Source organism: Lepisma saccharinum, unplaced genomic scaffold (assembly GCF_977018435.1).
Source record: "Lepisma saccharinum unplaced genomic scaffold, izLepSacc3.1 HAP1_SCAFFOLD_989, whole genome shotgun sequence".
Lineage (NCBI taxonomy): Eukaryota > Metazoa > Arthropoda > Insecta > Zygentoma > Lepismatidae > Lepisma > Lepisma saccharinum.
In genome coordinates this window covers 1-60650 of record NW_028143640.1, presented here as the reverse complement: position 1 = coordinate 60650, position 60650 = coordinate 1, and the positions used below count along the sequence as shown (strand labels likewise).

The following is a 60650-nucleotide window of genomic DNA, read 5'->3' as shown; positions in this document are numbered from 1 at the left end:
GGATGGGACAGGTCTTGCACCTGGGTCGGTTGCATTTATGGGCGGGGGGGTGTTGGATGTGTGGTGAAGGAGTGTTGTGGACCAGGATGTTTTGGAGGTTAGGGGGGCGTTTGAAAACCACCCTGGGTTTGGCGGGAAATATGTTTTTGGTTTCGGGATCACTGTGGAGGATTGGGAGAAGAGAGTGCAGTGTGTGCCTGATTTTGTTGAGGTGGGGATGATATTGGGTGATGAGTGCAGGTGGGTTGGTGGCAGCAGGTTTCTTGGTGGTAGTGGTATGTGAGGCAGCTCGTGATATTTGCTTGGTGACCAGGATGGAGGGATATCCACGGTTAACCAGGGCCTGGTGTAGGCGGAGGTTATAATTCTGGCGGGAGGTGGGTGAAGTGTTCAGGCGCTGTCCCCTGAGGGCCAGAGAGAATGGAATTGCTTTTTTGGTGTGAAACGGGTGGGAGCTGGAGAAGTGTAGGTATTGCATGTGGTTGGTGGGTTTTATGTGGATGGAGGTAGTCAGGTGTCCTCCCTCGATGTGCACGTCCACATCCAGGAAGGTGATCTGGTTGGGGGAGTGTGTCCAGGTGAATTTTAGGGAACGGAAGTGCTTAAGTTGGTCCAGGAAGGCTGACAAGGATGGTTCTCCGTGTCCAGAGCATGAAGATGTTGTCGATGAAGCGGAGCCAGAGGAGGGGTTGGGTAGCCAAAAACTCTTGCTCAAGTTGGCCCATGAAGAGGTTTGCATAGGATGGGGCCATTCTGGTACCCATGGCTGTACCTCGGATCTGTAGGAAATTTTGGTTTTCAAAGATGAAGTTGTTACAAGTGAGGACAAGGTGGGCTAGGTGGGTCAGGAAGTTGGTGCTGGGGTTGTGAGGTTTGGGTCTGCTATTGAGATAGAATTCTATGGAGCGGAGGCCATGGGAGTGAGGTATGTTGGTGTAGAGGGAAGTGACATCAATGGTGGCAAGGATGGTATTTGGGGGCAATGGTGGGAGGGTGCTGATTTTCTGGAGGAAGTGGTTGGTGTCACGGAGGTAGGAGGGCAGAGCTTTCACAAGAGGCTGGAGATGGGAGTCAACAAAGGCTGAGATTCGTTCTGTAGGTGAGTTATAGCAAATTTACCCTTCATCCCAAAGGGACCTGCCATGCCTCAAACCTTATCTACATCCTCACCTGCAACATCTGTGGTGATTTTTACCTGGGGGAAACATCAACGGCCCTCAACCTCCGCATCAATAACCACCGCTCCTCCACCCACAACCTGGACTTCACTGTCGCCGTCCACACCAACCACCACATCAGTTTCAACGACTGCTTCCGGGTAGCGATCATCCACCTCCTACCCCAACCAGCCAACACCTCTGTTCGCAAAAGATGGGAGAGGGCCTATATATCGGCCATGAGTGCAACCACTCCACCTGGCCTGAACAAGGCCACCCAGTAATGCCCAACCCTCACCCACCCTCCCGCCCTCCCAACTCATCCTACACACTCACAGTTTACGACGAGCCTGGTGACGAAACAGTGTTTTTTTCGTTCTACGCACCGCTTCTTCTTCAATGGGGACCTGGCAACTCTGCAGGACCCCAACTTCCGGTTCCGTCTTCTGTTTCTTCTCACACCGATGATGCTATAAATTAACGAAAATTTTGAATTTTCCTACTGTATGGTGAGTGTTTCCTTTTACCTTATTTGATTTTATATATATATATATATATATATATATATATATATATATATATATATATATACACATACATACATACATACACACACACACACACACACACACACACACACAGGAATAGGATGAGAAAAGGTGCCAGAAGGGCGGATAAACACAAATGAAGAAGGAGACAGTAAACACTTTCCACACAAAAATAAAAAGCTTGATATTTCGCGACCCAGGTTGCATTTTCAACGGAGAAGAAAGAGATTGTGGTTACGAATAGTAGAGGCACAGAATACTGATGGCAGCATCACTACAGTCAGTGTTACCAGAAACAGTAGATAGAAAACAAAGTTACTTTCACCAGTGTTTACTGCATGGTTGGGTGGGTGGTTTCGGGAAGAGGGGAAAGGGTTATATATATATCAGCATTCAAAAATATACATTACAAGCACATTAATAATACTTATAACTTTTATTGCAGACTGCAACATGTTGGACAAGCAATCACCAACTGTACATCGTCATCAACAATGGTTATTTTGCAAATGTTTCGTGTTAGTGTGCATTACGATTTTTTTGCTATTACTTTCTAACTCATGCCCAAGAAATTATTTGAACCCACAAGCAAGCTTATGCAAGAATTGATAGGAAGAATTAGGGGGAAAGATATTGACATCCAAGAGGATTGAGCGTGGGAGAGCAGATAATTCAGCTAGGTTTAAATTATGAGATGGTACACAAGCATGCAGGTCTTGCACCCTTGTGAGCTTTTCTAAATATCTATTTTGTTTTTTTGGAGCTAACATTTTAATACTTTCAATTAATTATATCTTTAATCAAGTGACATCATCTTGACATTGCATTACATTTATTTGTGTGTGTGTGCGCAACACTATGTAATATTTCTAACTTGCAGCAATATGCAAGATTTTTCTGTCTACAAAAATAACTTTTATTGGCTCATTGCCAGAGAATGAATATTTTTTCCAGCTGCATTACTCAAAATTTCTCAAGTATTCTTTTTCAAATTTAATGTAATTCATAGTTGATGACACCTATCAATCACTTCCCACCTTAAAAAATATACAATAATTATTAAATGTCCTACATGGCTGTTATCAATTACTGGTTGTCTCGAATCCAAGTTATTTATTTTCACTCTTTATTTATATATATAAACAAACTTTACCCTGATGATCGACAACATTCCGCAAGATAAACCATGCACGTAGGCCACATCCTTCACGTTGTATGCATATTCCGACAAACTTATTTTGTTTTCCCTGTGCATGAGGGTCAGAAGTTGTCACAGACATAATACTACCTGAAAAAACAAAAACATTAAGATGGAATATTTATAATGTTTATATTAACATTTGACCTGACAAAAACATTAACCCATGCACTTATATTTGAAATGCACATTTATGAAATTGCTAACTGCCATCTAAGGTAGAATTTGAGAATTTGCAGTGAAGTACAACAACTGTCTTCAAAACTTTATTTTTTTCTCTGAACTGAATTTTAACTTTCAAGCATTATAGTGAAGGGATAAGCACATGCAATGGCTATGCCAGTGGAGGGTTGCAAGGATTTTTTCCCAACTAAGAATCAAAACTTGGAACTCCTCTTTTTTCAAGGACAACATCAATTTTGAAAATAGTGCACTCATCAATGCTAAATACAATTTCTACCACATGCAAATGCCTTTGCACCACTTAAACCTGTCAAATTTTAATTTGTCCAGGCAGTCAATTTGTTATGTGCCAAAATGTTGCCATGTTAAAAGTGAACACATCTTTTTGTTTCTTATCTTAGATTTTTGAAGATTTAATAATTTACCTGTAAATTGACTGATTACTCACCAACATAAAACTCTGGAATGTCAATGTTGGTCCTACGTTTCAACATGTCAAACCTCTCCAGTTTCTCCCTAATATGGTTTCTCCACTCCATTTTTGGATCTGGCAAAAATTCTGGATATACAAAACGATACTCTGCAGGAGCTACACTTTTACGAACTTCTGGATTCTTCGAATCCACTTGTGGATCTTTTTGTTCAGCATTCTCTTGCACAGCTTCCAATGAACTTGCTGCTGCTGTTGTACATTTTCTATTTACTCCTGGAAGATAAGAAAATATACTGAAGTAGTAAGCTTATTGAAGTTCAACCAATTTAAGTTTCTTGACAGAGAAATTCAAATCCACTTGGACCTAAATTAAAGATATTAAGGATTATACACTCTCATCAATCATTTTTTTTGGCAACAGTTGACTGGAGTACCATAAAGAAACACCTAAAAGGGGGGGGGGGGGTAGGAAAAGAGCAAGAAAAGCTAATTCTAGAACAAGATTTCCTTTTTGCCAGACACTAATGTCCCACACCATTGAAAAATGATTCCTGCAAGTTCTCACACATCTCTGCATTTAATTTCAGATAAAAACGAGACTTCCAAAGTTGCAAGGCTAGCATTGTGCTCAAAACATGATCCGCCATGTTGACATGTCATCTATTCGCAGCTGATTTGTCATCTGCTCTTGGAGCATTCAGTTTACTGTGTAACCTACGGAGAGACGTGTGCAGCAGTTTTACGAACTGTGCACATTTAAATAATGAAACAATGGAAGGAGGAGCAATAGTGGAAGGGAATGCTATGCTTTGAAATGATCACTCTTCTATTAAATAACTCTGATGCCACTGTGGAAGACAAATGAAAGAGGTTCTTATCAAGTCATGCGAAAAATATTGCTTCTAAAATAGGTTACTGAACAAATTTTCAAAAATAAATTTTAAGTTTAAATTTTTCGAAATTTACCATAACCTGTAGTGCAAATTAGGAATGAGAAAAGTACGATATTCAACTTTTCATATTCTCCACTTTATTTATAAAGTCTATTTTACTTTATTTTCCATAAGGCAATTTCAGTTGGTGTTTCCTTTCTGTGTGTGCAGTCATTATAAATTGTGATCAAATATTTTTGTGCAGATAAGAAAAAATATCATGTAGAAGATTTCACAGAAAATTTCAGTACTTAATTTATGTATAATGATTAAAAGGAAAAAAAATGTGTATAACATTATATTACATACTGAAATGGTATATATTTTCAATTTTGTACTGCGAAATAGCTGCCTCATCTTATTACCCAAGCACGTTGGTTGGTCGGTTCACAAGCTCCCAATAGGGATGCTATTGAGATGAGACAAGACATGGCAGTTCATTTCTAACTGTCTCATCTCAATTTATAAACATCTGTCTCCTTCTTGTCTTGGTTTTGAAGGGCAATTCTCATCCTCGTCTTGAGTCTTAAAAAATATGGAATAAAGAACATTTGCAAAGGTCACCGTTCAAACTTTCACAGCACATAGTGGTTATTAAGACAAACAACTTTTCTTAATTATGTACTTTGTTTGATGCCTCAATTCGATACTACAAGCCCTCAAAAAATATTATCCTGATTATACAGGGTGTCATTTTAATGGCACCCACGGACCACAGATTCATATAGAGGACATCAAAACAAACAACTTTTCTCAGTAACATTTTTCTCGTTGTTGCATCGATTCAACGCTACAACCGTTCAAAAAAGACCGTTTTGCCGCCTGGATGCTGGCAACCCAACACAACATTTGATCGTATCTGTGACGTCATTTCCTGCAGCGAAACAGCGCACGGCAGGGTTGCAAGGAACACACAAATTTTGTGAAAAATGACAAACTACCAACCACATTATTAGCTGTAAAACGAAGCGAGAAACGCGTCCAGAAGATCGAGCATCATAGCCTATCAGCCAAGATCAGCAGTCATCTCAGGGGAAGGGGGAAGTGAACCAACGATATGAGAAATGGTAAAAAAGTATTCAAAATGAAGTATCAATATCGGATTTTGTCTCAGTCTACATGCCAAATATCCAGAACAATTAATTTTATTTGACTTACAGCTCACATGTGGCTGTTTACGCCCAGCTACATGTCAAATATTTGCAAATCTCGTTGCAAGGTTGATATCTAAAGGTTTGTATGCAGATGCCTTGTGGTACTTTTGTGCTGATAACGGACGTATTCGAGGTTCACATTGTTACATTACGGCTAAAACATGTACAATCACAGTAACAACGTAATGATGAATCAGTAACGAATATACTGCCCTCTTCACAGTTGCAAACTATTACATGTGTATCCGGTGCATAGATAAACACAGTCGTCGGAGAGCTTGTATTACTACTACTTATATCCCTGTATTTTCAACCATTTTTGCCACTTGCCTCATAATGCCCTGAATATACGTTATATTATGTGTTGCTTACCTTTGGAATTTTGAGTTCTTTCATTTCTATTTTGCCATCTGTTCAGTGTGTCACAGACAACTAGTATCAGAAGAACGAAGTGGATAGACTAAAATGTAGATGCCAACTTGGTAACTAGATTTGCAAATATTTGACATGCAAGCTGAGACAAAATTCGATATAACCACTTCCACTTGAATTATATTTTCTTTCTACCATTTTTCGTATCGTTCGTTTACTTCCTGTTAGGTTACAGAACGTGCTTTCTCGTTTTGTTTTACGGTACATAATGTGGCTGATTGTAGCTATGTCATTTTTCACAGAATATGTGTGTTCCTGGCAACCCTGGAACGCATCGCTTCACGACGGGATATGACGTCACAAATGCAATCAAATGTTGTGTGTGGTTGCCAGCATTCAGGTGGCAAAACGGTCTTTTTTGAACGACCGTAGCGCCGAAACGACGCACCAACGAGAAAAATGTTACTGAGAAAATTTGTTTGTTTTGATGTCCTCTATACGTTTCCGTGGTCCGTGGGCGCCATTAAAATGACACCCTGTATATGCAAATCAAACCGCCAATCAGAATTATTACAAATGAACTGATGGAATTATTATTCACAAAATTCATAACTCATCTGAGGAAGTAAAGTAAAATCCGTTTACATTATTTTTTATCAATATTGTACCAAAGTCTCGAAGGAGATCTTGAATCTCGAACACTAAGTCTCAGTCTCTCCTCAATTTGCAAAGGTCTGTTGTCTAGATTATTACAAGCCCATCTCGGACTCTTCTCGGTACTAACCTTATTCACAACAAAATGCTCCAAGTTTGACTCTCGACCTGGGCTGGGCATGACTGTTTATTTGTGAATGTCCTTGCATTGAAGTGGAAATTGTTAGGTGGGGGGGGGGGGGTTGTTTGCTTGGGAATTTTGGGGACAGCTGTGGGGGGGGGTGTTTCTGTGGCAACGAAACTGGACAAGCGAATATTTGTGAGAGGATGGGATGGCATTCTTGGGAGACGAGAAAGACCAAAGTCTCGTGGGACACTAGTTAACATGGTGGAAGTGAGACAGGTTGAGTGATACTTAAATTGTGCTGGTGGTAATAGGGATTGGGTAGTTTTGATTGATTGAATGATTGAGTTGGTGTTTTAAGGCCACTTTATACACATAAGGCTAATCGGAACTGAACCTACAGTTTAAAGTGGGAACCAGCATGTGCCTCCACCAGGTATCAAAACCAGGACCCCTTGATTACAAGGTGACAACGCCACCACTGTGCCATCGGGGAGGTGGGGGTGGAGTAGTGTTTTCCTGAACTCCGACTTCAAACACTACTTATCGGCATTCAGGGTGGCCATTCTAGGACCATGGTAAAATTCAAGTATAATTTCCGATTTTCAAGGCAAACTTTCCAAAAATAACATGGGTACCTGGGGGAAACCCTGGGGGGTAAAGGCGGCCAGGGGCGTGATGCTGATCACATCACCCCCACTAACGACCGGATCAAGAAAGTGTGGGGCGTTACCCCCACACCCCCTATACGCCTTCATGGCGTGGTGCTATGCACAGGGGAACACTTTACCTTTTTTACTTTCCAAAAATTCAAGGGTATAAGCAAATGTTTTAACCTTACGCATTACCGCCCTTCACCACCCACACACATCCACTCAAATATATTAACAATGTAAATGGTCTGTGCGATTCCAATGTATACAAAAATTTTAATTCAAATCAATTAAATGGTATATAGGCTACTATATTTAAAATATTTAAGGTGCTGAGTTTACATTTGTCACTTGACATATTCAGAGTTCATATACAGGGTGTTTCTAAAGGTCGTTTACAACGCTTGGGAGGTGATTCCTCACACGAAAACAAGCAAAAAGTGTGAGTAACATTTTTACGACTGAGGCTTCGTTTCCGATATAGGAGCCTCGCAAAAGGTGACAAAGTGAACGTCACACTTAACTGGGACGAATACTATCACAGATAGAGAGGTGGTTCCAAGGGAATCATAAAGGAATCGTATGTGCTCAGTCCGGAAGTCACTATGAAGAGTTCACTGCACGCATGCGCAATGGAGTCCTCAAAGGAATTGGGGATTTCCAGCAAGAACAATGCATGGAAAGGGTATGTAACGCAGCAAGAAGGACCGTGACAATGAGAAATGCGTTAAAGACAACACATTCCGACCTCAAACATCAAAACATGAGCACGGAACACAAAATCCGAAAAGTTGAGCACGGTTGCATACCCCAGTTACACGCGAGGAATGAACGAATCATGTCATGTGACATACGAGAGACACATTACTCCACCAGGAGGAGGAAAAGAAAAACACAATATCAGATGATTGCGACAACGTGTATTTTTACACGCGACAACTACGTAATACCCCTTCCCCACACGCACAACAAACGGTACAATGTCTTACGCACAGACACTGTACACCAACTGAAGATGTCACTTTCAGTCGTCCCAGACGTGTTGCAGGTGCTGGGATATGATCAGCAGTTCGCTCTAGGTTGTCATACGCATTGAAAAGTACTAGTATGTTGTATTGAAAGAAGTTGACGTGGTGGGGTGGGCAAGTCAAATATCGCAACAATTGGTCTGTGATGTTCGTACGGTGATACGGCCAATTTGTGCAGTGTGTAGTGTTAAACAAAAACGATACTTTGTAGTTCCAGCTCCATATTACGCAGATTGCTGCGTATACGACCCAGCAGCTAGCAGACATGCATCTTATGTATGGGGAGGCACGTGGTAATAGCCGTGAGGCGAGGCGTCTTTATGGAGAACGCTTTCCACATAGACGTTTACCGTCTCACGCCTTCTTTCAGGTAGTGGGCAGTCGACTGCGTGAAACAGGGTCAGTGTTACCACCGTGACAAGAAGTTGGAAGACCCCGAAGTGTACGCACACGTCAGTTTGCAGAAGATGTGTTAACAGCGGTAGCAGAACATTCTGGCACTCGCTCGGGCACGAGACACGTCTCATGTGAATGTTTGGCGAGTGTTGTCAGAGGAAGGAATGCACCCTTTTAAACTGCAGAAAGTACAAGAACTGTTACCTCGTGCATAAGCTGGACACAAACCCTCACTTCGGGGCAAAGGTATTGTGGACAGATGAAGCCATTTTCACCGGGATGGATGTCTTCATTAGTAGAAACAGTCATGTCTGGGACTTTGACAACCCACATGCACTTTTTGTGGCCCATCACCAGCACAAGTTTTCAGTGAATGTGTGATGCGGGATAGTACATGATCATTTAATTGGACCATACATTCTCCCTGTTCGCCTGAATGGTCGCACGTATCAGGCATTTCTTAGTGAGGTTCTGCCGAAACTGTTGGAGACCGTACCTTTGCCACTGCGGCAAGAAATGTGGTACCAACACGATGGGCACCAGCTCATTTCGATCGTAATGTAGTACATTTCCTGCATGATGTGTTTCGCAATAGGTTCATTGGTAGGAATGAGCCTGTGCCTTGCCCACCGAGGTCACCAGATCTCAACCCTCTCGATTTTTCTTCTGGGGAGAAATGAAAACCCTCGTATACGACACACCTGTCACATCAGCTGAGGATCTCGTTGCTCTCATCAACGTCGCCGCCGCGACGGTAGCAGATGCACCTGGCTTGTTTGCTCGTACTCGACAATCCTTGATTCGTCGCTGTCATCTCTGCGTAGAAGTGAACGACAGACATTTTGAAAACCGGCTGTGATTATCGCCCTCGGCAAATCCCAGTGAGAACACTCTTGGTATTGCTCCCCACCCCCTTTGTGTGGTGAAAGTGACATCATCAGTTGGTGTACAGTGTCTGTGCGTAAGACATTGTACCATTTGTTGTTTGTTGTGCGTGTGGGGAGGGGGTATTACGTAGTTGTCGCGTGTAAAAATACACGTTGTCGCAATCATCTGATATTGTGTTTTTCTTTTCCTCCTCCTGGTGGAGTAATGTGTCTCTCGTATGTCACATGACATGATTCGTTCATTCCTCGCGTGTAACTGGGGTATGCAACCGTGCTCAACTTTTCGGATTTTGTGTTCCGTGCTCATGTTTTGATGTTTGAGGTCGGAATGTGTTGTCTTTAACGCATTTCTCATTGTCACGGTCCTTCTTGCTGCGTTACATACCCTTTCCATGCATTGTTCTTGCTGGAAATCCCCAATTCCTTTGAGGACTCCATTGCGCATGCATGCAGTGAACTCTTCATAGTGACTTCCGGACTGAGCACATACGATTCCTTTATGATTCCCTTGGAACCGCCTCTCTATCTGTGATAGTATTCGTCCTAGTTAAGTGTGACGTTCACTTTGTCACCTTTTGCGAGGCTCCTATATCGGAAACGAAGCCTCAGTCGTAAAAATGTTACTCACACTTCTTGCTTGTTTTCGTGTGAGGAATCACCCCCCCAAGCGTTGTAAACAACCTTTAGAAACACCCTGTATAACGTTTAAATAATTTGATACAAATGATTGCGATTCAACTTGCTACAAAATTTTAACTCCTGAAGGGACAGGGATTGCTATCTCTCTCCCTTCATCGTTCATATCCTGTCACTGGTGCAACCAACAAGCACGTTACGATTTGCGGGTTGCATACCCTGCAGGATCGTAGGTAATTTTGCTTAGTCCAATTGAATACAACGATGCTTCATCCCTATATTAAAGGCACAGAGCTACGAAGAAAGGGGTCAAAAGTTGGAATCCTGTTTAAGGCACGCATTTGTCCCTTCATCCATATCATAGTTCATCAGTCATCGTTACGATTAACAAAAGTGGTAGAAAAGCAAAGTAAAATAACTAAAATCAAGGAATTTACGTGTCTTAGGGTCGGATGAATATAGCATTTTACATAGACGCTTATGGAAGCGTTGCTTTTAAAGTACTCTACGAACATGTTCATTTAACCGCACACACATCGGTATCCCCGATGGCGCAGTGGTAGCGTCGTCGCCTTGTAATCAAGCGGTCCCGGGTTCGAGTCCCGGTGGAGGCACATAGGTTCTGATCTTTTTTTAAACTATAGGTCCAGTCCCGATTAGCCTTACTGAGCATAAAGTGGACTTAAAACAACAACTCAATAAATCAACCAATCGAACAAAAATAGGTACAAAACAGGGTACTGATTAATGAAAACAAGTTTAACATCAGTTAAAACACATTTGTTGTATTTGAAGGTAGTATTTATACGAGTACAATGTATATCGAGATTAATAATCGACTTAATGTGCTGTTCTCAACTGGCACAAGCGGGGAGAGGGGGGAGGCATAACCGAGAATACATCAGAGGCTCTGGGCCTCCCTGATGGCGTAGTGGTAGCGTCGTCGCATTCGGATCCCGGGTTCGATACCCGGTGGAGTCACATGACACAGTGGTTCAGATCCCATTTTGATATACTGTACGTTCAGTACAGAACAATTCAAGCATCAGAGGCTCTGTTCAATTTTCTATTGATTGGATTATGTTATTTTACGTCGCCTTTCTGCCAATTTTGGTTAACGCGACGTTGCAATGAGATGGATGAAGGGACATACACAGGCACATATGATGACACCATGCAATTCATACAGCGGGTTATATTGGCTGTAGGTCTGGGCAGCAAAGCCTCGGTCGTCTGAAAAAGGCAGTCCAAGGAGTACTACGTGTAAGTAGGGTTGATAGTTAGGTACATTACAAAAGGGACATCCATTCAATCTTCGAGAACATTTCGATAGAAGTACAACAAACGGGAACCTTGTGTGATATTGTACCCCGTACTTTTAATTTGCACATACTTTTTGAAATGTGAAACCTGACATGAGTAAGAGTGTTCTGTGTGGGTGTCCTTTCATGAGTTCCATCAACCGTTGGTTCTTTTTAGCCCTTCCATTCACCGTGACTAACAAGCCGAATGACTGGAGACAAAAGCACAGAACAAGCAAACATGAGACGGTTTAGCGTTTAACCAATTAGTTGGAAACGGTGCGGCATTATCAAGGGGTAGAGAGACATAATTCCGTGAAATTACCACGCAGTTTCAATGAGCTTAATCTCGGAATGAGACGAGATATTCTACGACGCTGCTCGTTTCTTAATTTCTTCTTGAAGGATCGCGTTACGTTAATTTCATTCGCGCCGAGTTGTATTATATTTGCGTATGCAACAATGGGAAACACTGTTGACGGCCACCGTGGCTGAGTGGTCTGAGCATCACGCTAACAAGCCAGAGACCCCAGGTTTGAACCATGATCAGGCATGAATGTGTCATGATTCGGGAAAGGATTTTAAGGTGCAAATTATGGTCGAGAAAGGAAAAAAAATGTTTCTGAAAATGTTTTCAAGAATGTGCTGATAAAATGCCTTTATTCCATACTGTCTTCATCATCATCATCATTCTTACTGGTGTAAGTAACGTCCCGCGGAACTTGGCTTTTCTTTTGAAGGGTGCTGCTACAATCAGAGAACTAAATGCATCATATCGATTGATGCACCAGAATGCATCGATTGATGCAGTAAAGTATGTTTTGTAGCTTCTTCAAAGAATCATATTCATATTTGATGCATTTGGGTGTATTTTTGTATGTCGTGAAAGAAACACCAAAGTGCACCATTTGATTCAAGTGAGGGGTTTTTTTTCAGTCGAGATGTACTTTAATGCATCAGTTGATGTTCCTTGATGCACCTTCCTGCATCTTCTTGGATGATGCACTTAAACGTTTCGTCTGAGCTACATGAAGCATCAAAACGCATCAGCTGATGCATTAAAGTGCATCTTGACTGAAAGAAATCCTCACTTGAATCAAATGATGCACTTTGGTGTTTCTTTCACGATATGCAAAAATGCACCACAATGCATCAAATGTGAATCTGATTCCTTGAAGAAGCTACAAAACACACTTTAGTGCATCAATCGATGCATTCTGGTACATCAATCTATATGACGCATTTAGTTCTCTGAGTGTAGGTAGGAGTGGAAAATTTTGTTGCTTTCGTTTTTGGGATATGCTTATTCCTGCTGCAACTGCAACAGCTGAGTTTCTAGGGTAGGGAAGAGGTTTTTGCTCCTGTTTACTTGGCTGGAGCTTGAAGTTTTGAGGTGTTGTCCTCGAAAGGGTTTAATTTGCCTCCTTAGAGCCTGAGCTTACCGGCAGTTCGTTGGGGGTGGGGGTTGTCTCCCTCGGCTGGTATGAAGGAAGTGAAGGATTTGGTTCTTCCAAAGAAAGTACAAGGAAATTTCAAGAAAGGTATATGAATTTACAATGGGTCTTTGGTTCCTAATTTATTTTGATTTTGCAATTCGGCGTATTTTGATGGGGGATTAATTAGCACCCGCCTTCTGTATATAATGCGCGCGGACCGCATAGAGAACGGTGGTTCTGCCGAATAGGTTACGTTGAAGTTTGTGTTTTCTCTCGCGGGTTTTGCTACATTATCTTAAGAACTATTGGGTCTGCAATGATTATATTGTACTATTTTATAGCTCTCGTTCCACTCTACAAAATGAGACTATAGGATTTTATATAGCTGCTCAAAAAGAGTGAATTTTTTTTTCTGTCCAATATTTTTTAACAAAACATGAAAAAAGAGTAGGAAAAATGTGCTGAAACAAAAAAGAGGGGGTACAAAGTGGATAAAAAAGGTAATATAACGAAAAGATGCAACAGAGTGTGTTCACTTTACTTAATACATATCTCAAACGATCGTTATGAAAGCAGCTATAATTTTGGAAAGGTGCTGCCTGCACCTTAAAATCCGTTCCCCAGCCATGATACTTGTCCCATCAGGAATTTAATATATTTGCCTTGGCCTGACCGTCACGTTCACTTGGGTGTCCGGTGACTTTTGGCTACATAGTGTACATAACATGGGATTAATTTCTAAAGAAAGGAAATTGAGTATGATGATAGTTCCAAACTCTGATTTAGCATAATTTCGTTCTTGGTATTCGCTGTTTCATTTCCGTCGTCTTCTACCTCTGCTTCTTATCTTAATTCTCTTCTTTTCCTCTTCCTTTCAATCTCTGGATGACCGTCTTCATGACACAAGACATAGTCCACTAAACATCACGTAAACAACCGCCCACTACCAAAGACAAAAATGGCGGCGGCAGAACGATGATCCAGCATCGTTTTCTTTCTTTGCAGAACTTCATCTCCTTCTTCACAATCTTGTACCAGAGATTCATCCATTAAAAAAATACATTTCCTTCCAAATATATGCATTTCCTTTTTATATTTGAATCCAGAAATTGAAGTCACTATAAGCCCCCTGCCCCCCCCCCCCCAAAGAAAAAATCAGAAAACTGTTCGGATTGAATGGAAATATTGCCGGCCAAACCTTCTTCACTTTAATTCGTTTTCTTTCTCGAGGGCCTCTTCGATTCCGTAGTGGTAAACAAAGACCCCCCGAGTTCGATACCCCCAACGGCATATAGTTGTTCGGGTCTCACTTTAAATTATAGGTCCAGCGCCGATTTGCCTACCAGTGCATAAAGCGGACTTAAACTTCTAACTTAGTTTTCCGCAGTGTAATATTTCCAGAATTGAGAAAAAATGTCAACGAAACAGTCAAGTGTACGCCCAGTTACGTTGTTTAGAAACAGGCAGGGAGAAGAATTAATGCAAAATAGATAAATTTCTGCGAAATTCTTAAAATGTGCCGAAAACTAAAACATTTTATGGGGCACGTTTAATTTTAAAATTATATTTGTTAAATAGTTTATAAAAACTCTTTTAATAATAATATAGCTACATGGTGTATTAACGAAAACTAAAACTAAAGTGGACATTAGTGCCAAAGTCGTAAAATTCATGATTATCCTTTTCAAGATATAATTGTAGCATTAGAACAACACCCTTCATATGATAACACATAACAAAGATTTTTCTTTATTTGCTTATAATTACAGACGGATTTGAATCTCAATTTGGAATGCTTCTTTATCTATCTACCTCAGAAATAACAATATCACTGCATCGGAATCCGTGCAATTATATGTTCACAAGTCACTTTCACTCGACAAGCAGAAATTCCTGCGGCAGAAACATGACCATCTTCTCCAGCACCCTGTCTTGACCTTATAGAACTCCATCTCCTTCTCAAGGATTCTAAAATCCAACTTCAGCTCTTCAATCAGATTCTTTTTCGTTTCCTTAATTGACAGGCAATGGCTTTTCATGAACCGCACAGCATGTTCGTGGTCGAGTCGCTTGGGTTGTTCAAAATAATATTTGAGTCTGTTTTCGGAAGCCATCTGTTCGTCCGAAAGCTTTCGTTTAAGGCTTGCTTCCAAATCCTGGATCTTTTTGTCAAATCTAGATGGCGCACTTGTAGAAAACAGCTTTTTCTGCAGTGAGGACTTCTGGGAGTCCACGAACTGACTAAGTTCTTCCTCCGCACGCTTCCATTCACTGTTATAAACTATGGATACGGGACTATCTTCGCTCTTTTCAGCTTCTTTGTCGCCGTTTGCCTTTCTCTTCTTCTGGTTTTCGGTATGGACAACTATCATTTGCCCTCTCTTCCCTGCGAAAGTTAAAATCTCAGGTGCCGGGGGGGTTCGCTCTTCTCGTGGTGGACTTCCCACGGAGCCCCGCCGACACTGAATGCAATAGTAGCAAGGCATAAGGGGCTTCTCCTTTTTCTTCTCAACCATCTCGTAGAAACTTCTCTCTTCCTGAATCCTCCTGAACTCTCGTTCTATATGGTTCATTAGATTCCTCCTGAACAGTTTTACAGTCTTGCATTGGAACGTAGCGAATTTCAATGTGTAATGTGCTCTGTTGTTCTTTTTGGAGAGCAGGAAGTATTGCAGCTCTTCCTCCTGTTTCGATTGCAGCTCCTCGCACCTCCATACTAATGCTGCTTCCAAGCTGGCAACCTCCTTCTGGAAGACGGTTAACGCGCTTTTCTTCAAAAATTTCCCTTTCAAGCTCTTCATTGAAGAGGATTTTTTTGCTTGAACAGCGCAGTTAACCATCACCATCGTGTCCTCCCACTCAGCACTAACGTAAGTTCTGATGAACTTTTCGCCCCGTCGAGAGCGCGAATCTTCATCTGCAAGCTGCGAGGGCGTTGTTTCCTCTACTTTAACCTTAATTCCATCAAAGCGATCCATTTTAGTAGTTTCGTGTTGAGTTGCATCGTCCCCCGAATCTTGAGTGTCTGTGGGCGAGATCGCATCAACTGCCAGAGCGCCTTCACGATTCGTGGTCGATTCCTCACGATCTTCTGCCATTTGACGTGTCCTGGCCTCATAAATCCTCTCATGATGTCGTTTATCCTTTCCAGCGACCTGCACGCCGTTGGAAGAAATTCTACTGTAGTCGTCGCCTCTTCTGTAGACGTTCCTAGCAGTGCTTCCTTCCTTCGATGTGCTGGCTTCTCCAGGTGGTTTCACATCGGCAGACAGAGCGTCTTCATTATTCGTGGTCGATTCCTTACGATCTTCTGGCAGTTGACGTGTAGTGGCCTCATAAATCCTCTCATGATGTTTTTCCTTTCCAGCGACCTGCACGCCGTTGGAAGAAATTCTACTGTAGTCGTCGCCTCTTCTGTAGACGTTCCTAGCAGTGCTTCCTTCCTTCGATGTGCTGGCTTCTCCAGGTGGTTTCACATCGGCAGACAGAGCATCTCCATGATTCGTGCGTGGACCTGCGCGGTCTTCCGTCAGCTGATGTGTCACGGCCTCGGCCATGTTTTCAAGTTCTCTTGCATTGTAAGGAAACTGTACGCCGTGGGACAAGAGTTCGCAGTAAATGTCACCGCTTTCGTGTACGTAGCTAGAAGAATACTCAGATGTCGGTTCCCTCTCGTCATGATCCGTGGGTCTTCTGCCACGGTCTTCTGCCAGCTGACAAGTCACGGCCTCTGCCATCTTGTCAAGTTCTTCCTTCTGAGGAATACTCGTTGCTTCCTGTATTGTTCTCCTCGCTTTCCCTTCAAAATATCTGTCGCAGCAAGCACAGGGTGCTGCACAATCTATAATATAGTTCATTTCCAGGGGTTTTATCGGCAAATCACGGTTTAGTTTAAAATCTCTCTGCGGCAAGTGGCTGCGTGACCCTTTGACGCTCTCTTCTTTTCCAGTGCACTCATTCTGGTCGGTGGCCTTTCTGAGCGACTGCGAAGTGCTCGGTGCCCTAGCAGCGATGCCATATCTACGCTCGTCATTTACAATGTATGCACCTAGCGATTCATTATCTTTCACCCCCCATGCAGGAGAAAGAGTGACGACCAGGGCTTCTCCCTCAGGCAAATCTATCTCTTGGCCACGTATCGGGTGCGAATGTGAGTTGGGGTCCCGATGCCTATCTTCTGCATTAACTAGTAGAATATCGTCTTCTGTTAAAGCAATGTTCGTTCTCTTCTTAATGTTTTCATTGTTCTCAATGGTAAGGAAGATTGGATCCTTGTTGGTTTCAATCGTCTCCGTAATTTTGAAGTGCTCGTCTTGGGAGAGAACAGCAGCTTCCTTTTTGGTTTTCATATCACTCCTTATCACTGAACATTCAACAATCTTGTGAAAACCATGAACTAGCACGTCGAAAGCTCTAACTCGTAGCGTTTCGTCAGTCATCTTATAAATTTCTCTAATGCTGACAGAAAAGATTACTCGAGGTTGGCCGTCCGTCTGAATTAAAGAAGCGTATCTCAGAACCGAAGATGATTGATAAGACAGGAGTCGATAGATGACAGAAGAGCTGTAAAGACGATCCTCAAAAGTCCACACTGTGAAGAACTGGGTTGTTTGTATGCGATATGCATGATGCGAGTAACACTCGTCCAAATTTAGAAATTTTCTTAAGTAGTTTTCTGCTTGACTTATATGTTTATGTACATCATAGCAAAGTCCCGCAAGCAGTTTTCTCCGAATTGGGGGATTAAATGCGCTTGTAGTCTGTCGACTGAGAATTTGCAGCCTGGTCCTGACGGACATCAAATCACGAAAGATCTGCGAAACAAGATCCATAGCGCTATCTACTCACTTTTGCACCGTTTTTTCTTCGTAGCGTTTATCGCACGTCTATGTCCAAAAACTTGTATTCGCAGGTCTAATTACCGGGCAACGTGTTCTCCTTTATATTCAGAGCCAACAATGCGCTTGATCGTTTATGAACTGTTGCTAATCCCATTTTAACTTTTGCTCTGATAGTAATTATTACTTTGCTTCCCTTACTTTTACAACTCACTCGTGTTGCTTTCCCGTTCACTCGATCTAATTGAACCCTTTCGCTGCTCCGTTAGGGAATGAGGAAACGACAAGCGCTACAGGAAGCGAAGAGGCGAAATACTTTTGTAGCTCCACCGCAGTTAAAGAGTGTGGAGGGATTGTAAATGCTCGTCTAGTTCTCGAAATATATACTACAGGGTGTCCCACGAACGGCGCAACTGGGAATTAAGAGTGGCGTTACTTGTAACTGAAACCTGTACATACATAAGTCATACACCAAATGTTAGCCCTGTCCAAGTAGATATTTTTAAACATAGAAACAACAAACGGGGTGCAGTGTTGTTCATGCAGTGTTGCCAAATGTAAGTGAAAGTGTAAATTTATTTTTCCACAAAGCATGGAAAATTGCATGTCAAACATTCGTACGTAAATTTGGACGTCAATTTCCACCTTGGGTAGGTGGACTATTTCGCCATCTATAGTTCAGAGAAGAAAACCGATCGTTCTCGCGTATAGCCAATCCTGAAATGCCTCGTAAAGGCGTACCGGTCCAAATGTGTGTTTTAAAAAAAATATGAGGTACAGTGGCAACACTGTTGATGTTTGAAGGCAACAAAAGGTATGTTTAGTGATGGTCTATGACATGGAAATACTCGAAACAGGAAAAAAAGAAAGTGAAAATTATGGTGAAAATAGTGTTATTTACCTACTCCTGGCAACCATGCGAAATAGTCCACCTACCCAAGGTGGAAATTGACGTCCAAATTTCCGTACGAATGTTTGACATGCAATTTCCCATGCTTTGTGGAAAAATAAATTTACACTTTCACTTACATTTGGCAACACTGCATGAACAACACTGCACCCCGTTTGTTGTTTCTATGTTTAAAAATATCTACTTGGACAGGGCTAACATTTGGTGTATGACTTATGTATGTACAGGTTTCGGTTACAAGTAACGCCACTCTTAATTCCCAGTTGCGCCGTTCGTGGGACACCCTGTATAAATTTGTGTGTGGATATGATGGTTGATGTTGTTTACTCTTCGCTTTTCTGCCACTTTTTTGGCTAATCGTGAAGATGAGTGATTAACTCAATGTACAGACACTCAGAAATAACATCCATGCTCAGGTCGGGGATCGAAGCCGGGCCTCCTGGGATCGTAGTGTGCTGTGATAAGCCTGGTAATTGCATATGTATTTACATATATTTAGGTATGTATGAGTGCATAAATAATTGTTTTGTGCATATCGACGAATTGCCGTTTTCACTGTGGTTTGTCTTTTGTGATGGGTGTCTGTTAAACTAACGTGTTCGCCCTGTAAAGCATATAGTGGTTCTGATCCCACTTTAAACTGCAGACACATTCACGGTTAGCCTTTGTGCATGAAGTGGACTTTAAAAAAAACAAGTTTAACAAGCAAGTGTGTATCTGAAACAAGAGCTAAATAAGCAAATAAAATATTTCATTATTCACCGTCGCGAGAAATACGAGTAAAAAACGACACCAAGAATTAGTAATTTTTTTTTGTAATTTAGCGCGCCGTACTCTGTGGCGCAGCGATCAGCAAAGCGCGCTACGACACCAGAGTTCAAATCCCGGCCTGGGCGTGTTCTTTGGCAGTCTCCATTCAACAATTTTATCATATCATCACGTAACTTCATCTTCGCGATTAGCCAATAGTTGCAAAACGCGACGCTAAATAACCAAAATCGAATCGAACACAGAGACGAGAGTCTACCACGCAACACGCTCGCCACTGATTAGGCGTACCCTCTGCCAACCCCCCCCCCCCAGGGCAACGCGTTGAAGAGGACAAACATATTCGTATTCGTATATGCTGCCTCAACAGGTAGTCCACGTTCAGGCATGTATCTAGAATTTTTTTCGGAGGGGGATCTGAACCAACCGTCTCAATGATAATAATAATAGCAACAATAATGTAAATCTTTAAATTAATATAACTAAGTTGTAATTAAATTAAATACTAATTAAATATTTAAATTTAATAATATTGGATTTTTATTATTACATGAATACGTAAAAAGATATAATATCATATATTTATTATCTAACTTGCGTGTACTGAAGATCTCCAAAATTTGTATAAAAGCAAGAAAATTAATGTCAAATAGATAATGAATTGAATATTTATCGAATAATAATCCAGTTAGATCCAGTTCACGAAAAGTTCCTGATTAATATTTTGTGCATATATCAGAAGTAATAGAGTGCATAAATATTTTTTGGTACTATGATCCAATATAGTAATAATAGTAATATATATAATAATAACGTAGTACATTCGAGTCCAGTATTATGCTGAAAGTACATTTTCATTATTTTATTTTAGTGCTTGGTGTCTTTCGAGGGGGGAGGGTGTGTTCGGAACCCTCTTTCCTAAATACGCCCTTGTCCAATTTCAATATGCCGCTAAGGTAGAGGTTCCAATCTCACTGTCTTTACTTGTTCTTAGCCTTTTAGCATATATATATATATATATATATATATATATATATATACAGTTGTAATTAAATTAATATGTTAATTATATGTTATATATATATAACGAATCATGTCATGTGACATACGAGAGACACATTACTCCACCAGGAGGAGGAAAAGAAAAACACAATATCAGTCGTAAAAATGTTACTCACACTTCTTGCTTGTTTTCGTGTGAGGAATCACCCCCCAAGCGTTGTAAACGACCTTTAGAAACACCCTGTATATATATATATATATACAGGGTGTTTCTGAAGGTCGTTTACAACGATTGTTTTCGTGTGAGGAATCACCTCCCAAGCGTTGTAAACGACTTTTAGAAACACCCTGTATATGTACAAACACAAGTCATATGTCTTGCAGGATATACTAGTCTATGAAAAATTGTTAATAGTGTAAGAATTTCAAACTCGGATTTAACTAATCAACTTCAAGACATCTTATCTTGCAATAATCTTCCATCTGTCAGACAGAGTGGCTGCGGTGGCTGTCGGTAATGCATCTGACTACCATGCTAAAGGTCCCAGGTTCGATCCCCGGCCGGTTCAAATGTGGGAACTTTTCTAACATTGGAAGCAGCCCCGGCACCTACCCAGCATCGAATGACATGGGTACCTGGGGGAAACCCTGGGGGGTAAAGGCGGTCAGGGGGATGATGCTGATCACATCACCCCCACTCACGAGCAGATCAAGAAAGTGTGGGGCGCAGGCACGTATATTCTAGGCTATCGCCGAAGCCCAGATTAAATACAGAAAATAATCGACTATCAAATGTGACTGATGATTCACTCTCAAACAACGACCGTGGGAAATAATGATAATATAAAACCCGCGACTCCTGTGCAAGGTACTCCCCGCTTCCATGGCCCGAGCTGAAGGGAAGAAGAGGCTGTGGGGGATTTTTCGTCCAAAGTTTGTTTTCATTGTGCTCGCTCTATACATGGGGATGGACTCCTTTCCTTTAAAACTACCACCAGATTTCAGCTGTTAAATTCTTCCCCGACCAGCACCTGAAGGTGGACGGTGACGTATTTGTAGTGGCTTCTTAGACAGGGAACTCTTCGTTTTACAACGGCGGTAAAACCTTACAGTGATGCCAATGCGGTAACCAGCATGGGATTTTCCTAGGTAAGGGAAATTTTGAAACTACACTACTATTACAGGAACGGGAAAAGAGTGGCTGGCATGTGGTATGGAATTTGTCCTCTAGGCCAAAACAACACTGTCCCATCGAACACATGCAGAACTCACAGGCCGCTGACCTTCAACCAATCCTCTTCACGATGTCGTCTTTCAACCCCTCTGCTGCTTTTTTTATGACTGGCTGGGGTAGACTGACTGGCTGGAGATAACAAAGGGCATTTTGCAAGTGGAAATCGCAAGGAAGTTTAAGAAAATTAGGTTTCTTACTGTGTGGATTTTCTTAAATGTATTGAGTGAGTGAATTACGTATATATGTTTTGAATGATCTGTGCTGCGTTGTGTAGTGAACGAAAATGAATGACATAATTAACGAACTATTGCCGAAACAATTTACTCTGCTTTTGCATGAGGATAAACTTCAAATCGTGAAGATATGCAGGCCTCTGACATCGCAAAGAAGAGAAGAATGGATTTGATTTGTTATTTTGTGGTGCTCTTCTGTCACTTTAGCTAATCGCGATAATGAGAATGAGTAACGATAGGATTATATTCATGAAGGGTCATTCACAAAGAATATCCATTTCCATGCCTGGATTTGAGCCGGGGACCCCTGGCGTCATAGTGCGCTGTGCTAATAACCATTTTACCACAGAGGTTGCCAAGAGAAGAATGGAGTTCCTGTCCAAATTAAATATTCAAGGTAAGAAGTTTATTATATGCGTATATTTTATTCTCGCACGTACGCCTACATAAATATCTCACAATATGGGCCTCTATATTTTATAAATAACCATGAAATATGAAATGTTTTCCTTATTGTTTTTATATTAATGAAACAGTGATATTTTTATAATTATTAGTAAATTGTAATGTATGTATTTTTAATCGCAATGTCACATCACCTTAAAATCCAAGAAATTGAACGAAAAAGAGCCTCCCATTTGAACATTATGATAAAAAGAGATAGCCAGGTTTTAAACCCAGCATACGCCACTGGTGGGGCGTTACCCCCACAACCCCTGTACGCCTTCATGGCATGGTGCTAAGCACAGGGCAGCAGTTTTTTTTCACCTGTCAGACAGTCTGTTCTGCAAAGGACACTAACAAAGTAAACAGATTGAGAGAATTGAGTTTTATTATTCTCACAGTTTACTTTTCCTTCCCCGATAAAAATAAAGTTAATCTGTGAAGAACTTGTCTCAGAGAATTTATAAATATGGGTAGCCGGTCCCCTTGGCAGAGTGGTTAGCACATCGTCCTATGACACCAAGGGTCCCAGGTTCAAATCCTGGTCTGGCCATGGATGTTTGTGAGTGTCCATTCATGAATTTCATCATATCATCACTCATCCCCATCTTTTGCAAATTAGCCAAAAGTGTCACAAAAGACAAAGTAAAATAAATCAATCAATCAATAAATATGTATTAATTCAATGGGATTTGGATCAATAAAAGTTGAAATGTTTCACGTCTGCGGAGAGAAAGTCACGCAGAATTCCCAGAGCCAATAATTCCCGGTGAGTAGCCATCCTGGCATTGATCTTCATTGCATGATTAGCCACAAAGTGGCACGAAAAGTGACTCAACAGAAGACAAATACTAAATTAACCATGCATTATCATCGCTGTGATTAGACTAAATGACAGGAAAGTAGGATGCATACATAAATTTGCAAAGTATATATTAACTGAAGAAAGCTGGCATTTACTGCAGTAAATTTAAAAATTCAGCTTCCAATTTTCCAGTTTCTTTTCACCACTTCATATTGAAGAAATTTACGTATAAACCTGAGTGATCTAAATGTACTGTTATTTAAATTTCGTGAACAAAATATTATGAGTGGGGTATGGTTGGTGGACTACAATGTGATCCTCCCAGCTACATCCGAGGGATCCGCTGACCAATGACAGGCGCAGTCCTCCATTCATATTGGGGGTTAGGCATAGAGTTCACAACTCTGCACTGTAAAAACACGTCAAGAATCAGCAATATGAGGCCATGGATGTTCCCAAGGTAAAATAGTCTCCTATTCGGATCTCCAGGCGGGGACTACTTTGGGAGATCCCTGAACTAAGAATAAGATCTACATTAGGAATAAGGACATTAAATTAGGCACTTGGAATGTTCTGAGTTTTTATCGGCCTGGGGCATTTCAGTGTACATTTAATGAGATAGTTAAGTATAAATTAGACAGTGGCATCTCGTCCCTTGGGGCTTCCGGGGCTTAGCCCCTAAAGAAAAACGCACATATTGACGTAATTATCAATCACCATAATGCATAACTATCACACAGTCTTTTAAAAGGCGATTTTTACAAAAGTAAATTCATCGTCTGTTGCAATGGATACGACAGCGCTCCTAGCGGCATTGATGTCAATTATCGTTTTCTGGGGCACGTCGCAAAGGAAGGAGTGGCCTACACCCACCTACGCTACAGTGAAGGTCATGTGCTAGCAGAGAGAGAAGGGGAGAGTCCAATGGATTTCAGTGCTGATTCGGGGCTAGTTCCTTCGCATCGCGTTCGATCTCGCATGTTGTTCTGTAGTGTTTTGGTGGCTTTCATTCACTATGTTTGAGTGAGTTTGGCAGGGTTAATGTTCGAACACAAATTGATGAAGGACATAGGCTGTCAATTACAAGACACAATGAATTTGTCCGGAAAAATAGGCATATATTAAATAGAATTATCGATTGCTTAAAATTCTGTGGTCGACATGAACTTGCTCTACGAGGACATAATGAAAGAGAACAATCTTTAAACAGAGGCATCTTCCCAGATTTATTATCCCTTCATAGAAGAGGGAAAACTAAAGAGGGAACTTTGTGTTCTTTATTGTAGTGAAGAGTTGAAAAACATAAACTCTATCAGTAGATTGCATTCATTTTTTATTTAAAATTATTTAGAGGGTACCTTTTCAGAAACAGTAAAAATGACAAACATAGTTTTAATAAGTCCAGTGGCAACAGCTGAATCTGAATGTTGTTTCAGCACATTGAAGCGTATTAAAACCTGCTTAAGAAATGCAATGGGATAAGACAGACCAAATGCCTTGGCACTTGCTTACAATAGAGAAAGAATACATTTCAAACATAGAGGGCTTCAACAAAAAAGTAATAACAAAATTTGCTGAGCAGAAGAACAGGAGTCAACGTTCGTAGAAAGGTATGTTTCACAACAATACCTGTTTCTTTTGTAATCATGTGAATTGTCATTAAATTTTAAATTCTTTAAAAAAATAAGTCCAGTTTTGTAGTTTAGAAGAAGATAAATACCAGTTTTTTTTGTAATTCATGTAATTTGTCATTACATTTTAAATTCTTTCAAAAAAGTAAGTCCAGTTTTGTAGTCTAGAAGAAAAAAATACCTATTTTTTGTAATTCATGTGAATTGTCATTATATTTTAAATTCGGTCAAATTTGAGGCCACGAGACGCCACTGAAATTAGATATAGTAGCTGTCCAGGAAGTTAGGTGGCCAGGAGAAGGATTTGTAAAACTAAAAATTATACTTTCCTATGGTGGTACTGAAAACCATAATTTTGGAACAGACTTCTTCATAAATAATAGAATTATCTTGGTCCTTAAAACAGTAGAATTTATTAATGATAGGATATCATATGCAGTTTTACAAGATAGGTGGTGCAAAATTATTTTAATAAACAATCATGCACCAACGGAAGATAAAGATGATAATACTAAAGATGATTTTTGTGTAGAGTTAGAACAGGTCTTTGATAAATTTTCCCAGTATGATATGAAAATTCTGTTAGGAGACTTTTAATGCATATTGACAAAGAAGCATTTAAACCTACTATTGGTAAAGAAAGTTTTCATGAATTAAGTAATGTTAATGGAAAGGGAGAGAGAGAGAGGGGGGGAGGGTATAAGATTAATTACTTTTGCAACCTCAAAGAATTTAATTGCAAAAAGTACCACTTTTAAACATAAAGATATCCATAAATATACCTGGTCTTCTCCAGATGGTAAAACTCATAATCAAATAGATCATATTCTCATACCATATGTGCTCATTGGGAAAAGATTTAACTGATATCCCCACAAAACTTTTTCCGGAAAGGTTAGGGTAAGAAAGTATCTTGAATTTCGTTAATATTTGGTAGATTAACTAATTTTGGCCTTCTGATCAGTACATTATGAACCATGCATGGGCAGCCCCACGAACCATTCACGGATAGCCCCACTAACCATGTCCAGTTAAGTTAGGTTAGGCAAGCTTAGTTAAAATTTTGTTTGTACAGCGATACAGCTTTTAAAAAAAAAAATTCAAATTACATCAGCTTTTTTCACGATTTCCAGACGTGACCCCTGCATTTTAACAACAGATTCGTGATTAGAAGGCCTGGCATGAGTTTACAATACTGGACCACTCTCCAATTTCTATAAAATTTCGCCTACTTACTAATTTCAATGTCCTGATGACATATCTATAGTTCATATTTGGCGGACACTTGTTAAAATTGTACATTTACGTGTTGTAGAACTTGTAAAATAACCTTGAGATTTACCACGGTGATTGTCCATACACAGAAATTCGGAACCATCTTTCTTTCGCAATTCGTTAATGGTCTTCCTTTACGCACAACAATCTTGCTGACGTCAGACGAGGAATGCCTATGAGGTTAGGTTCCATTAGCATAAATACAAAGAAAATTAATATTTTAGCTAAGAGAACTATACCTTGTCTTGACTGTTGATTTCTTCATGTTGGGAAAATGGCATCTTCCGTGGAGCTATTGTTCTTATGGTAGGGTTAAGTTACGTTAAGAAAACATAGTTTATTTCTTTTTTTTTCTCGATTTCCATACTTGACCGACCATTATTACATGCAAATTCGTGATTAGGAGTTCACAATTAGTCAGTACGCAAAATTTCATAGAAATTGGAAAGTGGTCCGGTATTGTAAACTCGTTCCGAAGACCAAATTTAGTTAGTATACCAAATATTAACGAAATTGGAGATATTCTCTATATTCTACATTCGCTCCTTCTTTTTCTAGAAACCTACAACTAACTGGCCTAACTTACCCTAAATTATCATCTGGGTTCGATGCCCAGTGAACACACATAGTGGTTCAGATCCCACTTTAAACTGTAGGTCCAGTCCCGATTAGCTTTTCTGTGCACAAAGTGGACTTAAAACACCAAATCAATCAATCTAAATTATGATATATATAACTTAAAATTGTTGTCAACCCTGAAATAGTAACCAATAAAAATTATGGAGCGAATGTAGAATATAGAGAATGTCTCAAATTTCATTAATATTTGATATACTAACTTAATATTGCCTTCTAATCGGTAAAGGCTCCGATTGTTTTATGATTTCTCCAGCACAAAGACTAATTATCGTAGAATTTTGGAAATCATTGTCTCGAAAAAAGTTATTTATGTTGAAAAAAACAACTTGAAAATTACCTTACCCACTGCTCATGGAGAAGATGTGTTAACAGACGTACATCGAAATCGAACCATGTAAAAATTGCATTCGTAGCATGATGAAATCGCAATAAGGTAACGATTAGATAAGCCGGAGATGGTTTTCTTCAAATTTACAGGAGAAAAGACAAGAAAGTACTTACGGAATTGCATTCTTGTGGACTTTCTGAAGCCGGGGAGGGGAAATAGTTTTTTCGAATTGTGGAACTTATTTGGCCTGTACGTAAGGTATTTTTCGTCATTCATGCATCTCCGTTGCACGATAGCTCGTGCCACCATTGCAGTCGACTACGTGAATCAAATGTTCCATGCGTTCGGTTATGTAACCCCCTGTCAGTGTAGCAACCACGCGGTAGTTTGACAAGATGACGTATCAAGGTTGCGTTGTTAAAATGTTCCCGGATATTGAAGACCCACGAGATTTTTTAGTTGAACATGGAATCGTGAAGGAAGAAATGGAATGTCCTAAATGTTCTAGTATATGTAAGCTACATATTGCACGGGATGGGAAATGGCTGTATATATGTACGAAAAGAGTCCAGGGGTAAGTGTAGTGAAAGTTATTTTTTTCTTTTTGTTGAAATTTATTTTTCGAAATTTTCCTAACCTAACCTTACAGCCATTCTTTTATAACATACACCTCATAGCGAAAATTGAAAACTGTTTAAAATATCATATAAACTGCATAGCTAAGCAGCAAATAATCTAGAATAACTATTTCAAGCATTTATTTTTAATTTTATTTTATTTTTCATCACATTTCCTTACATTGAAGTTGGAACACTGAGATGTGATCAGTTGTTAGTTAAAATCGGCTGCTTTGTAAACAGCTGAACATAATCAAATCATCCAGTGAGCTGTTCTTCTGAGTTATATGAAGAAATATTGATGTCTGGAGTATTGTTTACACTCAAGAGTTATTGATTTATGTAAGTATTAAGCTGTTTATTTGTTTATTAAGAAGGGGAAGAACAAATGTCACGTCCGTTACAAAAAACATGAATAAGTTTATATCACACCAACCCTAATAATGTGATGTAAGTGACTCTTGGTAGAAGTGGGGTTATGTGCATTGTTTATTGATTTCTAGTGTTTTCTGTTTTGTATAAAATAGCATTACCTGTGAAAATCCTGTAACGGACGTGACAAACTTTAGTGTAACGGACGTGACAAAAAAAAACACTATATTTCTTGCTTGTTTTTCATATTTATTTTCCTCTTATTTAATTACTTTTAGAGCAGGGTCCATATTTCTGGCCTGATTTTCATATTTCTGTAACAGTAGAACTAAATTTTCTTTATTTATGTAATTCAAAATTTATTTGTTGTTGGGAGATAAGATTTAATTCAGTTTTCAGACCATACAAGATAGGACTAAAATGTCTCATAAAATAGGTAGGCCTACCTAACCTAAAAAATATTTCTATAAATTAAAATGCAATTATATACTCAAAACTATAAGTTGTTTAATAAATAAGGATACAAGAACTAATGAGGCTGAATTAACAACACTCAGATATAAACACCATGTGCAACTAATAGCAGAGCTTCAGATTCCATTATGCTACAAAGAAATAAAACTTTCCACATACTTCAAAATGGTATTAAACTGTTAATGAAAAGCAATAGTACCTATTTTTAACATGTTTTGATAATAAAACAACCTTTTATTATGTTTAAAATCTATTTGAAACAAAACCAGCTGGAGCTGACCAACTTCAACATGTTTTTTCACAATTCTAACAGAAACTTATTAGCAAAGGCATGACAATAATATAAATGTTCAACATTGCAACAAATGTTTATGTTAAATGTTACTTTTAGGTTATTTGGCCCTAAATTTATTTTTAGGTTATTTGGCTCTAAATTTATTGTTTTGTTTCAGATTATGGCTCCCACTCCCAACAAGACAAGAATGGCTAAATGTAGAGAAGAGAGAAAAAAGAATCAAGATCAATGAAAGGCTTATTTGGAGAAAGATAAATTGAGGAAGAGGAAAGTAAGAGAGAAGGAAAAAAAATGAATTGACCAAAGATAAAAAACTGTTAGCTGAAAAAAGGCAGAAAGATAAAGAACGACAGCGGTTGTATAGAGCAAGAAAGAAGGTGATTCAAAATGGTGGTCAGAGTGAGCTCGGTTCATACAAAAGTCCAAGAACAAATGGCAAAGCAGTAAAGAGAATAAAAAATGCATTACCTAACAGTCCTACTAAGAAGGTTGCAATATTTAGAAAACTGGTAAGAGAAGACTTAGGTTCAGAATTAAAAAAGGATATTGTGAATGCTAAGAAAACTGGACCAAGAAAGATTCAATCAGATTGTCTTAAAAGGGTGAATGAGTTTCTCCAGTGCAATGAAATAAGTCGTCAAGCATCTGGGAAAAGAGACGTGAAATCAGTGAAAGACCCTGTCACTGGTAAACGCAGTTTATACCAACTGAGACACATGGTAATGGGTATTGGCGAGGCCTATGAAGAATATAAACTGCTGTATCCACATGACCAAATTTCAAAAAGTAAGTTTTATAGCTTACGTCCAAAACATGTGCTCCCGGTTAGTGATATGCCTCACACAGTGTGTGTTTGCATTAAGCATGCAAATTTTTATGACTGAAACACTGTCTAAGGTAGCAGCCTGTTTTCCAAAAACTAACAAGGAAGTGTTGAATGAAGTATGTTGTGACACAGAAAAGTGATAATTTACGACCTGTGCTGAGAAGAACATAAATAGTCTATAGACCAAGTGTCCACAAAGGTGTAATGTCTTTTTTGTTACTCAACGTGCTTATTAAATCAGAATTAGTCCATAACTAGCAGAATGTAGCCTAATCTCTTTCCCAAACCTGTTTCTTTTATGTTAATTAATGTTAATTAACTAGAATTGTAGTATTAAACTTTTGCAACTATGTATAACTATATTATTATTATGTACAAGGTTGTATTACATAATATTAGTGTTTTTTCAAATAAAAACTGTCATTATAAATGATGCACTTTTTTGTCACGTCCGTTACAAATCCTTTGTCACGTCCGTTACAAAGTTAAACATTTTTCAATAAGACATCAAAACTTTTAACAGGTCATACTTTATAGTCTTAAAAGAGCATATATTAACATTACTATAACAAATATTTACCAGTTAATTTGTCTGTCCAATTAACAGAAACTATGGAAAACCCAACCCTATGTTCATTACAGGGTGTTTTACACGTCACGTCCGTTACACCTCTTTCATATCAGATAAAATCAAATACAGTTAAGTATTTGGCATGACAATTTTTGTGACTGTACATTTCAGTGAGTACAACCTTTCTCAATAATTAAAATGGATACAAATCTTAATTAGTGTATTTTTTAATACTTTTACGTTGTGTACGTGTCACGTCCGTTACAAAAGAATGGCTGCTTACGTGAATGTTTTGTGGAACAATTTTCGAATAAAAACGTTGTGTGAATAGCTTGTGCGGCCTTTATAGGTTCATAGCATGCAATACATTTAAGTGTAGTGAAAGTATTTTTTTTTTTTTTTTGTTGAAATTTATTTTTCTAAATTTTCCTAACCTAACTGAACCTGGTAGCACTTTACTACACCGGAGACGGATTTCTTCAAATTTACAGGAAAAAGTACTTACGCAAATCATTTTCTGTAGCGTTGTTGATGTTCGGGAATGTAGTTTTGATCCATTTTAATGCGAAAGCATGTGGTTTTCTACGAAAATCTATTTCCGACGTGCTATTGCTGCTTCTACAAGCCGATGTTGTCCGTATATACTAAATTGAACGAAAGGAGTGCTAATGGAACCTAACCTAACAGGCCTAACCTAACCTAGTAGGCAAACCTCGTCCCCATGGTGGTTCGTGGGGCTATCATGAATTTTTGGGCTAACGTCAATGGTTTTTGGGGCTACCCGTGGATGGTTTGTGGGAAATAAGGAACAACAGTAAGTACTCGTTAATGTAAGAAATATACATTATTTTCGTTAGAAATTCATTATTTCACCTAAAGAAATGTTCCGCAATGCAGAATAGTACGTTAGCAATGTAAAAAATTGCGAAATAAATCATTGATAGGTGTCTCTAGTATAGTAAAGTAGTACCCTGAACCTAACCTAACCTTCCATGAATGGTTTGTGGAACAATTTTCGATTCAAAACGTTTTGTGAATAGCTTGTGCGGCACTTATAGGTTCATAGGTTTGGAAACACTGCACATCAGCTGACAATACTGCATATCAGCTGACGACAGACAACGTGAATCAAGATTTGGCCACCGAATTAGCAACGACAAATAACGAATTAAAATGTTAAAAATAACGCGTTTTTCATGGGAAAAAGTGATCCCCAGATTGAAAACAGTTCTGCTATGCATATGAGGTAAGTAGAAATGATTTTCATTTGAAAAAACACGAGTTCAATGTGTCTCCGACTTATCTAAGTGGTACCCACAATAAAACAAAAGGAACTTGGGCCTAACCTAACCTTGCCGGAAATGGTTTGTGGGGCTACCCGTGCATTTTTACACGCGTGCGCGGCATTTTAACAACAGATTCGTGATTAGAAGACCAAATTTAGTTAGTTTTCCAAATATTAACGTAATTAGAGACATTCTCTATATTCTTCATTCATACCAAAATGATTTTAAATATCATTCGTTCCCTTTTGAAGCAGTATATTTTGGTTTTTCCGGGTGGACCATACGAACATTTCATGTACGAGTTTCACTAAAAAATAATGTTTTTGAAATGACGATGTAAATAACTAGGCCAATATCCATTACAAGCGTTTTCCATAACATACATTATAAATCAAAGATTGAAATACCTTCTAGACTTAATACTTGGGGTAGTCGATGAAAACAATTCCTAATATATTTCCATCTTCGAAAAGTAAACATGCAGCAGGCATCCATGTTTATTTTGTTTACCTCGCCTTGCTCATGCTGTGAGGTGAGACAAGGAACAGTGATAGATGAGTTAACCTCATTCTTATCCAAAGGCAGGGTTGGCAAAATGTGTGTTTTTTTTTAAAAAGAACAAAACAAACTGTTTTTTTGTTTAAAACATGTTTTTTTTTGTTTTACACATAGTTTTACACATGAGTGTGGCCGCGGTGGCTCAGTCGGTAACGCGTCTGACTACCATGTTCAAGGTCCCGGGTTCGATCCCCGGCCGGTTCAAATCCGGGAACTTTTCTAACGGTGGAAGCGGCCCCGGCGCCCACCCAGCGTCGAATAACATGGGTACCTGGGGGAAACCCTGGGGGGTAAAGACGGTCAGGGGCGTGATGCTGATCACATCACCCCCACTCACGACCGGATCAAGAAAGTGTGGGGCGTTACCCCCACACCACCTATACGCCTTCATAGCGTGGTCCTATGCACAGGGGAGCACTTTACCTTTTTTTACACATGAGTTAAAAAAACATGTTTTAAACAAAACAAATTCAACCTTTTTATGAGTACAATGGCGACAAGGACAGTTTATTTACCTTTGGAGATAAGTTTTACCATACTGCAAAGTAGGGGTGTGCGGGACAGAATTTTTTAGGTCGGGACGGGAAATTCTTTAAATCCCGACATTCGGGACGGGGAAAATTCTCAATTTCCCGAATAAGTCGGAAAATTTTCGGGACGGGATGTGTTCGAAATTTCCCAAAGCTCTTAAAATCTCGAATTCTACCCGTAATTTCCATCTTAAGTGCTTGTTTTTACACTTCTGGTACAAAACCACAATGCAGAGAACGTCTAGAATTGACGACGTTTTAAAATGACCATTCGGAATTTCCAGACTGCTTGGGATCCCAAAAAGTCGGGAAGTCATTTCCGGAAGTCGGGATCGGGACGGAAATTTTCTTTCCCGATTCCGGTCCCGACTTTTCGGGATCCCGCACACCTCTACTGCAGGCATAGGCGCCGACTCCATGGGGCTTGGGGGGGGGGCTCGAGCCCCCCAATATTAACAATGTGAGGGGAGAACCCCCAAAATAATTTGGCTTAAGAGGATCTAATGTATTATTTTGCTTCTCTTGTAAAGTTTACTCTGAATTGTGCCACATCAGGGTAGCTACGATTTTTTGAATATGAAATTCCCTGACTTTTCCAGGTTTTCCAGACCAGAAATAAAATTTTTCCAGACATGTGTGTTGTTATGATTTTTGCTTTTGAACCTCATGTTTTTCAATTAAATATGCAGGCATGTTAATTATTATGAATATGAATATACACAGTTATTAGCTGAAAATTTACCAAGTGATTAATATAATGCTATTCAATGAAAAAATAAATAACTATTGTACTTCCCCATTTTCACTAAGTCATTACAATTAAGGTGGTGTAAAAAAATCAATAAAAAAATGTGGCATATATCAAAGCTTTACAGTGTAACATGTATACAACCTCAATTAGCCTATATCAATACAAATGGGAGACAACAGAAAATTAGGTCATGTACCTTTAGAAAATATGCAATAAATTTAATGATTATATTTTTTTAATTTATTGAAAATAGTACATATTACGGAAATTCAGAAAGAACTTGAATGGGGCCGGTGACCAACCATACACCTAAAAAAAATATATACGCGGGCCATAGTTTGGAATCAAATATCTCCATTATTTGTGTTTTCCACATGCTGGAACCAATTTTATATTACGGAAAATATCGAAATCTGTCTTTTAAAAGGTAACAGTTCCGAATGTTTTATGATTTTTTTTTTCAAATTTTCCTAGCAGGAAGACTAATTATCATAGAATTTTGTCAATCATTGTGACACGAAATTTGAACCTTCCTTAAAATAATGAGCACTATTTGGATTCGAAAAAAGTTATTTGTTGAAAAAAAACAACTTCAAAACGACCTTACTCAATCATACACGCTTCCCACGGACAAGGTATTCTCCAGTTGACAAGCGACAGTAAGTATCGTAAACTTAGAAATAAATCGGAACCTTAGTAGAGTGCATTCAGGGTCTTTATTTTAATTCTAAGACAACCAAACCTGACATTCCTAACCTTACCACAAAAGAATATATTCACAAAATCTTAAGTAATCGCTAAAACTCTGCAGTATGTGTTAACAGACATAAATCGAAATCGAACCATGTAAAAGTTGCATTTGTAGCATGATGAAATCGTAATAAAACAAAAGGAACTTGGGCTCATTTTCACCACTTTTCAGCATAATTTCATTCTACACGCAAACAATATGTAAAATTACTATCAGCATGAAACCAACATTAATAACCTAACAACGATGTGTGACCAGTGTACGTTTAATTCCTCTATTTCGCACCAGTTTTTTAAAAATAAATTCGTTCTACATGCACAAAACACGTGCATATTCTAATAATGACGTCACTGATACTGTATAAAAACACTAATTTCTCGGGTGTGACACATCTCTGCAATGTAAAAACTACAACAACGAGCAAATGAACTAGTTGATCAGGTTGCTTCTGAACGGGTCGCAAACAAAGGACTCAAATTCACGGAACGGGTTCACGGGGGGAACGAAGTAGTGAGTCCCTTTGTTTTTACTCGGCATCCACACTCGTCCAGTGTGACGTCTACCACAGCCAGTTACGTGAAATTCTGCTCTTCAAGCTTTATTGCAGATCCAAAACCAATGAACTGTCCGAACACCAACCTGCTCCGCTTCACGTATCAAAAGAGAACGGGTTCCGAACGGGTGTGTTCTTCAAGAAAGAAAATTTCCTCACCACGCACAAAGCTAAAGCAACATTTTTTCTGCAAGAAATTCTGAGGATGGCTGGTGCGTAGGTTTCGTCTTGAGTATCTTGTTCTCTAAGGAAAAATCTCACGCCTCTTCAAATTCCGGTCTTCAACAGGTTCACAAGAACAAGTCGCAAAATGAACGGATCCAAGAACCTAGATCAGAGAGTGAATAAATATAGAATCGAAATGCGAAGGAACCATAATTTTGTACGTAACAGACTAGAAGTCATAATGACGAGAGGAACAAGTTTCTGAACTGAATCTTTTGAGGGGACTGGAATCACAAGAACCGAATTCGGAAGTGGAAATGAACCGTTCGTTCATTTTGTAACTGGTTCTCCTGCAACTCCAAAATGCGCGTAAATTCCAGAAAATATGCAAAATTCCCTGACTACCAGGTGTATAAGCTTAAATCTGCTGTTTTGTAGTCAGAAAAACACATGGTTTGTTCATAGAAAGCAACAAGAAATTTATTCAAAGTACTTGCCCTCGCGAGCTACACATTTTGCCCATCTCTCGGGCAATTTGTGGATACCACGCCAAAAAAAGTCCTTCTCTTTCGAGGCAAACCACTCATCAAGCCATTTTCGGACGTCTGCATACGAATCGAAGTGCTGCTCAGCGAGGGCGTGGCCCATCGACGAAAACAGATGGTAGTCGGAAGGGGCCAGGTCTGGTGAATAGGCGGGATGGGGTAGCACCTCCCAGTTGCGTGTCTCCAAGTAGTTTTGGACCAGTCTTGACGTGTGTGATGGGGCGTTGTCGTGGAGGAAAATCAGCTTGTCATGTCTTTCTTGATAATCCGGTCTTTTGTCACACAGAGCACGGTGCAATTTGATCAGTTGTTGGTGGTAGCGGTGGGCAGTGACAGTTTCACCAGGTTTCAACAGCTCAAAGTAGACGATGCCCTGTTGATCCCACCAAACACACAGCATCGTCTTCCGGCCGAAGCGATTTGGTCTCGAGGAAGATGTTGATGGTTGGCCGGGATCAACCCACGATTTCTTGCGTTTAGGATTCTCGAAATATATCCACTTTTCATCACCAGTCACAATCCGATGCAGGAAAGACTTTCTTTTTTGTCTGGCAAGCAAGATTTCGCATGTGTTTTGGCGTCTCTCCAGCTGCCGATCGGTCAATTCATGCGGCACCCATTTTCCGATCTTTTGAACCTTTCCCATGGCACGTAGACGCATGGAAATGGCTGCTTGAGTAACACCCAATTGCTCGGCAAGCATCTTTTGCGTTTGGGTATCGTCCTCGTCCAAAAGAGCCTGCAATTGATGGTCCTCAACCTTCCTGGGCCGATTTTCACGCTTCTTGTCGCTCAGGTCAAAATTGCCGTCTTTGAACCGACGAAACCAATCCCTGCACGTTGTTTCCGATACAGCACTGTCACCATAGGCCTCCACAAGCATTCGATGCGATTCGGCAGCCGATTTCTTCAAATGGAAGCAGAAAAGCAGAGCTTCCCGCATATGCTCTTTTTCTGGCACAAAACTAGACATGCTTACCACAGGAACACTGTCTGTTGTTGTCTGCACCTGCTAACGATGTGCACTGATTTGTGTTGGCAGATGTCCAACTCATAAAAACACCAGGTATGGCGTGCTCATGGTAGCTTCATACGCTCAGTAACGCCATCTATGAGCAAACAGCAGATTTAAGCTTATACACCTGGTATTCCATGACTTTTCCCTGACCAACCAAATTCCCTGACTTTTCCCTGTTTTCCAGGTTTTCCAGTCGCGTAGCAACCCTGCACATGAACTTAACTTTTAATACATATTTAAAATTTTCTAGACCATCAACTTTGGGGGACTGAAACCGCTAAACCATCAACTTTGGGGAGGCTATGACCAGAGACAGCAAAACGCATGATTTATTACTAGTATATACTAAGTATGTAATTATGAGTATTGTTAAAATTTTTACTAAAAAAGAGTTTCAAAAGACGATGTGCATGAACTAGGGTAGTGGATGGGACGTTCGGGCTACAAATGGCTCTCGTATGACATTCAGAACGAGATCATTGATATATTAGGGAGATCTGTTTTGCGTTCCGTGGTAGCAGATAATAAAAGTCGGGAATATTTTGCTATTATGGTTGACGAAACATGTGACATATCCATCCGTATATTCTGTGAATAAAAAAATGATATTTTTGAGGAATTCATGGGCTTTTATTAGGGGTGTGCGGGACGGGATCGGGACGGGAAAAATTTTCAACTTCCCTACTGAGTCGGGAAATGTTCAAAATTTCCCGATGCTCTGAAAATCTCGAATTATACACGTCATTTTCACTTTAAGTGATTTCTGGATGAAAACTAACAATTTACGGTAAGTTCCAGAAATTGACAATGCAGAACGTCGAGAAATAACGACATTTTCAAATGAGCATTCGGTATTTCCCGACTGCACGGGATCCGAAAATTCGGGAAATCATTTCCCGAAGTCCGGATCGGAACGGGAATTTTTTTTTCCCGATCCCGGTCCTGACTTCTCGGGATCCCGCACACCCCTAGCTTTTATGAGATTCCGAACACTGAGGCCAAAACTTAAAAAAGGGAGAGAGTGAATCATTCGTTAATTTATTTCAGTGATCAGAGCACCCCCCCCCCCAATAATTTTGACAAGTCGGCGCCCGTGTCTGCAGGGACAAAAGTTGTGGGTAATAGACCCCCTTTTTCCGCCACTACTGAAGTAGGTTAGGATTTATATTCATCTAAATTTCAAGAAACTAAATATTATAGAATTACTATCCTCGTCCTGAAAAAATCACGGTGAAATATTTCCTGCTGTCTGAACAGTTTATATAGCAGAAAACAACCTGCAGTGTCATAATAGATTCTCCAGATGAATTTATCTTTCAAAGTACAAAATTATGTTACCAAAAGTAAGCATCTGCGCTTCATTCAGTTATGCAGACCAATGAATCGTATCGCAAAAGAAAAAAAAAAAAGAAATCACGTCATGATCAAAATCACGCATTGTGTATTTAGATAATAAGTTTCCATTTCAAGCTTCCACCAGTCTCAAACTTACAGGACGATACGAAACAAGGAACTGATAGGTTTCGATTTCTACAGTAAAGCAACAATTTTGCGACGTTGTGCATACATAGCTAGCCTGCCTAACCTAACAACATAGACATTTAGCCTAAAATTAAAAAGCTTTCTCCCGTGACGTCAGAACATAAGGTTGCCCAAGTGTTGTGCGATAAGTGAGACCTGTAAAGCACGGGTTAATTGACACAGATTCAATGAAAAACAGGGTTGCCAAACAAAAAAATTATCACAGACTATAAAATATCTACCACCATAATGTGTTTTAAACACTTGTAAAAAAAGATGTTTAAGGCTGTGTCCAAAAGGTACAAAGTACATACTTGAAGCAGAGCGTATAGAAGAAATAGTGTGCGCACTCCCTGAGTTGCCGTGGTCCACCGCCTAGATGGCAGTGGTGACGTTTGAGACGGCGCGGAAGATGCTCGCGTTGCTTACATAACTAACTACATAAAAAACAAAAATGCATGTTACTTACGTTTGGAGAAAAGCTCAGCAGCTGGATAGTTTGGAGAATTTCCGAGATGACTTTGCTGTCTTCGAGGCTCTTAATTCCTTTCTTATCTCCTTGGTGCGGAAGAAAAATCGACATTACAGATTGTGAAATACGAGTTTAGGTAGCGTACGCAGCACATGATCTTCACAGCATCCTAATTGCGAAGTTTTTACAGCAATTATATTTAAATTGTCCAAACACTCAAAAAATATATCACCCCATAAACTATTAGCACATTATATTTTTTCTGCAACAAATTCTTCCACTCGTAACAGCACATCATAAACACTTTTCGATCCATAGGTAAGGTATTTACAGCCGTCGCCCGAACCATAGTCTTGGATTAGCGTAAGTGAGGCAGGTACATTAGTTGGTTCCCCGTGCAGAAAAGTTGTACACAGTTTAGAATCCGTCACTTTGGAAATATACCGCACTATGTATCCTGCCAAATGATACGCCAAGTATGCTTTACCAACACTTTGTTCATTTAAGTTCGGTATGTTGTTTTCCCAGTCCGGTATTCGAATTTCATCTTCAACAATGGAAATTTTTCCCTTATTTTATTTTCAGCTTGCTTCTTCACCGAAAGATTTTTATTTTCTGTTGCTCTTGCCAGAGTTCGCATTTGATTAACAAAAGACGTCAGAGGAGATTAAGTCCTGTATTTACAGTTTCCGCCCGAAAATAAAGCAAGTTTTGATGGTACGTAAATTGATTGCAGCGTATGTAAGTGCAGAAAATCCACAGTGGAGGGATGATCATCACAAGTGAACGACCGCAATATACCAAAATGGCGTTCTAGGGGATCTTGATTAAATCTTCCAGTCAAAACGTACTTGTAAAATATTCGGACACTTCTAAAGTACTTTCTAAAGTCACTCTTAAGGACTCCAGAGTTTTTTCTGAAGCGAAGGAATTTCGATTTTCTCTAAGGACAGCATTCCATTTTATTAAAGTTGTATGTGCTTCTGATCCTTTATATAGTGCCTGTGCAGGAGTGAATGAATTTAATGCGTCAACCAGGCAGTTTAGGTCCCTTGTGAAATTTTCCGTTGTTTCACTGCCTTCTAACCCCTCTGCGTTAATATTCCATTAGCCACAGATCTGCTGAACAGCTGCATTGCGAGTCTTACATTCATTCGTTGGAATGAATTAGGATCCAAATGAGCAGAGGTCACTTTGTAGCAAGCTTTCATACCGGAAAGTTCAGTAGATGAATCATGTTCATACACTTTTCTGTAAAATGAATAATCAACAATATCACCATTATAGTACACCTGCACTTTACCATGGAAGTTATTCCTTATGCATTTAAATATATGTGGTGCGTCTGAAAATGCCCGAAGCTTTCTACTAGAGTCAGCTGAATTGGGTATAGGACACTTAAGATTGTTTCTGTTTCCGGAAATTCCTAAGCATTTCCATAACTTTTTGTTAGATTGGCTACCGTCAGATGTAAAACCAATAATTCTGACCCCTGCTGTATCTCATTCCTGTCTTACTTTTTAGTTGGCATTTCTTTAAGATTGTATCAATTACAATTTTTTGATTTTTGCTAAGAGACGCGAACTGTTTTGACTGTGTGACCGTTGTCTTTAATTTAGCATCTTTAACGCCTTTTTCAAGCAAATTTATTTTAGCCTGTGCAACCTTTAGTTTATTCTGCGTTCTAATTAAATTGCGTTTCTGATTCTTAAGTTTTTTCTTTAGCAATGCTATTGTATTGCTAGCATCGGCAGTGTGAAGCAAATCATCCTCTACTGATAAGCTTAATGATACATTGCGACGAGTACTTACTTTATTATCATCTGTCCGCAAGGATTGCCTTTTCATGGGAGATTTTCGCTTCTTAACTGTCTTAGAGAGGTATTTGAACAGATTAGGAAATATATGAGGAACTGCTTTTGGTTTTAATTTCCACCTTTGTCGTGGAATTTCTATTGTATCGCCATCCACTATGAACGAATCCACTTTCACTAAAAGGTCAGTGGAAAAATGAATATCACACACATATCAATTATGACTTAGTGTTTTATCTTTTCTAGGGATGGCACTCTCCAATTTTGAGAGACCATTACTGTCTTTAGGTGGCCTAAAAAAATGTCTACTGCCTGAAGAACAGCGGTCATATCCAGATCTACAGCCCGGCACGAAACACGTAGGCATCTTGTAGTTTTTTCTCGCTGCTGTCTCAAACACAATAATAATGCGTTGAACACAACACAAACTAGTCACAACGGATCAATCACAAATCTAACGACACTAAACTCAATAACGTAACAACGTTGTCATTAATAAAAGTACACAATGTTATTCTAGCACAACAAAACACAACGCTCTACGTAAAGCGCGGCCGCACTGCAAGCAGAAGACGCTCGCAAGCGAAGGTGCTGCCAGTGTTTCGGTGGGGCACCGTTCTATTCAGTTGGCTTACGGGAAGAAAACGAAGTGCACACACTTTCTCTTCTATACGCTCTGCTTGAAGTACAGTCTTGACGGAAGTGACGTCACCTAGGGCCGTATTCATAGTTAAATCTCAAGACACTGTGTAAGAGATTCTTAGCCAAGACGATCTTGGGAAGGTAATCTCGTCTTGAGACAGTGTCGTTTCATAGTCGTATCTTGAGAAACTCTTGGCTAAGAGCCTCTCTTCCCAAGGAAAGAAACTTTCTCTTCGCCAAGACGACGATCCTGAGATACGATTGCCTGAAGTGATACCAACTTAAAAGAACTGCAAGAGAAATTGTCAAAAGAAACAACAAAACACATTTTGAAATACATTAATAAATTACGTGAAGTTATGAACAGAGTCGTATAAGTACATTTATTTCGATAAGTGATGATTTTGTTACAGAAGATGAATTACTTTCCTGGCTTTGTATGTTTTTCTTGGGCTAGCGATAGGGTTGTATGTTGGTAGTAAAACAAAAGAAAATCACGCAGCGGTGTGCAGTCAAGACGTAAATTCACAGCAGGCGCTGTGCTGTAGCTTCATGTTTTGTTGTTCATATACGTTGATGAAAGAGGAACAAGAACAACAAAATAATTATCTACTCACGGATTAAAACTTATAGATACTCGAGTTTGGATTCAAATTAAAAATTAACCAGTAATTAGTCTACATAGAAACGAGTTACATCAAAACTCAGCGTACTCAATTCTGCGTTAATCTATGCTACGCAATTTTTTTTGTCTTGAGAAAAAAAGTGTCCCCCCTTTTTTTTTTTGCATACGATCGCTCTCTTTGAAATTCTATAAAAAAGAAATGGGTGGTCCGATTCTAATGAAATTTTATTACGGTGCAACCAGGAAGGTTTTAAACAATTCTTAATTTTCAGATTTTTAAAATTTGTCAAAAAACTATTCTTATCAATTTTTGCGAGACTACTTCTCTTATAGTATTGTAGTCCTACAAATACAATTTTGGTCTTGCTTTGAAGGTCTTTGCATCTGTTTTTCAAATCCATTATCATTGTCAATTCACATTGCAAAACAGATTTTTAATCAACGGAGTACAGGGTGTCTACCAAAATAACAAATCCAAAATTCTTGATCTTTCTTCCTTTTCCTTAACCTTATTTAATTGCTCACTACTTAGGCATAGTTGCAAATTTAGATATTTTTATTCAGTGAAAAACCCTTACCAGAAGGCCGGTGAAGATCAAAACTGAAGCTGTGCTTGACTTGCTTTAATTATTAATGCATGTAAAAATTAATGCTCCAGATATCATCTTAGATGGGGAATGGCCACATTACGTTATATAATATTTTTACAAAACTTTATGCATACAAAAATGTAATTTTTAAGAACCAAAGTAAACAAATTTTAAACACAACTCAATATAATTTAAATTTCCAAATATTCAATATTATTAAATCCCAGGACAGGTATATAACAATTTAACTCGCTACACTGTAAAAAAAAATAGCAAACATTCTTGACCACAAGCATGATTTCTTGACTGGTAGACAGCCTGGAGTAAATATGTACATGGAACGTGTCCAACACTGTTAGCACTAAGAGCCTGCAGTTTCTATGGTTCAACGGACATCGCTGTATTGATATGTGCGAGAACCATTTCAATTCAACTTTTTTGGGACACAAATTTGATACATTATATATTAGAAAAATCAATTCATTTGTGAATATATATCCATAAGCATAAGATAAAAAAAAAAGTTTTAGTTGAGCAAAATGGGCATTTACAGCTGCAGGCATGCTTTTGAGGAATCTTATGAACTTGAAGGTTACCAACCTTACCACTCTTTCACTGTAGCATCAATCTGTTTGAACATAATTTCCTTACATCAGTCATATCCATAAGCATAAGATAAAAAAAAAGTTTTAGTTGAGCAAAATGGGCATTTACAGCTGCAGGCATGCATTTGAGGAATCTTATGAACTTGAAGGTTACCAACCTTACCACTCTTTCACTGTAGCATCAATCTGTTTGAACATAATTTCCTTACATCAGTCTAATACTGGGATGCTTCTCCATTTTCTACCCAAGTATCAATTTGCAACAAATGAGAAAGGGCTATCTAGTCCAAACTTACCTGCACATTGTCATGTTCTTTTCAGAAAACCATAGAACAGATGTTGTTCACTTTGTTAATATTTACAATTTTTTTCCTGAAATCTACTTGATGTCCTCTTTCCACATACATAAAATAGAAGAAATCATGAAAGAAACGAAAAACTTCGGTAAATATCTGATATTCCCCGGACACCTATAACTTCTTCGTTTTGTCAATTTTTGACATTTGTATTTACCTATCTGCTTCGCGGACCATTCTTTAATTCATTCACGTTTTTTTGATCAAAGTAATTGTATTTTTTTTTTAATAAATGTGTTTTTGTAACTGAAGAACGTACGTTTCCGCAAATGGTTTGTGGGGCTATGTGTCGATGGTTCGTGGGGCTATGCGAGAATGGTGTGTGGGGCTACGCATATTTCTTTCGAAACCAATTTTTAACTATTGTAACCTAAACGTGACCCTACCTAACCTAACCTTACCGGGAATCGTTCATGGGGCTATGTGTCAATGGTTGAATTTCCGCTATGAAACATGCATTGTTCTTGCTGGAAATCCCCAATTCCTTTGAGGACTCCATTGCGCATGCGTGCAGTGAACTCTTCATAGTGACTTCCGGACTGAGCACATACGATTCCTTTATGATTCCCTTGGAACCGCCTCTCTATCTGTGATAGTATTCGTCCTAGTTAAGTGTGACGTTCACTTTGTCACCTTTTGCGAGGCTCCTATATCGGAAACGAAGCCTCAGTCGTAAAAATGTTACTCACACTTCTTGCTTGTTTTCGTGTGAGGAATCACCCCCCAAGCGTTGTAAACGACCTTTAGAAACACCCTGTATAACGTTTAAATAATTTGATACAAATGATTGCGATTCAACTTGCTACAAAATTTTAACTCCTGAAGGGACAGGGATTGCTATCTCTCTCCCTTCATCGTTCATATCCTGTCACTGCTGCAACCAACAAGCGCGTTACGATTTGCGGGTTGCATACCCTGCAGGATCGTAGGTAATTTTGCTTAGTCCAATTGAATACAACGATGCTTCATCCCTATATTAAAGGCACAGAGCTACGAAGAAAGGGGTCAAAAGTTGGAATCCTGTTTAAGGCACGCATTTGTCCCTTCATCCATATCATAGTTCATCAGTCATCGTTACGATTAACAAAAGTGGTAGAAAAGCAAAGTAAAATAACTAAAATCAAGGAATTTACGTGTCTTAGGGTCGGATGAATATAGCATTTTACATAGACGCTTATGGAAGCGTTGCTTTTAAAGTACTCTACGAACATGTTCATTTAACCGCACACACATCGGTATCCCCGATGGCGCAGTGGTAGCGTCGTCGCCTTGTAATCAAGCGGTCCCGGGTTCGAGTCCCGGTGGAGGCACATAGGTTCTGATCTTTTTTTAAACTATAGGTCCAGTCCCGATTAACCTTACTGAGCATAAAGTGGACTTAAAACAACAACTCAATAAATCAATCAATCGAACAAAAATAGGTACAAAACAAGGTACTGATTAATGAAAACAAGTTTAACAGCAGTTAAAACACATTTGTTGTATTTGAAGGTAGTATTTATACGAGTACAATGTATATCGAGATTAATAATCGACTTAATGTGCTGTTCTCAACTGGCACAAGCGGGGAGAGGGGGGAGGCATAACCGAGAATACATCAGAGGCTCTGGGCCTCCCCGATGGCGTAGTGGTAGCGTCGTCGCATTCGGATCCCGGGTTCGATACCCGGTGGAGTCACATGACACAGTGGTTCAGATCCCATTTTGATATACTGTACGTTCAGTACAGAACAATTCAAGCATCAGAGGCTCTGTTCAATTTTCTATTGATTGGATTATGTTATTTTACGTCGCCTTTCTGCCAATTTTGGTTAACGCGACGTTGCAATGAGATGGATGAAGGGACATACACAGGCACATATGATGACACCATGCAATTCATACAGCGGGTTATATTGGCTGTAGGTCTGGGCAGCAAAGCCTCGGTCGTCTGAAAAAGGCAGTCCAAGGAGTACTACGTGTAAGTAGGGTTGATAGTTAGGTACATTACAAAAGGGACATCCATTCAATCTTCGAGAACATTTCGATAGAAGTACAACAAACGGGAACCTTGTGTGATATTGTACCCCGTACTTTTAATTTGCACATACTTTTTGAAATGTGAAACCTGACATGAGTAAGAGTGTTCTGTGTGGGTGTCCTTTCATGAGTTCCATCAACCGTTGGTTCTTTTTAGCCCTTCCATTCACCGTGACTAACAAGCCGAATGACTGGAGACAAAAGCACAGAACAAGCAAACATGAGACGGTTTAGCGTTTAACCAATTAGTTGGAAACGGTGCGGCATTATCAAGGGGTAGAGAGACATAATTCCGTGAAATCACCACGCAGTTTCAATGAGCTTAATCTCGGAATGAGACGAGATATTCTACGACGCTGCTCGTTTCTTAATTTCTTCTTGAAGGATCGCGTTACGTTAATTTCATTCGCGCCGAGTTGTATTATATTTGCGTATGCAACAATGGGAAACACTGTTGACGGCCACCGTGGCTGAGTGGTCTGAGCATCACGCTAACAAGCCAGAGACCCCAGGTTTGAACCATGATCAGGCATGAATGTGTCATGATTCGGGAAAGGATTTTAAGGTGCAAATTATGGTCGGGAAAGGAAAAAAAATGTTTCTGAAAATGTTTTCAAGAATGTGCTGATAAAATGCCTTTATTCCATACTGTCTTCATCATCATCATCATTCTTACTGGTGTAAGTAACGTCCCGCGGAACTTGGCTTTTCTTTTGAAGGGTGGTGCTACAATCAGAGAACTAAATGCATCATATCGATTGATGCACCAGAATGCATCGATTGATGCAGTAAAGTATGTTTTGTAGCTTCTTCAAAGAATCATATTTATATTTGATGCATTTGGGTGTATTTTTGTATGTCGTGAAAGAAACACCAAAGTGCACCATTTGATTCAAGTGAGGTTTTTTTTTCAGTCGAGATGTACTTTAATGCATCAGTTGATGTTCCTTGATGCACCTTCCTGCATCTTCTTGGATGATGCACTTAAACGTTTCGTCTGAGCTACATGAAGCATCAAAACGCATCAGCTGATGCATTAAAGTGCATCTTGACTGAAAGAAATCCTCACTTGAATCAAATGATGCACTTTGGTGTTTCTTTCACGATATGCAAAAATGCACCACAATGCATCAAATGTGAATCTGATTCCTTGAAGAAGCTACAAAACACACTTTAGTGCATCAATCGATGCATTCTGGTACATCAATCTATATGACGCATTTAGTTCTCTGAGTGTAGGTAGGAGTGGAAAATTTTGTTGCTTTCGTTTTTGGGATATGCTTATTCCTGCTGCAACTGCAACAGCTGAGTTTCTAGGGTAGGGAAGAGGTTTTTGCTCCTGTTTACTTGGCTGGAGCTTGAAGTTTTGAGGTGTTGTCCTCGAAAGGGTTTAATTTGCCTCCTTAGAGCCTGAGCTTACCGGCAGTTCGTTGGGGGTGGGGGTTGTCTCCCTCGGCTGGTATGAAGGAAGTGAAGGATTTGGTTCTTCCAAAGAAAGTACAAGGAAATTTCAAGAAAGGTATATGAATTTACAATGGGTCTTTGGTTCCTAATTTATTTTGATTTTGCAATTCGGCGTATTTTGATGGGGGATTAATTAGCACCCGCCTTCTGTATATAATGCGCGCGGACCGCATAGAGAACGGTGGTTCTGCCGAATAGGTTACGTTGAAGTTTGTGTTTTCTCTCGCGGGTTTTGCTACATTATCTTAAGAACTATTGGGTCTGCAATGATTATATTGTACTATTTTATAGCTCTCGTTCCGCTCTACAAAATGAGACTATAGGATTTTATATAGCTGCTCAAAAAGAGTGAATTTTTTTTTCTGTCCAATATTTTTTAACAAAACATGAAAAAAGAGTAGGAAAAATGTGCTGAAACAAAAAAGAGGGGGTACAAAGTGGATAAAAAAGGTAATATAACGAAAAGATGCAACAGAGTGTGTTCACTTTACTTAATACATATCTCAAACGATCGTTATGAAAGCAGCTATATTTTTGGAAAGGTGTTGCCTGCACCTTAAAATCCGTTCCCCAGCCATGATACTTGTCCCATCAGGAATTTAATATATTTGCCTTGGCCTGACCGTCACGTTCACTTGGGTGTCCGGTGACTTTTGGCTACATAGTGTACATAACATGGGATTAATTTCTAAAGAAAGGAAATTGAGTATGATGATAGTTCCAAACTCTGATTTAGCATAATTTCGTTCTTGGTATTCGCTGTTTCATTTCCGTCGTCTTCTACCTCTGCTTCTTATCTTAATTCTCTTCTTTTCCTCTTCCTTTCAATCTCTGGATGACCGTCTTCATGACACAAGACATAGTCCACTAAACATCACGTAAACAACCGCCCACTACCAAAGACAAAAATGGCGGCGGCAGAACGATGATCCAGCATCGTTTTCTTTCTTTGCAGAACTTCATCTCCTTCTTCACAATCTTGTACCAGAGATTCATCTCTTCCAATCTGTTTTCGTTTGGTCGTCTCAACATTTAGCGCCCTAATGAAAATCTCTTTTGTATGTATGTATTTTAATGTTCTCTTCTACTTATTACTACCAGTAATATTGATAATAAATAATATGCAACAATCTACTCCGCCATTAAAAAAATACATTTCCTTCCAAATATATGCATTTCCTTTTTATATTTGAATCCAGAAATTGAAGTCACTATAAGCCCCCTGCCCCCCCCCCCAAAGAAAAAATCAGAAAACTGTTCGGATTGAATGGAAATATTGCCGGCCAAACCTTCTTCACTTTAATTCGTTTTCTTTCTCGAGGGCCTCTTCGATTCCGTAGTGGTAAACAAAGACCCCCCGAGTTCGATACCCCCAACGGCATATAGTTGTTCGGGTCTCACTTTAAATTATAGGTCCAGCGCCGATTTGCCTACCAGTGCATAAAGCGGACTTAAACTTCTAACTTAGTTTTCCGCAGTGTAATATTTCCAGAATTGAGAAAAAATGTCAACGAAACAGTCAAGTGTACGCCCAGTTACGTTGTTTAGAAACAGGCAGGGAGAAGAATTAATGCAAAATAGATAAATTTCTGCGAAATTCTTAAAATGTGCCGAAAACTAAAACATTTTATGGGGCACGTTTAATTTTAAAATTATATTTGTTAAATAGTTTATAAAAACTCTTTTAATAATAATATAGCTACATGGTGTATTAACGAAAACTAAAACTAAAGTGGACATTAGTGCCAAAGTCGTAAAATTCATGATTATCCTTTTCAAGATATAATTGTAGCATTAGAACAACACCCTTCATATGATAACACATAACAAAGATTTTTCTTTATTTGCTTATAATTACAGACGGATTTGAATCTCAATTTGGAATGCTTCTTTATCTATCTACCTCAGAAATAACAATATCACTGCATCGGAATCCGTGCAATTATATGTTCACAAGTCACTTTCACTCGACAAGCAGAAATTCCTGCGGCAGAAACATGACCATCTTCTCCAGCACCCTGTCTTGACCTTATAGAACTCCATCTCCTTCTCAAGGATTCTAAAATCCAACTTCAGCTCTTCAATCAGATTCTTTTTCGTTTCCTTAATTGACAGGCAATGGCTTTTCATGAACCGCACAGCATGTTCGTGGTCGAGTCGCTTGGGTTGTTCAAAATAATATTTGAGTCTGTTTTCGGAAGCCATCTGTTCGTCCGAAAGCTTTCGTTTAAGGCTTGCTTCCAAATCCTGGATCTTTTTGTCAAATCTAGATGGCGCACTTGTAGAAAACAGCTTTTTCTGCAGTGAGGACTTCTGGGAGTCCACGAACTGACTAAGTTCTTCCTCCGCACGCTTCCATTCACTGTTATAAACTATGGATACGGGACTATCTTCGCTCTTTTCAGCTTCTTTGTCGCCGTTTGCCTTTCTCTTCTTCTGGTTTTCGGTATGGACAACTATCATTTGCCCTCTCTTCCCTGCGAAAGTTAAAATCTCAGGTGCCGGGGGGGTTCGCTCTTCTCGTGGTGGACTTCCCACGGAGCCCCGCCGACACTGAATGCAATAGTAGCAAGGCATAAGCGGCTTCTCCTTTTTCTTCCCAACCATCTCGTAGAAACTTCTCTCTTCCTGAATCCTCCTGAACTCTCGTTCTATATGGTTCATTAGATTCCTCCTGAACAGTTTTACAGTCTTGCATTGGAACGTAGCGAATTTCAATGTGTAATGTGCTCTGTTGTTCTTTTTGGAGAGCAGGAAGTATTGCAGCTCTTCCTCCTGTTTCGATTGCAGCTCCTCGCACCTCCATACTAATGCTGCTTCCAAGCTGGCAACCTCCTTCTGGAAGACGGTTAACGCGCTTTTCTTCAAAAATTTCCCTTTCAAGCTCTTCATTGAAGAGGATTTTTTTGCTTGAACAGCGCAGTTAACCATCACCATCGTGTCCTCCCACTCAGCACTAACGTAAGTTCTGATGAACTTTTCGCCCCGTCGAGAGCGCGAATCTTCATCTGCAAGCTGCGAGGGCGTTGTTTCCTCTACTTTAACCTTAATTCCATCAAAGCGATCCATTTTAGTAGTTTCGTGTTGCGTTGCATCGTCCCCCGAATCTTGAGTGTCTGTGGGCGAGATCGCATCAACTGCCAGAGCGCCTTCACGATTCGTGGTCGATTCCTCACGATCTTCTGCCATTTGACGTGTCCTGGCCTCATAAATCCTCTCATGATGTCGTTTATCCTTTCCAGCGACCTGCACGCCGTTGGAAGAAATTCTACTGTAGTCGTCGCCTCTTCTGTAGACGTTCCTAGCAGTGCTTCCTTCCTTCGATGTGCTGGCTTCTCCAGGTGGTTTCACATCGGCAGACAGAGCGTCTTCATTATTCGTGGTCGATTCCTTACGATCTTCTGGCAGTTGACGTGTAGTGGCCTCATAAATCCTCTCATGATGTTTTTCCTTTCCAGCGACCTGCACGCCGTTGGAAGAAATTCTACTGTAGTCGTCGCCTCTTCTGTAGACGTTCCTAGCAGTGCTTCCTTCCTTCGATGTGCTGGCTTCTCCAGGTGGTTTCACATCGGCAGACAGAGCGTCTTCATTATTCGTGGTCGATTCCTTACGATCTTCTGGCAGTTGACGTGTAGTGGCCTCATAAATCCTCTCATGATGTTTTTCCTTTCCAGCGACCTGCACGCCGTTGGAAGAAATTCTACTGTAGTCGTCGCCTCTTCTGTAGACGTTCCTAGCAGTGCTTCCTTCCTTCGATGTGCTGGCTTCTCCAGGTGGTTTCACATCGGCAGACAGAGCGTCTCCATGATTCGTGCGTGGACCTGCGCGGTCTTCCGTCAGCTGATGCGTCACGGCCTCGGCCATGTTTTCAAGTTCTCTTGCATTGTAAGGAAACTGTACGCCGTGGGACAAGAGTTCGCAGTAAATGTCACCGCTTTCGTGTACGTAGCTAGAAGAATACTCAGATGTCGGTTCCCTCTCGTCATGATCCGTGGGTCTTCTGCCACGGTCTTCTGCCAGCTGACAAGTCACGGCCTCGGCCATCTTGTCAAGTTCTTCCTTCTGAGGAATACTCGTTGCTTCCTGTATTGTTCTCCTCGCTTTCCCTTCAAAATATCTGTCGCAGCAAGCACAGGGTGCTGCACAATCTATAATATAGTTCATTTCCAGGGGTTTTATCGGCAAATCACGGTTTAGTTCAAAATCTCTCTGCGGCAAGTGGCTGCGTGACCCTTTGACGCTCTCTTCTTTTCCAGTGCACTCATTCTGGTCGGTGGCCTTTCTGAGCGACTGCGAAGTGCTCGGTGCCCTAGCAGCGATGCCATATCTACGCTCGTCATTTACAATGTATGCACCTGGCGATTCATTATCTTTCACCCCCCATGCAGGAGAAAGAGTGACGACCAGGGCTTCTCCTTCAGGCAAATCTATCTCTTGGCCACGTATCGGGTGCGAATGTGAGTTGGGGTCCCGATGCCTATCTTCTGCATTAACTAGTAGAATATCGTCTTCTGTTAAAGCAATGTTCGTTCTCTTCTTAATGTTTTCATTGTTCTCAATGGTAAGGAAGATTGGATCCTTGTTGGTTTCAATCGTCTCCGTAATTTTGAAGTGCTCGTCTTGGGAGAGAACAGCAGCTTCCTTTTTGGTTTTCATATCACTCCTTATCACTGAACATTCAACAATCTTGTGAAAACCATGAACTAGCACGTCGAAAGCTCTAACTCGTAGCGTTTCGTCAGTCATCTTATAAATTTCTCTAATGCTGACAGAAAAGATTACTCGAGGTTGGCCGTCCGTCTGAATTAAAGAAGCGTATCTCAGAACCGAAGATGATTGATAAGACAGGAGTCGATAGATGACAGAAGAGCTGTAAAGACGATCCTCAAAAGTCCACACTGTGAAGAACTGGGTTGTTTGTATGCGATATGCATGATGCGAGTAACACTCGTCCAAATTTAGAAATTTTCTTAAGTAGTTTTCTGCTTGACTTATATGTTTATGTACATCATAGCAAAGTCCCGCAAGCAGTTTTCTCCGAATTGGGGGATTAAATGCGCTTGTAGTCTGTCGACTGAGAATTTGCAGCCTGGTCCTGACGGACATCAAATCACGAAAGATCTGCGAAACAAGATCCATAGCGCTATCTACTCACTTTTGCACCGTTTTTTCTTCGTAGCGTTTATCGCACGTCTATGTCCAAAAACTTGTATTCGCAGGTCTAATTACCGGGCAACGTGTTCACCTTTATATTCAGAGCCAACAATGCGCTTGATCGTTTATGAACTGTTGCTAATCCCATTTTAACTTTTGCTCTGATAGTAATTATTACTTTGCTTCCCTTACTTTTACAACTCACTCGTGTTGCTTTCCCGTTCACTCGATCTAATTGAACCCTTTCGCTGCTCCGTTAGGGAATGAGGAAACGACAAGCGCTACAGGAAGCGAAGAGGCGAAATACTTTTGTAGCTCCACCGCAGTTAAAGAGTGTGGAGGGATTGTAAATGCTCGTCTAGTTCTCGAAATATATACTACAGGGTGTCCCACGAACGGCGCAACTGGGAATTAAGAGTGGCGTTACTTGTAACTGAAACCTGTACATACATAAGTCATACACCAAATGTTAGCCCTGTCCAAGTAGATATTTTTAAACATAGAAACAACAAACGGGGTGCAGTGTTGTTCATGCAGTGTTGCCAAATGTAAGTGAAAGTGTAAATTTATTTTTCCACAAAGCATGGAAAATTGCATGTCAAACATTCGTACGTAAATTTGGACGTCAATTTCCACCTTGGGTAGGTGGACTATTTCGCCATCTATAGTTCAGAGAAGAAAACCGATCGTTCTCGCGTATAGCCAATCCTGAAATGCCTCGTAAAGGCGTACCGGTCCAAATGTGTGTTTTAAAAAAAATATGAGGTACAGTGGCAACACTGTTGATGTTTGAAGGCAACAAAAGGTATGTTTAGTGATGGTCTATGACATGGAAATACTCGAAACAGGAAAAAAAGAAAGTGAAAATTATGGTGAAAATAGTGTTATTTACCTACTCCTGGCAACCATGCGAAATAGTCCACCTACCCAAGGTGGAAATTGACGTCCAAATTTCCGTACGAATGTTTGACATGCAATTTCCCATGCTTTGTGGAAAAATAAATTTACACTTTCACTTACATTTGGCAACACTGCATGAACAACACTGCACCCCGTTTGTTGTTTCTATGTTTAAAAATATCTACTTGGACAGGGCTAACATTTGGTGTATGACTTATGTATGTACAGGTTTCGGTTACAAGTAACGCCACTCTTAATTCCCAGTTGCGCCGTTCGTGGGACACCCTGTATAAATTTGTGTGTGGATATGATGGTTGATGTTGTTTACTCTTCGCTTTTCTGCCACTTTTTTGGCTAATCGTGAAGATGAGTGATTAACTCAATGTACAGACACTCAGAAATAACATCCATGCTCAGGTCGGGGATCGAAGCCGGGCCTCCTGGGATCGTAGTGTGCTGTGATAAGCCTGGTAATTGCATATGTATTTACATATATTTAGGTATGTATGAGTGTATAAATAATTGTTTTGTGCATATCGACGAATTGCCGTTTTCACTGTGGTTTGTCTTTTGTGATGGGTGTCTGTTAAACTAACGTGTTCGCCCTGTAAAGCATATAGTGGTTCTGATCCCACTTTAAACTGCAGACACATTCACGGTTAGCCTTTGTGCATGAAGTGGACTTTAAAAAAAAACAAGTTTAACAAGCAAGTGTGTATCTGAAACAAGAGCTAAATAAGCAAATAAAATATTTCATTATTCACCGTCGCGAGAAATACGAGTAAAAAACGACACCAAGAATTAGTAATTTTTTTTTGTAATTTAGCGCGCCGTACTCTGTGGCGCAGCGATCAGCAAAGCGCGCTACGACACCAGAGTTCAAATCCCGGCCTGGGCGTGTTCTTTGGCAGTCTCCATTCAACAATTTTATCATATCATCACGTAACTTCATCTTCGCGATTAGCCAATAGTTGCAAAACGCGACGCTAAATAACCAAAATCGAATCGAACACAGAGACGAGAGTCTACCACGCAACACGCTCGCCACTGATTAGGCGTACCCTCTGCCAACCCCCCCCCCCCCCCAGGGCAACGCGTTGAAGAGGACAAACATATTCGTATTCGTATATGCTGCCTCAACAGGTAGTCCACGTTCAGGCATGTATCTAGAATTTTTTTCGGAGGGGGATCTGAACCAACCGTCTCAATGATAATAATAATAGCAACAATAATGTAAATCTTTAAATTAATATAACTAAGTTGTAATTAAATTAAATACTAATTAAATATTTAAATTTAATAATATTGGATTTTTATTATTACATGAATACGTAAAAAGATATAATATCATATATTTATTATCTAACTTGCGTGTACTGAAGATCTCCAAAATTTGTATAAAAGCAAGAAAATTAATGTCAAATAGATAATGAATTGAATATTTATCGAATAATAATCCAGTTAGATCCAGTTCACGAAAAGTTCCTGATTAATATTTTGTGCATATATCAGAAGTAATAGAGTGCATAAATATTTTTTGGTACTATGATCCAATATAGTAATAATAGTAATATATATAATAATAACGTAGTACATTCGAGTCCAGTATTATGCTGAAAGTACATTTTCATTATTTTATTTTAGTGCTTGGTGTCTTTCGAGGGGGGAGGGTGTGTTCGGAACCCTCTTTCCTAAATACGCCCTTGTCCAATTTCAATATGCCGCTAAGGTAGAGGTTCCAATCTCACTGTCTTTACTTGTTCTTAGCCTTTTAGCATATATATATATATATACAGGGTGTTTCTAAAGGTCGTTTACAACGCTTGGGGGGTGATTCCTCACACGAAAACAAGCAAGAAGTGTGAGTAACATTTTTACGACTGATATTGTGTTTTTCTTTTCCTCCTCCTGGTGGAGTAATGTGTCTCTCGTATGTCACATGACATGATTCGTTCATTCCTCGCGTGTAACTGGGGTATGCAACCGTGCTCAACTTTTCGGATTTTGTGTTCCGTGCTCATGTTTTGATGTTTGAGGTCGGAATGTGTTGTCTTTAACGCATTTCTCATTGTCACGGTCCTTCTTGCTGCGTTACATACCCTTTCCATGCATTGTTCTTGCTGGAAATCCCCAATACCTTTGAGGACTCCATTGCGCATGCGTGCAGTGAACTCTTCATAGTGACTTCCGGACTGAGCACATACGATTCCTTTATGATTCCCTTGGAACCGCCTCTCTATCTGTGATAGTATTCGTCCTAGTTAAGTGTGACGTTCACTTTGTCACCTTTTGCGAGGCTCCTATATCGGAAACGAAGCCTCAGTCGTAAAAATGTTACTCACACTTTTTGCTTGTTTTCTTGTGAGGAATCACCTCCCAAGCGTTGTAAACGACCTTTAGAAACACCCTGTATATGTACAAACACAAGTCATATGTCTTGCAGGATATACTAGTCTATGAAAAATTGTTAATAGTGTAAGAATTTCAAACTCGGATTTAACTAATCAACTTCAAGACATCTTATCTTGCAATAATCTTCCATCTGTCAGACAGAGTGGCTGCGGTGGCTGTCGGTAATGCATCTGACTACCATGCTAAAGGTCCCAGGTTCGATCCCCGGCCGGTTCAAATGTGGGAACTTTTCTAACATTGGAAGCAGCCCCGGCACCTACCCAGCATCGAATGACATGGGTACCTGGGGGAAACCCTGGGGGGTAAAGGCGGTCAGGGGGATGATGCTGATCACATCACCCCCACTCACGAGCAGATCAAGAAAGTGTGGGGCGCAGGCACGTATATTCTAGGCTATCGCCGAAGCCCAGATTAAATACAGAAAATAATCGACTATCAAATGTGACTGATGATTCACTCTCAAACAACGACCGTGGGAAATAATGATAATATAAAACCCGCGACTCCTGTGCAAGGTACTCCCCGCTTCCATGGCCCGAGCTGAAGGGAAGAAGAGGCTGTGGGGGATTTTTCGTCCAAAGTTTGTTTTCATTGTGCTCGCTCTATACATGGGGATGGACTCCTTTCCTTTAAAACTACCACCAGATTTCAGCTGTTAAATTCTTCCCCGACCAGCACCTGAAGGTGGACGGTGACGTATTTGTAGTGGCTTCTTAGACAGGGAACTCTTCGTTTTACAACGGCGGTAAAACCTTACAGTGATGCCAATGCGGTAACCAGCATGGGATTTTCCTAGGTAAGGGAAATTTTGAAACTACACTACTATTACAGGAACGGGAAAAGAGTGGCTGGCATGTGGTATGGAATTTGTCCTCTAGGCCAAAACAACACTGTCCCATCGAACACATGCAGAACTCACAGGCCGCTGACCTTCAACCAATCCTCTTCACGATGTCGTCTTTCAACCCCTCTGCTGCTTTTTTTATGACTGGCTGGGGTAGACTGACTGGCTGGAGATAACAAAGGGCATTTTGCAAGTGGAAATCGCAAGGAAGTTTAAGAAAATTAGGTTTCTTACTGTGTGGATTTTCTTAAATGTATTGAGTGAGTGAATTACGTATATATGTTTTGAATGATCTGTGCTGCGTTGTGTAGTGAACGAAAATGAATGACATAATTAACGAACTATTGCCGAAACAATTTACTCTGCTTTTGCATGAGGATAAACTTCAAATCGTGAAGATATGCAGGCCTCTGACATCGCAAAGAAGAGAAGAATGGATTTGATTTGTTATTTTGTGGTGCTCTTCTGTCACTTTAGCTAATCGCGATAATGAGAATGAGTAACGATAGGATTATATTCATGAAGGGTCATTCACAAAGAATATCCATTTCCATGCCTGGATTTGAGCCGGGGACCCCTGGCGTCATAGTGCGCTGTGCTAATAACCATTTTACCACAGAGGTTGCCAAGAGAAGAATGGAGTTCCTGTCCAAATTAAATATTCAAGGTAAGAAGTTTATTATATGCGTATATTTTATTCTCGCACGTACGCCTACATAAATATCTCACAATATGGGCCTCTATATTTTATAAATAACCATGAAATATGAAATGTTTTCCTTATTGTTTTTATATTAATGAAACAGTGACATTTTTATAATTATTAGTAAATTGTAATGTATGTATTTTTAATCGCAATGTCACATCACCTTAAAATCCAAGAAATTGAACGAAAAAGAGCCTCCCATTTGAACATTATGATAAAAAGAGATAGCCAGGTTTTAAACCCAGCGTACGCCACTGGTGGGGCGTTACCCCCACAACCCCTGTACGCCTTCATGGCATGGTGCTAAGCACAGGGCAGCAGTTTTTTTTCACCTGTCAGACAGTCTGTTCTGCAAAGGACACTAACAAAGTAAACAGATTGAGAGAATTGAGTTTTATTATTCTCACAGTTTACTTTTCCTTCCCCGATAAAAATAAAGTTAATCTGTGAAGAACTTGTCTCAGAGAATTTATAAATATGGGTAGCCGGTCCCCTTGGCAGAGTGGTTAGCACATCGTCCTATGACACCAAGGGTCCCAGGTTCAAATCCTGGTCTGGCCATGGATGTTTGTGAGTGTCCATTCATGAATTTCATCATATCATCACTCATCCCCATCTTTTGCAAATTAGCCAAAAGTGTCACAAAAGGCAAAGTAAAATAAATCAATCAATCAATAAATATGTATTAATTCAATGGGATTTGGATCAATAAAAGTTGAAATGTTTCACGTCTGCGGAGAGAAAGTCACGCAGAATTCCCAGAGCCAATAATTCCCGGTGAGTAGCCATCCTGGCACTGATCTTCATTGCATGATTAGCCACAAAGTGGCACGAAAAGTGACTCAACAGAAGACAAATACTAAATTAACCATGCATTATCATCGCTGTGATTAGACTAAATGACAGGAAAGTAGGATGCATACATAAATTTGCAAAGTATATATTAACTGAAGAAAGCTGGCATTTACTGCAGTAAATTTAAAAATTCAGCTTCCAATTTTCCAGTTTCTTTTCACCACTTCATATTGAAGAAATTTACGTATAAACCTGAGTGATCTAAATGTACTGTTATTTAAATTTCATGAACAAAATATTATGAGTGGGGTATGGTTGGTGGACTACAATGTGATCCTCCCAGCTACATCCGAGGGATCCGCTGACCAATGACAGGCGCAGTCCTCCATTCATATTGGGGGTTAGGCATAGAGTTCACAACTCTGCACTGTAAAAACACGTCAAGAATCAGCAATATGAGGCCATGGATGTTCCCAAGGTAAAATAGTCTCCTATTCGGATCTCCAGGCGGGGACTACTTTGGGAGATCCCTGAACTAAGAATAAGATCTACATTAGGAATAAGGACATTAAATTAGGCACTTGGAATGTTCTGAGTTTTTATCGGCCTGGGGCATTTCAGTGTACATTTAATGAGATAGTTAAGTATAAATTAGACAGTGGCATCTCGTCCCTTGGGGCTTCCGGGGCTTAGCCCCTAAAGAAAAACGCACATATTGACGTAATTATCAATCACCATAATGCATAACTATCACACAGTCTTTTAAAAGGCGATTTTTACAAAAGTAAATTCATCGTCTGTTGCAATGGATACGACAGCGCTCCTAGCGGCATTGATGTCAATTATCGTTTTCTGGGGCACGTCGCAAAGGAAGGAGTGGCCTACACCCACCTACGCTACAGTGAAGGTCATGTGCTAGCAGAGAGAGAAGGGGAGAGTCCAATGGATTTGAGTGCTGATTCGGGGCTAGTTCGTTCGCTTCGCATTCGATCTCGCATGTTGTTGTGTAGTGTTTTGGTGGCTTTCATTCACTATGTTTGAGTGAGTTTGGCAGGGCTGATGTTCGAACACAAATTGATGAAGGACAGGCTGTCAATTACAAGACACAATGAATTTGTCCGGAAAAATAGGCATATATTAAATAGAATTATCGATTGCTTAAAATTCTGTGGTCGACATGAATTTGCTCTACGAGGACGTAATGAAAGAGAACAATCTTTAAACAGAGGCATCTTCCCAGATTTATTATCCCTTCATAGAAGAGGGAAAACTAAAGAGGGATCTTTGTGTTCTTTATTGTAGTGAAGAGTTGAAAAACATAAACTCTATCAGTAGATTGCATTCATTTTTTATTTAAAATTATTTAGAGGGTACCTTTTCAGAAACAGTAAAAATGACAAACATAGTTTTAATAAGTCCAGTGGCAACAGCTGAATCTGAATGTTGTTTCAGCACATTGAAGCGTATTAAAACCTGCTTAAGAAATGCAATGGGATAAGACAGACCAAATGCCTTGGCACTTGCTTACAATAGAGAAAGAATACATTTCAAACATAGAGGGCTTCAACAAAAAAGTAATAACAAAATTTGCTGAGCAGAAGAACAGGAGTCAACGTTCGTAGAAAGGTATGTTTCACAACAATACCTCTTTCTTTTGTAATCATGTGAATTGTCATTAAATTTTAAATTCTTTAAAAAAATAAGTCCAGTTTTGTAGTTTAGAAGAAGATAAATACCAGTTTTTTTGTAATTCATGTAATTTGTCATTACATTTTAAATTCTTTCAAAAAAGTAAGTCCAGTTTTGTAGTCTAGAAGAAAAAAATACCTATTTTTTGTAATTCATGTGAATTGTCATTATATTTTAAATTCGGTCAAATTTGAGGCCACGAGACGCCACTGAAATTAGATATAGTAGCTGTCCAGGAAGTTAGGTGGCCAGGAGAAGGATTTGTAAAACTAAAAATTATACTTTCCTATGGTCGTACTGAAAACCATAATTTTGGAACAGGCTTCTTCATAAATAATAGAATTATCTCGGTCCTTAAAACAGTAGAATTTATTAATGATAGGATATCATATGCAGTTTTACAAGATAGGTGGTGCAAAATTATTTTAATAAACAATCATGCACCAACGGAAGATAAAGATGATAATACTAAAGATGATTTTTGTGTAGAGTTAGAACAGGTCTTTGATAAATTTTCCCAGTATGATATGAAAATTCTGTTAGGAGACTTTTAATGCATATTGACAAAGAAGCATTTAAACCTACTATTGGTAAAGAAAGTTTTCATGAATTAAGTAATGTTAATGGAAAGGGAGAGAGAGAGAGGGGGGGGGAGGGTATAAGATTAATTACTTTTGCAACCTCAAAGAATTTAATTGCAAAAAGTACCACTTTTAAACATAAAGATATCCATAAATATACCTGGTCTTCTCCAGATGGTAAAACTCATAATCAAATAACAGTTGGGCTGAAAAGTTCGTAGGCTGACTCATAGATGGCGTTACTAGAATTAAATCCATGTGATTTTTACTTAGTACTAACCTTCAAAAGATATGTGCATAAATTTCACAGCTGCCGGATAATTAGTTCGTGAGATATAGCATTGTGAGTGAAGCAGCTTTTGTTATTGTGAAAAAATGGATAAAGAAATAATTTTGTGTGTCCACAAAATAATGTTAAATGATCGTAAAGTGAAGTTGATCGAGATAGCTGAGACTTTAAAAATATCAAAGGAACGTGTTGGACATATTGTGCATGAATATTTGAACATGCGAAAGCTGTGTGCAAAATGGGTGCCGCGCGTGCTCACAATCGATCAAAAGCAACAACGTTTTGATGATTCGGAGCAATGTTTAGCGATATTCAACCGTAATAAAATTGCTTCCCCATCCACCATATTCTCCAGATCTCGCCCCCAGTGACTTTTTACTGTTTGCAGACCTTAAAGGAATGCTCGCTGGAAAGAAATTTAGCACTGATGAAGAGGTAGTCGCCGAAACTGAGTCCTATTTTGAGGCTAAAGAGAAATTGTACTATAAAAATGGCATCGAAAAATTGTATGACCGCTATAATCGTTGTATCGCCCTCGAAGACAACTATATTGAATAATAAAATCGAATTTTGTCAAAAAAATATTTTTTACTATGTTAGCCTACGAACTTTTCAGCCCAACTGTTAGATCATATTCTCATACCATATGTGCTCATTGGGAA

At 39.7% G+C, this 60650-nt stretch overlaps 1 protein-coding gene across 1 annotated transcript; it reads right to left on the bottom strand.

The window, feature by feature from the left end:
• Positions 1–2548: 2548 nt before the first annotated feature.
• Positions 2549–32158, bottom strand: LOC145983462 (large ribosomal subunit protein bL19m-like). The gene is made up of 3 exons (XM_083116568.1): positions 32048–32158; positions 3535–3792; positions 2549–2993 (listed from the first exon to the last, which is right to left on the bottom strand). The coding sequence occupies exons 1-3, from the start codon at positions 32133–32135 to the stop codon at positions 2836–2838; spliced, it is 504 nt and encodes a 167-aa protein (XP_082972694.1). The 5' UTR covers positions 32136–32158; the 3' UTR covers positions 2549–2835.
• Positions 32159–60650: the final 28492 nt, after the last annotated feature.

What these genes read in the sequence shown, in the direction of transcription:
- LOC145983462 (XM_083116568.1), bottom strand. Translation starts at nt 32,135, where the DNA reads ATGGATGCCTGCTGCATGTTTACTTTTCGAAGATGGAAATATATTAGG. An exon ending in CCAAGTATTAAGTCTAGAAG is followed by an intron (nt 3,793 to 32,047) that starts GTATTTCAATCT and finishes CTTATCTTCCAG; the next exon opens with GAGTAAATAGAAAATGTACA. An exon ending in CATTCCAGAGTTTTATGTTG is followed by an intron (nt 2,994 to 3,534) that starts GTGAGTAATCAG and finishes TTGTTTTTTCAG; the next exon opens with GTAGTATTATGTCTGTGACA.